This window comes from Sesamum indicum, linkage group LG13, assembly GCF_026168435.1.
Source record: "Sesamum indicum cultivar Baizhima isolate 11 linkage group LG13, ASM2616843v1, whole genome shotgun sequence".
Taxonomy (NCBI): domain Eukaryota; kingdom Viridiplantae; phylum Streptophyta; class Magnoliopsida; order Lamiales; family Pedaliaceae; genus Sesamum; species Sesamum indicum.
Genome location: NC_142669.1, coordinates 17,266,167 through 17,317,138, shown reverse-complemented (window position 1 = coordinate 17,317,138; position 50,972 = coordinate 17,266,167). Strand labels below are relative to the sequence as shown.

Sequence of the window (50,972 nt, the reverse complement as noted above, 5' to 3'; positions counted from 1 at the left end):
TTGCAATCATAGCAAATTTTTAGGGAATTAACTCCATTGTAATTTATAGGAGATTATATGTTGTATGTATACAAGGGGGCATGCCACAAGTGCTAGTAGATAAAAAAAAAATTATTTTTGACAAATTATAATTTGTGACACTGCAATACCAAATATCAATTATACCCTTAAATACTTGTATCAATATAATTACTTATTTATTTTAAATGGCTCATGTTATTTTTTAATACCTATAATATTATCAATTTATCCTCGTTTTTATCGTGCTAATCACTTAATTTTAGTAATTTTAACAAAAATATAAGTACATTTAACAACTTAATTTTAATTTCAATAATCATTTTTTCTTGTCTTTAATATGTTTGTCATGTATTATATTATATTATTTATTGTATTTTACCTAAGAGGGTATTGGCTGAGCTTATAAGTTTAACAAAACTGTTTGATAAATTTTGTTCTAAAAACCTTATAATATCTCAAAATAAAATAATTGTGATTTTGGGAGCTCTTTAAAAAAATAAATTTAATTTATCTTTTTCTATACAATCTTTTAAACTATTTTATCTTAAAAAAACTATTATCTTGTTATTATTATTTATATAATTGATTTTTGATAATTTTTTTTTGATTATTATTAAAATATAAAGAATTTATTATACTAAAAATCCTAACATTTTATAAGTTTTGTTATCTTATTTACTCAAACACTTTAATAATTTATTTTTAAAATGAAATTCAATATTTTTTAAACTTTTAAAAATTTTATGAAGTAACGTTAGCCAAACACTCTTAAGTTATCAACTACCTAAAAAAAAGCTAAGAAAAAAATGCTGAAAAAACAATATTTTATAATAAAATTTATCCGATTACTTAGTTCAAGAAGGTAAAGTGTCGTGTTGATTTACTTAGAGGGAGAAATGAAGTACGTAATAGAATTGGGGGAGTAAAATGCAATTAACCTTTAATTTTATCCCCGTGTTCTCATGATTTTACTTCGAAAAAAACCTGACCTGAGGCGATGCGCATTGGGCACCCGACCCGATCTCTCTCCTCAGTCACACAAATATATCTGTTGCTCCAATCTCCAAAAGCTCTCCCAAGATTTCTTCCAAATATCTCACGTAAATCCCGCGGCTTCCCTCCGTTAGCGACTCAATCGTCTCCTAGGTGCAGCATGGCCGGAGAATCGGAGAGCTTCTCCACCGCCACGGAGGACAACGCCAAGTACGGATTCGAGCGAGCGGAGATGTACGAAAGCAACCTCGCCGGAACCGTTGACCCGTACGAACGCCACGTCTTCCTCTGCTACAAGTCTCATGAGTTGTGGCCTTCGCGCGTGGAGGATTCCGACTCCGATCCTCTCCCTAAGCTGCTCGCCTCCGCTCTCAAAGCTCGTAAAAACGATATCAGTCTCAAGGTCCATAGTTACTAAGAAACGCTAGCTCATTTCGTTTCTTTGTTTGTTATATTTTCCGCGTTGACTAGCACTTGAGGAAAGTATTCAGTAAAATCATGAAGCATTTGGTAATTCGGCGTTTGCATTTTCTGTTGTGGACATGATTAATTTCGTATGTAGATTTTTGTCCTCTCAAACTCGGAAGAATAGATCAATGTCAATATTAGTGAAAACGTGATTTCAATATGTTTTTGTTTATTATGTATCTTGCATATCACTAATCTTAGTTGATCGTATTATTGTGCGTTCTCAGCTTCTATTTTCTAGATACAATTTAGCCGCTCAGCTAGATGAGTTTTTTTCCTTAATCTTCAGACAAATGCTATGGCAATGAAGTCCTTTGTTCTATGTGCTTTAGTTTCACGGTGGTATATGTGCTTTCTATTAAAGAGTTGAAGGAATTGTTCAGTAGCATTAGTATGGATTTATATGATGCTTTTTATATTTCTAGATATTATGTTCTCATATAGCCGATCAGTCTTTTTCATGGTGTTGTTTGCGGTTTCATTAAATTTTGATGGCTTTAACTTGGTGATCTGGCCATTTTTATTTGTAGACTTTGTTTATTATGTAGTGAAGCATGGACTCGTGTTTGCTTTTCTACTGTACATATAAGGTCTGACCTACGTGCAGATCTGGTTAAGTGGTTTCTGAAGCACATTATTAGCTCTAATTTGATGAGTTTGGAATTTGTAGACTCGGTTGACCATATGCGAGAGAAGTGATGATGTGAAGTTGTCCAACGGAGATGTTCTAATTTTTCCAGAAATGATTATGTACAGGTACGAACCAAAGTTGGTGGGTGATTTGAATTGACTGTTAGACAAACTTAGTTATGCCGCTGACCTCAGCTCAGGGTCTAAATGGCCTATAGTCCTTCCTGTGTTCTCTCAGCTTTTACTTTTCACCAGCTGACCACAGCTTGGGATCTATAATTTCCCATGTTATGCTGTGTAAATTAAGTTTCTTAATTAGTTTGACTACTGCTGGGGCAGTGGGGCTCCAATGGATATTTCTCGTATAACTACGAGTTGCTTCCTTCGTGGAGCAACTGCTGCTTTTCAAAATTTAAGATATATTCTTAATAGTGTTTATGTTGCATTAAGGAGTTCAACTTATGGTTGTATTTGTATATTGGGTTTTTGTTTGTCTAATTTTTATTGTTTAATGGCTTCTCTTTTGTATAATTAAGGGGTTTGAAAGACTCAAATGTGGATAGCTTTGTTGAGGATGTGCTTGTTAATGGCAAACCTTGGCTGTCCGGAGTTCAGGAGGAGTTGATCGGTTCATATGTCTTTGTTTGTGCTCATAACAACCGAGACCGGAGATGTGGTGTTTGTGGCCCAGTTCTGATTCAAAAGTTTAAAGAGGAGATTGAATCCAAGGATCTGAAGAACCAGGTCTTTGTGACTGCTTGTTCACATGTAGGAGGACACAAGTATGCAGGCAATGTGATAATCTTTAGTGCGGGTCCTGATGGCAATATTGCTGGTAATTGGTAAGGACAATGCTTCATTGTGCTCTTTCATTTTGATACTACTACAGGACTTGTTCTGATATGGATTAATTGTTAAGATCTTAGTAGTTTTGATTCTATTTAATGTAGATCCACATCCCAAAATAACTTTATCATGATGACTAATCAATGATTCTTTTTACGTTTTCAGGTACGGGTATGTCGCACCTAGTGATGTTCTGGAATTGCTCGATAAACAAATTGGCAAGGGAGAAATCATTCATCGAATTTGGAGGTTTGTATTTCCTTCTTCATGGCTTGAGGATGAAGTGTCGACTGTCATTGTCAAAGGCTAAGCCTAGTCTGAAGCCACTAACTTTGTTTCTTTACCAATAATGAAGATCATTTTATCCAATCCCCCAGACATGTATATGAAAATGAGGTGCAATCTAGTTTGAATTACATCTTTCCAAAACAAAGGTTGCCATAAACATGGCATAATAATATAAATTAATCTATGTCACTCAAAAATCGAACAGCGGTAGAATTGTATTTCATTTTACTTGAAAACATCATTTGATACTACTTTCTTCTTGGAAACTTTTGCTGTATAGGCTATTAACAACTAGTTTATGCTGTGATTCTGATTCACACTATAGTTGAAACTTCCGTTTGCAATTATGAGAAGTAAATTTTGTCCTCTTGAAGTACTGCAATTCACAAGAACTAAAATTTGTGATGGTTAATTTACAGAGGCCAAATGGGTGCAAATGTTAAAGAAGCTGAAAAAGTTGAGGAGATGAAGCTTACTAATGGAACTAATGTTAACAACAATGAAAAGCAACCTCAAGAGAATGGCACCGAAGAAAAGACGGAAAGTGTGTCAAGCTGTTGCCAGGGTGGTGGTGGTGGTGGATTCTCATGCTGCAGAGATGAGACTGTTGAGAAGAAATCAGTTAATAAGGAATGGGGAGGACTCTCGTCCTGGACTGGCCAATGGGAGCAGCGCCATGTCCTCACCACTGTTGCTGTGGTGGGTGCAGTGGCTACTGTTGCTGTGGCTTATGGTCTCTACCGAAGAGCCAGGTGAAGTGCTTTCTATAAAGGGAGTTTCATGCCCGCTATTTTTGTAGAGATGGTCAAGTATAATAAAACTCTTAAATGACCACCTGAAATGAAACAAAGGATTCTGTGAAAGCTCGACAATCAAGTTACTTGAGATTTAGTACACATTGTTGACTGGTTTGTATCAATATTCACTAGTAGTTCACCCCAAGGACAAGGATGATCATCTACAGGTGGTACTTATACATGAACAGTTAATCCTACTCTGCTTCAGCCTGGAACTAAAATGTGAGAATTTATGTGTTGCCGTGGAATAAATGATTATCTATCTTCTTCAAACATATAGCTTGTTCATGATTCTGCTGGGTGTGGCGTTATCATTCATATACCATGCTTATTACACATTTCTCTGAAAAGAGAATGCGAGGTGTTGAACATTGTTCATGCCCAAGGGTTATTATGCTTCTGCTGAACAACAGTAAAGGAGGCATGTGTACAGTAAATGGAGCTGATATACTTTTACCTATATGTAACAGTCCTGTTGGAATCATAATTGCATTGATTCTGAATTCCCCTAAGATCATGCAGCACACTTTAACCTGAGTTTGAGGAGAGACAAAGGTATTTTGTTGCTTGTCCAAATGTAGTTAACGTAGGTTATATCTTTTCTTGGTGAGAGAAAGTTTAGAGTTGCTACATTCGTGTGTGCAATGTTTATAGCCTACGGGTGGGTCCTTGCACGAATTCTAGATGCAAGTTGGATAAGTCCAGTAGTGTGGTCAGTTTCCGTTTCTTACACAGCAAGTGGTAATTAATTACTCATCATAAATCTACTACTTACATTATCCTTTGCGTACCAAGTGAAAGACCTTATATGTCTGATCTGGATCTGAACAAATGATTGCTTGACACAAATACAAGAAACTATAATGTAGTACCATAATTTAAAAACATAAAGTGATACCATTAAATGCTATCAATCGCTAATTCCGCCAAAAAACCACCTCTTTTTTGTACACCACTAAAAAACAAAAAGAAGACATAATGTATATAACTAAAAGAATATGTCATGTTCTAAGTTTGGCTATCATCTCCTCCACCATCAGAGTAGAAGCTCCAGTTCCTTCCCCTCTATCTATCTCTCGCATAACCTTTTCCAATGCCACGTTCTTCGAGCGCTTGGCCCTCGATGATCCACCGTTGTTGCAATCTCTAAGCAACAAAAGCAACGCTTTGGCATTGTCTCTAGCACGCCAAGTCCCATCAACGGTCAGCTGTAGAAGCCCTGGCATTGCCCCTTCCTTCAAAATCATCCCTCTGTATCTCTCCCTGCAGCTTTTGCATATCAGCAACAGAATTCCGGCTGCATGCTCTTGGCATGCGGCCGATCCCTCCTCCACCGCCTCCACCAACATCCGGATCACACCGCCGGCTTCACAGGCCTGTAGTGTAAATATTAAATATTAAATGCCTTTCTTACATGATTAACTGAAAATCAAAAACCGTATAGTTGAAAAACACGTGTAAAGGTCGACTATGTTTGCCTTCATTCTTCGGAATTTTCTGAAAAATGTGAGGAACATTTTAAAAAATGAAACAAGAATATTCCACTTTTTTGAAATATTTTTCACACTTTCTCCTATTTTGCTTCAAAAATTATAAAAGTATCATAATGTATACATATTTATATCAATTAAAAAGATATCTTACGATCTTTATTACGCAACATATTAATTACGTAAAAACACTTTCCAAAAACAATCGAGATTAACTAAAAGAATTCAACCAAACACAGCCGAAAGGTTCCCAGTCTCCCACCAAACGCTTTCGGCAAGAGAGTTACTGGTTCAATACCTGATTTAAAGCAACTTGAGATGAAGAAACGATTGATTCCATCAAAGCCATTGCCTTCTCCACCAACTCCGATGATTTCTCAGACTCGTAAATAAATTGAATCACTATAATCAAGCCCCCTGAAAGCATTATTGATGGGATAATCTGTGGGGAAGTCGAGAGATTGTGCAGTGTGGATATGATGTCAAACTTCGCCTGATGACTGACGCTTTGGCAAATCGGAAACTGCGAGTCCAATAGTTCCAAGAGAGTCTGAATCGCCCCGGAAGACGCGATTTCAGGCTTATTTGCCGAGCAAGAAGACAAGATCAAGAGGGCAGCCAATGCCAGTTCGAGCAAATTTACATTTTCCCATTGTAGGATCTTGAGTATTGCTGGTACAGCCCCTGCTTTCGCTATACGTCGTTTGTTCCTGCAAGTTTCCAGTACAAAGTTATTCTCCCAACACTTAGTGAACTTCTGTTTATGCAAATACTCATACCAACCTTTCACTGCCGAAGGCAAGATTGAGCAGAGCAAATAGGGCAGCTTCAATGGACTCATAATCTTGGCTATGAAGCATGAGAACCAACTGAGAAATGACTCCGTTTTCAGCTAATCGCTGCTTTTGCTTACTGTTCAGCTTGCCGATCTCTCTGGCGGCTAAGATTTGAGCTTCTCTTTCGCCGAACAGAAGGGCTTCCGACATGGCTTCTTTCCTCCCAAGAATTGGCTGCCCGGCCGCTCTATTTCTTTATGTGTGTATAAGAATATTGTCAGTATCCCTATATATATATTTAGTGTAATAATACATAAGTGGAGTGATTGCTTGGGAAGAATGCAAGGTTTTTTGGCTTTTTGGGTTGTGGGGAAGAAGGGAGAAGGGCGCTTTTCTTTGTGTTGTTTGAGTTGGAAGCGATGCGGTATTCGGTCTGATGTATGTAACTACCCTAAGTGGGAATACTTTGGGGTGAATCTTTATCTTTCCTTATATAGAAGAAACCACCTGTCAGCTTTGACATGAGAGAGGAGATGGTGCATGCATGTCCCTAAATCCACATTACCATGATATGTTGTATATGCATGTCAGATGTGTTCATTATGCAGAGATTAAATTTGATTTGATCAGCAGAGTAATAGTCTAGAGGATATGGGATGGGTGTCTCTCGTCACTCGCCACTTTTTGTTTTAATGATTTTTAAATAAATTACTACTCACACACACACACATTGAAATTAGAGTGTCTCAGAGTCTGATTTGCTTCGAAAATTGTAACAAGTGAATAGAGTAATCATTATCCATTCGTAAAATGAGAAAATCTCCACTTTTTTCTCTTGCATTTATACGGCGGCTCATCACAAATGATGCTCCTACCATCAAGGCAGTTCCCTTGGGAGTTGCTCTTTTCTTTTCTTGGAGACGCCTCGATAGTTACTGTCAGTTTTTTGAACGCCCGCCGGAATACCGAAATACCACCATTCGAAACCGTGGGCCGCCGCGGCCATGCTGCATATTGCTGGGAAACCCGAATCTTGGGCCCTCCACAACCAACTTGAAAATGACTATATCTCATTAGCATCATAAAGTGTAGTGTCCATACTGAAAACGTTACGCTCGACTCTCATCGTCCCTTCTAACATAATCATTAATTCATGAATCTGCTTAGAATCTTGATGAAATCTATCGTTAGCTATGAAAGTACGTGCTTCATCTCTTGTCTCGATCACACTCTGTCCCGTTGCCTTCTTCAGTTGCTTCGCTTTAACTAATTCTCTAACACCAGCTACATTAGCCCAATTCTCATCAACAGCGTATATGTTTGATAACAAAATGTAATGACCGGCATGGAAGGGATCGAGTTCAAGCAGCTTTTTTGCTGCAATCTCTGCTATCTCCATGTTTTGATAAATCCGACAAGCACCAAGCAAAGCTCCCCATATATTGGCCTCAACAGGCTCTTGGAGTTGAGTGGTGAATTCCAAGGCCTTGTCCAGCTCCCCCATGCGGCCAAGAAGGTCGACTACTAATGCATAATGTTTTGAGTTGGGAGGTAGTTGATAGTCCTTCACCATCAGATTGAATATTTGAATTCCTTCTTTAACTAGACCAGAATGACTGCACGCAGATAGAATCGAGAGGAACGATATATCATTTGGCCTAACATCTGAATGCTTAATCATCTGCTTAAACAATTCCAGAGCCTCTAGGCCTTTGCCATGAAACCCATATGCTGCAAACATAGAGCTCCAGATAACAACATCTCTATTGCTTATGCGCCTGAAAACTGCAATAGAACCTTCCAAGTTACCACATTTTGCATAAGATTCTATGAGTGAAGCACCAACAAAAGAATTATTGCCCAGGCCAGCTTTAGCAACAAAACCATGAATGCAACTAGTTTGTTGAAGACCACCGAACTCTGAACAGGCCATCAAAATTTTAACCACATCAAAGGCATCAGGTTGAAGATCATTGGCCACCATATCATGGAAAATGCCAATGGATTTGCTTGTCCTTCCATTTTGAACACATCCATGCAAGAGTGCTGAAAAACAAACAGCATCTTTCTCAGGCATCCGTTCGAATACCTCAATCGCTTCGTCAGGGGAACAGCAGTTCATGTACATGTCTATTAGAGCTGTGGAAACCAAGAGATCCAAATCTAATGCCTTCCTTACAGCAAGTTTATGTATCCTTCTACCCATTTCTAAATCACGACTAGCTTCACATGCTTGCAAAGCACTAATCAGAGTTACAATGTTCGGTTCAATTCTTCTAGATATCATCTCATCAAAAAGATCCAGTGCTTCCCTAGCACCCCCATGATGAGCATAACAGGAAATCATAGAACCCCATGAAATCACATCTTTCTCTTCCATTTTCTTAAACACTTTGGCTGCAGCGGTAATAGCACCTGTCTTTCCATATAAATTTAACAGCGCATTCAACAAGGATAAGCCTCTATCAAATCCCACCCTGATCATATACCCGTGGACGCTCCTCCCCGTCCTTAGATTGATCATCTGCGCACATGCAGATACTACACTGACAAGAGTAATAGGGTCGAAAAGAACCCCTTTTGTCATAGCCATTTGAGCAAAAAACTCAAGCGCCTGTATCGGCTCACCATTCTGATCATACCCCGTAATCATAGTAGTCCATAAAACGGTATCTGGCGCAGAATACTCCTCAAACACACGCAAGGCATCATCCATTTTCCCACATTTTGAATACAGTTCAATTAAAGCCGACCCAACAAACAAGTCTCTACCAACCTGATGACTCTTCTTAACAAACCCATGAATTATCTTCCCACAATCAAGCGCTCGTAGCCCAGCACAAGCCTTAAGGACAACGGGGACAGTGTAAAGATCCGGCTTTTCAGACGAAAATAGACGAGAAAAGAGAAACAACGTTTCTTTATATTGTTTCTCTCTACAATAGCATTTGAGGATGCAGTTCCAGATGTGCGCAGTCCTCTGAGGAGTTTCGTCGAACAGTTTGCGAGCTGTTCGAAGAGGGGTTAACTGCGAGTAGCGATCGATCAGTTTCGCGGCAATGAGAGCATCATGCGTGAGACCGGTCCTGATGGAGAGAGAATGCAGTTGGGTCAAGCATCTACCGTTTCTACATGCTTCCAAGAACTTGATAAGTAGCTCACCAGCAATCATGTACTGCTGATGGTACCTCACCACTTCACTTCTTCATGGAAAATTGCTCGGAGAAAACCAAAACTCAATGTTGAATATTTTTTTTCCTCCCCTCCTAAATTAGGTCGTAAATGACGACGAAAATCGACAAAAGAATCGCGACTTTTCACATGACTGCCCGCGAGACTATACACGCGTAATTTAAATATTTATTATATTTATTTTTATGAAATATATAAAAATAAATAATTTTAAATAAATTAAAAATTTGTATAAAAATCTTACGAGGTGAATTTCTTTTTATCACGCTTCTCATTCATAAAAAAAATTAGAAAACTTTAATAAATAAGTAAAATTACTAGGCCCATAAGCAACGAATAAAGGCCCAATAATGAATGAGGCCCATAAGCAACGAATAAAGGCCCAATAATAAACGAGGTCCGTGACTGGGAAAAAAGAGCCCCAAATCAAGATGGACTACAGTATCCCAATTGTTCATATACGCCTGTGGAAAAGACAGCAACGGGAATCCGATGGAGAACTGGCTCTACAAATATCCAGAACTGAGGGATCTGATTCTTCATTAATTGAAAAAGATGGAAGAAAGAGCTGCGTTCTGAATGAGCAAACAAGTAATACGAGTATTTGTGGAACTATTTCGCCTCAACGTATAGCAACTGATGATAATCAGAAAGGAGATTCAGATTCCATGAACCGTGAAGAAGGAAACTTTTGTTATGAGACACCCCTGTACGAAGAAACTGGTTTGGATACCTGTTTCTGTTCCACCAATGACAGATAATAGTATGAAGAATGGACCAGAGGGGTATGCTCAAATGGTGGATATATTCCGGGAGAAAATATGGGTTGGGGTCAATGCTTCGAGGAAGATAAAGAATTGACCATGTGGGATGTGGTGGTGGAGATGTTGCTTGTAGCGCGTGGAAAAGGGACTGCTCTTGCTTCTGGGGATATTGCACAAGTTTCATGGATATCCACCCACCTAATTGAGCAAGCATGGAAGGAGATGGCTCAAACCTTGACAGAGGCCAATTTTAGTAACACCCAGGAAATTCTTGAATCAGAGCCACCTAAATGGTTACCTGACAGCGCAGCTTCTTCCTGTATGCTTTGTAGTGTGAGGTTTCATCCGATCATGTGCACAAGGCATCATTGTCGTTTTTGTGGTGGAATCTTTTGTAGCGATTGCACCAAAGGAAGGAGCTTATTGCCCAAAAATTTTCGCACTGGGGATCCACAACGAGTTTGTGATGTATGCTGTGTCCGCCTTGAGTCTGTGCAGCCATACTTAATGGACCAAGTAAGTCGTGCTGCGCAGCTACCAACACATGACCTGACAGACTTAAGCACCTTAAGATCCTGGGTGAACTTTCCATGGGGACAGTCAATGGAGTATGAGATTTACAAGGCCACAAACACAATTCGAGGCTATGCTACGGTATGAATTTGATTCCAGAGTTTAATCTTATTTCATTTTCTATTTGAATCATTAAGATACAAGCCTGAGGAATATGTATTTAGAGGCCCAATCATTAAGAACATTCTTCTATTTGAATGGGGATGGAGTTGTAGGCAAGAGTTGAAACTATGGTTCTTTAATGTCATTTTCCCTTCCGGAGTATAAAACTAAGGGTTAAGAATCATTGTCTGGTTCATAATATATATATGTATGGGAAGTAAGTAATGTCTACATAAGAGATCATCGTTAGCGAATTTGGAAAGAAGAGTTAGCAGCTCTTCATGGATGGTGGAACTATGAATTAGCTACTTAGGCTCTTTAACAACAATCCCGACTGTGAAAAATTGATCTTATGTGAATAGTAACTTTGAGAATGTGGAAACAGGCCGCTTATCTAAGCATGTTATTGCTCTGGCAATGTTGTTGTCCTAATAGACTATATAGCTTAAATTTCTTCTGCATTTGTAAATTTTTAGGTTGGTTCCTTGAGACCAAAGAAGAGAATTCCAGAAGCCATTTTGCATGATGCAAAAGGTCTGGCTATACTTACAGTTGCGAAAGTTGGAATGGTGGCCACCTATAATATTGGAACTGGCCTGGTGGTTGCTCTTAGGGAGGATGGGTCATGGTCTCCACCGTCTGCCATTTCTACCTTTGGCGTAGGCTGGGGAGTTCAGGTGTAGTAAATTTGCAAGGATTTTTTCCGAAGCTAATGACGACGTCATGTTGATGTGCTTCTACTTGATATTTCTTTAATGTCATTTACTGCTAAATTGATGTTCTAGTGGTTTATGGTTGAAGATGTAATGATGTTTGGATGTCCTCGAAAGATTGTCATTTCTTCATAATTTCAATTCAAATCTGAGTTTACATGGTTGTATGTGTGTTTTCTCTGTTACTTTTTTGGAAGTCATGCATACTGTTTGATGACAATGGTGGAGCTTTGGGAAGTTCGCAATTTTGCTGTTTTTATATCCCTGGCTTCATTTATTGTTGAGCTTTTTATATGATGTCGTGTTAATTTAGCTTTTATATTCTTTTGCAGGCTGGGGGAGAGTTGACTGACTTCATTATTGTACTGAGAACAAATGAAGCAGTGCAAACCTTCTGCAGTGATGCACATATCTCGATAGGAGCTGGTTTGAGTGCTGCAGTAGGAATCATAGGACGTACTGCGGAAGCTGATATTAGGGCTGGTCCCAGTGGATTTGCTGCTTGTTAATACATATAGCTGCAGTAAAGGTTATTCTCTGTCTGGTCTATTTTCCTTTATTCTTTTCCCCTTTTAATTAGATGGTTTGAAGTAATTCTCATAAATTGGTTTCTTGATAAGGTAAGTGGTCTCTTTCTTGTTAACTTGTTCTTTAAAGGAGGGAGGATGAACAGAAATGTGAATGTACACGTATTTTATGCCTGTTACTTCAGAATACTGGAAGGGCTGAAACTCTCGTACACCATAGATATATTTCATGAAATGTTGAGGTTGATTAATTAAATGAGGATTGTAGGAAATATTTCTGAGCCTACTGGCATTTGGAGGTTCCATAATTTGAATCGGAAAATGAGTTGGATAGTGTATCTCCAACAAATCAGAGTATTACTTGATCGTTGCTACTTTTGTAATTCACAAATGCTAATAGCAAAGTCGTTCGTTTTCTGAATGCAGGTGCTTTTGTTGGTGCTCTCTAGAAGGGAGTGTGGTCACAACTCGAGTAAGAGAGAATTCCAGATTTTACGGTAGCCAGTCAATAAATGCAACAGAGATTCTTCATGGTTCATTGCCTCGACCACCTGCTGCAGCTACTCTGTATCTTGCATTAGGAGACTTGTATATGCAGCTTGGGAGGTGAATGTGCTGGTGAGATAGATTGTTTATATGTAACTTGGAGTTGGGAATGATGGCAAAGGTAATTTGTAAATCTGCCCTATTCTCACCATGATTCTTTAGTTGTACATAATCAATTGCTGTACAGCATGATTTTAAGATGATGATTGATAGGGGAGGCGGTGGGATAGTGTACATAGGGCAAGTGTTAATGTCAGGGAAGTGCATTCACCTATTATTTGTTTGTTTCTTAACTTATCCCTATATGAATTCCGTTATCAGTACGTGGTCATATGCTTGGAGATGCGCAGGTCTTAAATGTTGTATAAATTGGCTCAAGAGTAATAGCAACCAGACGTTAATGCTGCGTCCTTGAATGAATGGTGTCGGCCGCTCGACTAAAATGCGTTTCTGCTTTTGCTTTTCTTTTCTTTATACTAGCGCACAGCACACATCAGAGTGTGCAAAAATATTTTAAAAGATATAAATAATTAATATTTTTATTAATAAATCGGTTATCAATTATGAATAGTGGTTCTAAAAGCATAAAACTGCCAAAATTAAATTGAGAAAGTTTGAGGAGTATCTTAATAAATTCATTAAAAAATGTTGAAATTACTATTATTATTAAAATTTATTAAAGAAAAAAATGAATTAAATAATAAGTTTGATTATTCGAAAGTTGGTAGGACAATGTAGTTCTTTAAATGAATCAAGAGTGCAAGTGTCTAATCTAAATTGCGGATTAAAAGCGCTTCGTCATTTGATTATTACCATTGCAACTCCGGTCCAGTGTCGAAGGCAAACAGCCTTCGGCATAGGAAATGGAAAATAGAACAAGTAAGAAAGCCAATACGCACAATCATGTCCTAGAAACTCTGCAAGTACACATCTCCGCTCAAACCTCTCAAGGTTGTCTTTCATTTTCCATGGCCATTAATTGATTAATCCTTGCTGCTTAGCTACGACTAATATCTCCATTTGGCGGATGGTAAATAGAAATGCAGCCGTTTTTGGAACTTTTTTGTTTATGGAGAACTGATGCAAGAAATGTTGAACCAACTACTCAAGGCTAGAAATAGTTCCAACGAACAGTTGGTTGAACCAGGCTAATGCATGTTTTGAGAGCGTAGTGCGGAAGACCTTGCAGTATGCGACGTCACTCAGATCGTACCAATCAATCTTGGCATAAAAATTGTCCAAGTGTTCTTGTGGGCCTCCTATCCTATCGTATTCCTATAAGTTCGACACTTTGAGACCTGCTGGGAGCGCTTCGGCCAGAATACTCGGGGGAAACAGGCTGCGTCTTTGAGGTGCCACAGCTAACGGCAAGTAGGAATCCTCGGCTCCCCTAGGTGGTGGGGGGCGGAAGATTCTCGATTATGGAGATTCTGATCTTGAGTCTGTGCGACTTCAAGTTTGGAGATCCTGTTGTTCACTTCCTCTCGCCTCTGCTCCTCATCCTCATGAGCCGAGGATAATTCTCGACTTCTACGAGGGGAAGGAGGGGGCGGGTTCACAGGTTGTTGCGCTATAAATTGGGCCACGACTTGCGCCGCAGCTTGAGTAGACACGTCGCGTATCAGGGCTAACAAGGCTTCTGGCGTCAGTTGAATCATCAATTTCTGGGGTGGAGCTTCCGAGGGGAGTACTGTCGTGGGAGGAGCAGGCGGAGATTGTCGATACGGTGGGCGGCTTTCCCCATCGAGGGGTGCTTGATAATATGTCAGGGGATTTTCTTCTAAATTTAAAAGTTATTCATAAAAAAAATATAGTTGCAATAATAGTTTGAAATACATTAATTCGAAATGTGTAATTAAAATATTAAGAATAAAATTTATCCAATAAAAATTATGAATATTTGTTAAAATTGTTATCTAATAAATACTTTTTACAACAGCTATCCATAAATGAGTACTTTTGTTAGACGTTCATTGGTTTTAAATATATTTATAATTTTAAATATAAAATATATTTATAATTATAAAAATAACTTTCTAGAAATTCGTTGTAGTTTAACTTAATAATAATTATAACAATAGATGACATTAAAGAAATAAATAAAATTTATTCGTTCTATTTCATCGGCGGCATCAGTTCTCAACATTTCAGACAGTTACCTTTCTCCGTCGGCAGCCACCAGTCTCCAACCTCAGTTTCTTCTTCCTTTAAGTGGGTACTTCTTGAAAGTGATCAACTCAAAGCAAGTGAGGTTTTTTTTTTCTTTTTTAATTTTCTTGATTTAGGGTTCTGCATTATGAAATTAAAATGCATTAATTCAAAATGTGTAATTAAAATATTAAGAATAAAATGTATCCAATAAGTAAATTATAAGCCAAATAATGCTTAAAAATAAATAAATTGGATAAAGACACATATATATAGCATAAATTATTATTAATTATATGAAATTATAAATACCAACTTAATCATATTTATATGATTATGATCACTTCACTCAATAAAATTATTCATAAATGAATCCAACTTTTATTTGAGTCAATAACATTTGAATAGATAAATATAATTTTTATAATTTAAAGAATTTATAAATTCATTAATTTAAGAATAATATTCTTTTTATAATTGATATTAAACAAGTTTTTGTCGCATGACCTCTCAAATAAAATCAATAATTAATATGTACGTACATAAAATTTTTTTTGATATAAACATAAATATAATGAAATAAAAAAATATTATAGCGTTAATTGATGGACAAAATATAGAAAAACAAAATTTGTTCATTCTATTTGAACGGTGGCATCAGTCGTCAAAATTTTAGGCAGCCGCCTTCCTCCGCTGACTGAATTATTTATTTAAATGAATTAAACTTTTAATTGAGTCAATAACGTTTGAACAGATAAATATAATTTTTATAATTTAAAGAATTTGTAAATTCATTAATTTAAAAATAATAATTTTGTTATAATTGATACTAAACACTGTAGTTTTTGTTGCATGACCTCTTAAACAAAATCAATAATAAGTATGTACGTACATAAAAAAAGAAAAATATGATGAAATAATGATAAGTATAATAAAATAAAAAAAATTATATGGTATCTATTAATTGATGGACAAAACGAGTTTTAAAAACTGAGAAAGGTTTTATATTAAGTTACTTAAATTATAAAACCTAATTGATGTAAATTTTGAAAGATTTATAATAAAAAAATAATTCGAAATTTAACATAAATGGATGGATTAAAAAAAATAAAAACTAATGATGACAAATAATAATTAATAAAAATTAATGTAATTAACTATTTATATTTATAGAACTAAATGTATGTGGCAAATAAGATCAAAAAACTTATCCATTAAAGCCCAACAAAGAGTGACCGGCCCAGCCCAGTGCAAATTTTATTATCCGTTGTAAAATGCCAAACACACACTAAAACCATATAAAAAAAAAAAAGCCAAGAAAAACGTCCCATTTCAACGGCAGCCAATTCTCACATTTCAGGCAGCCGCGCCTTCCTCCGCTGAGAGCCACCAGTCGCCTTCCTCCGCTGACAGCCACCAACCATTCTCCAACCTCAGTTTCTTCTTTTTTTCAGTAGGTACTTCTTGATCAAAGCAAGTGAGTTTTTTTTTTCTTTTTTAAGTTTCTTGATTTAGGGTTCTTGCTTTGTGAAATTAAATGTATCTTGTTTAAATGAATTTGTCTGCCCAATGGAAAACTTGGTATGATGACTACTTAAAGATCACGAATTCTTGAAGTACACGGTCTTACTCTGTTTTTTTTTTTCTTTATGGTGTTGGTGAATTATTTCAAGGTTCTTGAAATTCAACTACTACATGGGTTCTCTAGTACGCCGTGGATTACTATTGCGGGGGACAAAGGTGCGGGACTTAAATTCAAGGATGCCGGTGAAGATAGTTTTGTTGGTTCAGAACTTGCGAGGAGAATAGCCAAGACGGCTCCCATCATTGGAGGTTCTGAGGCCTCTTCCCTTTTGGTATGGTTGTTTTTCTGTTTGATTAGTGTATTGATTTTGTTGTGATTTTTATTGCTACACTGGATAAAATGGTGAGAAAATGGTGGTGTTAGTTCCTAACATTCTATGTTGAAGTTGTACACGGGTTGGTAATTCTGGCATCAGCAACTGCCAAATAATAAAATTTTCAAGACATGACCGAGGAAATTGCTGGAACTACTTTTAAGGAACTTCCCTGAAAATTATTTCCAAGTCTCTTGACTGTGTTTAACTGCTTCTCCTTTCAAGAAAAAAGTAAGTCAAGTTGGTGAATTTATCTTCATTTTCAAGAAAATGTGTTCTTGGGATAGTGTTCTTTTGGTGGAACTGTCCCTTGTATCCTTTCTTTGCTTTAAAATCATGTGCAAGGATGAGCTGCAGTCTTTCTTTCATGTCACTTTCAGAATGCGGGAATAAGCAATTGTAATTACAGGTAAGTTGCATGTTTTGTTCTTGTATATGGTGCATCATGTATTTACTCTTGTTTGTTAAAAGATGTGTAGTGAAGAGCTGTTAAGTTTATTCTCATTGTTTTCTTTGGTTCTTCGACAATTGCAAGCCATATTTGTTGCTGCATAAAGCTGCTGTTCTTTAGCAATCTCTCGTGAGACGTATTCCCTAAACATGCTATTCTAGCCTTAATAAGGACACGATTTATTGGTTCTTCTTTCTCAGGCGTGTGTGCGTGCACGGGTGCATATATATAGATCTATATGTCTATATATGTTTTGTCAGTTTTTCTAATATACAGATTGTTTCTTTGTTTCAGTCTGGTCGAAAAGGAACAGTTTTGGATTTGGCGAAGTTTGTCGACAAGGGTCTCCAAATCAAGTTAACTGGTGGAAGACAAGGTCAGTTATGTGTAAATTTGATTGGTTTGGAAATTCAGGCCATGTCTTTGTTCAGTTGTGAATGGATTGGTTCTAATATTTCTGTTCAGAAACTGTTGTGCTTATGATTGTCTTTTCTTGGTTTTATCTGGTCATTTTCCACTCTTAGTGACATTAATTTACCATTGAAATCCCTGATCCTCAGAATGCAATCAACAGCAGTGGCCTATTGGAATCTCAAACAATTTTGTTCCCCGGATTACTGCAATTAAATCCTCCTTAAGATTTCACTATTTACAGTTTAATTGTTGCTTTGTTTTGACTTATCATTTTCCAAAACGTCTGCAATGTGTTCTGCATGCATATATTTTCCCGTACCTTTTCTTAAGTTTTGACTGATCAGTACGCTTGTGTTAATTGCAAGACTTTATCAAATTGCGATGAGTGTTCATGACATAGTCACTTTGTTTCTCCAAATCTTCCATGAGGATCTACAGGCTTTTGTTTGGATTGTCATCTTGGTGTGTTGTGTGATCTTCCTACCATTGAGATAGGAAAGAATGTGACTGCAGCAATAATATAAATGTATGCATTTTCTGTTTCAGAAAGTTCTTTACTTGAAGTTATATAATCTAAATGAATGCAAAAATGTAATGGAAGTGATTTTCTTGTTTTGGGAAAAGGTTATTTGCATTGATGTAAAAGAATCGTACGTACACTTACAAGCTTTTCACAAAAGATTTTTTTGGAAATGATTTCTACCTGTGTGCGAGGTTAGTGATATTTTAAGTTTTCTGAAAATTGCTGCCAAATGATCCTTGGTTCACGTAGGACTTTGGTGCTGAAACCTTTTGGCTCCACTTATTAACACATGGAGCTATATGAGCAAGATGCTGATGTTGTCAATTGCACAATCTAGAGTAAGACTACTGCTTGAAGGTAATGGAAAGCCATGTATATCTTCACTTTGATTAGTGAATCTGTGTCTACTTAAGGAGCAGTAAGTAACATTATGTTTACTGATCAATTTGCCTACTTCACCTCTTATTGCATATATGTGATCCACTGATGGCTAAGTGTCATCCGTCCATTCTCTCTTACTCTTATTTGAACTTGACTTTAACTATCTTAATATTCTCTTGGGACTGTGATGAAACTTACCTAAGTATTTTACTCTTATATGTACTCCGCTGAAAGCTAAGTGCCATCATCCACTCTCCCTTGCTCTTATCTTAACTTGACTTCAAGTATTATAATATTCCCTTAGGACAGTGATATTTTAACTTCCTAGACCAATTAATGGACAGACAGAATATTTTCTCTCAAGTGCCATATAGAAAAGTATCTTGTTTATGCGGTATCTATTTTATGCCTTTAAATTTTAAATTAGAGCATGTCGCAATTATGTATTTGTGTTGTTTTCTTTTGTGCCTTCATGATTCTATCTTAATGCAAAGAATGGATGTCATACTATTTATAATCTCTTCAAGAAGTACTGTTGTTACTGGTAATCTAGCACGAATTCTTTTATATGCGAGTTTTATTGTTACTGGTCGTAAATCATTTTTCAGTAATATGCATAATATGCATTTATTTGATTCTACAAGTGAAGCATGTCAGTTGGTATGTGTGATTCATACTTATCTTTTACAAGAGCTAGGGCCAGAGTTTGAATTTGATTTGCCATGTGCGAAGTAGATAACCTCATATCGATAAATATTGTGCGGGAATCAAAAGGTTAAGTAGGATTTAAATGCTCAGTTGAAAACATATGTTGGCTGCTAAAGTATGCTATTTGACGACATTTTAGAACCTAATGGTAGCCTACCTATCTTCATATTCCTCTTTTCTGGTTTCTAACTCAAAAGTAATCAGTGCCCCTATTAATTCTTCTTTGTCAGTTTTTCTTCCATATTTTGAAATCAAGGTGGTTGAACCATTGATTTTACTTGTATAATTCAAACCCAATTGTATTGCTCTAATTTCTTTGAAAAGTCACAAAATCACCATTCTCGTTTGGAAAGAAAATAATTATGGGTTTTGAGGCTGCTCAAAATGTGAAGGGTGCGAGGTTAGAGTTGAGACCTAAATTGGAGAGTAAACCCTCCTCTTTTTTCGTAAATTTATTCTTGGTTCATTTATTGTGTTGGGTTCTCTTTTCATGCGCTTGCCTTAAAATTTTTTGTTCGTAATGCATTTGAAATTCTTGTATGAATTTACAAAATTCATGTTGGTTCATGTTATTAACCTCTTGTTTTTGCAGGCGTATCATAGAAAAATGCGTTGAAAAATCTATATCATTCGATCATGAATTATTTTATTTGTGAACTTTGAAAATTAAATGCTATACTAAAATGTCTAACTGTTGTCTAGATGCCAATTTAAAATCTGTTTTTCAAGAGGACTTGGTAAATATTTTGTGAGTACTATATAATTTCATGAGTCGGTAAATGGTTTTTGAGGTACACAGAGTTTTGCTAACTTAAATTGTGTTTGAATAACCTTTAAATATTACTGGAAATTGGTTTCCTTGTCAACTATTCTTCTGTTATCAATTAATGTTCTCAAAAGCAGCTTTTATATTTTACTCAAAGATTTGTTTTTCTTGTCAAGTGTTTTATAATAAACTCATTTTTTCAAAATCAGCTTGAACTTACAATAATGAAGAAAAATTAACAAAATATTTTGATTAGCAATAGATGAAATCATGTAATTGTTTTTGGATAAATGCATGACAAGTCATATGTTTTGGACTTTAAGTGAAGTTTTTTTTGTTGAATTTTAATTTTATAAAAGTAATCGACTTTGAAACAGTTTTTGAAGTTTTTTTGGAACATTTTAAAAAAGCATTCAGTTTACTATTTTTGGTCAAATTGCATTCATTGCCATATTTGTTCAGATTTTCAAGAAATACATTATTAACTTTTCTTTTGACAAATGATTATCGTGCTGAAACTTGTTAAGATGTGTTGAAAATTCTTTTAAGATATTTGACCAATAATTTAAAAAACGATAATGAGATTGGCATCTAGAACAGTTATGCAATTTATTATATGTATGTTATTTTTTAAAGTTCACAAATGAACTAATTTGTGATTGTATGATATAGAATTTCCAACAATACTTTGATACGCCTGCAAAGTTGAGATGTCGATGATATGAACAAATATGGTGTTTTTGTAAAATTTGTACAAGAATCTTAAATGTACGACAAACAAAAAGTTTTGATAAAGCAACATGGAAACAAAACCTAATATAATGAACAAACCGAGAATAAACCAAGAAAAATAATGGAGGGTTACTTCTTGTTTACGTCTCAACTCCAACTCTCTTGCGCCTGTCATATTTAAAGCGGTCTCAGAATCCGTAATTGCATCGATTCCAAATTAGAATATTGAGTACGTGAGTGTTTCATAGAAATTAGACACTTTTGGGTTTGAATTATACAAAGTAAATTGCAATGGTTTCAACCTTACTTGATTTCTGAATATGGGTAAAATTGATAAAGAAACAATTGATAAGGTCAAATGTTGCTTTTTTGGCTAGAAAATGGTAGAGAGGAATATATGGATATATAGGTTATTATGTGGTTCTAGATGTTGTCGAAGATGCACTCTTCTTTTAGCAGCCAATATGTGACAATTGGGTGTTTAAATTAGTTCTTAGAGAGAAGATGTTATTGCATGTCATTAGTTTTTCTCTTTAATTGTTGATTCTGTACACATTTTCTTGTTTATTTATTTCATTCTAACAACTTAATGCTGGTGAAGACAGCTTTCACGACGATCGGGTTCAAGTAATTTGGAGTACGAGTCTTTTGCACCAGAGTATCAACCCTCCTGGGTTCTCCAAGAATCGGCAGCCATCTATGTAAAGAGTCTATTGTAAATAAGAATTAAGTGTGTATGGTAGTACTTCGGCCTTCTTTGTATTGTGGCTCCAATAAGACCGCCTTGTTTCTTAGCCAAAGAAGTAAAAGTTTTGATCCGAAACCAATTTCTTGTTGTATATTTATTACTTGATCAAAATCAACTCAACCATATACACAAGTTGGTACATCATTGAAGCTCAAATCAACTATCTTTTTAGGATTCTTTTCTTTTTTTTTTTTTTTTTTTCCCAATACTGCTTACAGTTGGAACACCTTCAAACTCTATTCTCCATACGGAAAAAACACTGCCAATCAAAAATAAATAAAAGAAAATAGAACTTTTGTAGTATACAATCATCAACAACAAACTAAAAAGAAAATAATAATATTAACAAACTCAATAGTAAAATAAAAATAATTAGTCAAAATTTTTTATTTTGGATTGTTTTAGTAATAAATTTCATTTAATAAAAGATTAACAATATAACTCAAAAAGAGCACAATATGAAAGTGTATCCCGTTAAAGGTACGAATGTTTTCTTACAATAGAAATAAACACTCAAAACATTCTCACTATTTTATATTTAATCATAAGTTACAATTATTAGAATTCTCGAAATGATACATCCATTATATTATGGAAAAATTTATAATCTAAAAATATTAATCTAATATTAATATTGAAATAAAAGTAATTAGTCGTAAATCACTTGATTTAAATTTTTCAACAATACGTTTAATTTAATAAAATTGAGGATACTTATTCAATGTTATATTTTTATTTTTTTGAAGTTTGGATTAGTATTTACATGTTACTCATATGCTATTCATTTAAATTTTAATGTGCCCTAGTAATTGTTTTTTTTTTATATAAATATTTATGATCTTTCCTAGAAAATTAAGCATGTTGAAATATTATGCTATTTAGTTAGATATATCATTCATCTTTTAAGTACTTTAGAGGAATTAGAAGTATCATATATTTTTCTTCTTTATTAGAATTAAATATTATAGTTGATTCATTATGTTTTCATTTAGAATCGTTTTAGTTTCTCAAGTTCATTTCTTGATGTTAACATCCCTAAACTTGAATTTTGTCTTAAATTGATCCTTCTGACAATATTATAATTGGGAATAAAATGACCAGTTTAGAATTTTTTTTTCTCACTTTAGTCCCTAAATTTGTAAGTTGTCAACTAGTAGTTAGTGTCACTACAAATATAGGAAATCAGATTCATAGATTGGTGATTTGTTCACATTTTATAGCTCAAATTTGTATATATGTACAGTAAAAAAAACTTTATTTAAATCAGGTTCGATCAAAATACAATAAATATGATATATTTAACGTGTAATGGATCACTTCCCTTAAATTGCACATCAATTCCATGACAAATGTATTATATTTACTGTGTAATTGATTTATGTTTGATCTAACTCGATTTAAATTAAAAAATTTATATGCACAAGAACAGTCCTCGTGATACATTGTGATGGGGATAATTCCTTGTAATGTATCTTCCAAGGGCAAAATAGTTACTTCGCATTATACTTTTTACTTAATTGACTGATTTTGTTATGTTTTAATTTTTGGGTTATTTGTTTACTTAATGAGAAGCTGAAAACTAATATATTTTAATAATAAGGAGTAAAATTTTATAATAATTGTAAATATATATCACGTGAATTAAACATTAGTATCCCACAATATTAATTCAGTTATGTAATCATTAATATATATATATATATATATATATTGATGTGGTCGAGATTTTTATAAATGGATAAAATTAAAAATGTTACCTACGCCACAATTATGCACCAGGTGAAACATAATTTTTGAGGAAGGTCTTTTAGTAAGAAAAATGGTCACTTGCAATAAATAGTGGCTGCCTTAAAAAATTAATATTTTTGGTATTTATAGTACCGTTGGAAGTTATACGGTGCGGTGGGTTGAATTTGTTTGATATGTGCCCCATGTTTGTCTTCCACTTACTCACTTATATTTTTCTCCTTTCATTTGCATTTCAAACTCCCAACCCCATTTTCTCCACAATGGCTAGCAAAGGTAGCTCTCTTCCTTAGTTAAATTTTGTTTCTTCTTTATTTGGTGTTCTTGCTTTGTATTTTGCTTCTTTGATTGAAATGTGGAGTGGGGAGGGTGAATGTGAAAATGGCCGTGAGTTAGATTGCAGACAGACGACGGCACACCCAACGGAAGGTGGGGCACGACGAAGGCAGGGGGAGGCGCGAGGCGCGACTTCGAGGTGGGGGGGGGGGGCGCCCGTCGGTTTGAGGCGGCGCCTCAGGTAGGGGGGTGCAGTCCCCCTCCCTACTCGCGGTCGCGCCTCAGGTGGTTCGGTACCGGGGCTCAAGAGGAGGCGGTCTCGAGTTTCCAAGAATTAGAGTAGTTCGATACGATCTTAAGTGACAAGGCAACTCTTATTTATGATGATGCAATTCGAAGGTATCGCCGTGTCCTTCGTTGGACCCTTCGCAAGAATGGCCGGATTGTTGAAGAAGACAATGGGCTCCTCGATCCTGAGGTGTCGGAGGGTGAAGAGGAGGTGGTGGAAGTTGCCGAAGGTTGAGCCCCCCAAGTTTAAAAGTTTCGTAGTTTTTCGTTTGTTACTTAGGATTTAATCTCGGAATGTAATCGGATTATTTTGTTTAGTATGAATTTGACTCTCCATGTAATCAACGCATATTATTTAGGATGACCGCTTCGCCTCATATTGGGCGATTTTGTAAGTAGGCGGTTCTAACTCATGATTTTGCAGTATTTTACTTAATCGGCTTTTATGTCACTCGCGTTGTATCTTTCTAGGATGAGTTTGCTTTTTTTACGCAATGTATTTTGATTGGATGTTGCCTCAAGGGATGATTTCGCTCGCGTCCCGGAGTTGGATCTTTGCCAACTTCATTTAGGGAGGCAAAATTCTCCGAGGATGACGTCGCTGGGGGGTTGATCTTAGTGAATTTTCTGTTAGAGGTCCCGGGGCAATTGGTACCTCAAGGGGGCCTCTCGAAAATTCATAGATCCCCCTTATCAAAGAAATTTTGAACTACAGTGGGAAAATTAACTTCATTACTTGAGCGCAAATTACAAGAGTTTCACAAGAGGTCGACGGGGAGGGATAAAACGCTACACTTCTACTTTGCTCCCTATTACAAAACATTCAAAAAGTGAACTTTACATACCCATAGAACTTAACACTAATACTTCTTGAGATTTGCGATGTTCCACGTGCGAGGGATGTCCCACTTTGCATCCAACTTCCCAATGGGGCCCGAAGCTTAGGCTTTTTGCATCACCAGATCTCCCACTTGAAAACTTCTCGGCTTGACTCTCGCATTGGTTCTATACATAGTGGCCCGGATTGTGGCGTTTTCTCTGCCCTCTTCGAAAAAGTTTACGTTCATCCTCAACCCTTGCTCGTTGTAGTCAGGGTTGTAATTTTTCACTCGCCAACAAAGTTCTCCTATTTCTGCCAGCTCTACAACATTTGTTTCATAAGATAGGTTAAACGGGAATTCTCCCATAGGAGTTCTTGGTGTCGTTCGATATGCCCATAAAACTCTAGGGAGCTCACTCACCCATGTTCTCTTTTCGGTTCCCAATCGAGTATCCAAATGTTAAAGGATTATCCGATTGGTGACCTCCATCTGTCCGTTTGCTTGGTGATTACTAACTGATGTGAAGAATTATTTGATCGCCAGCTCCTTGTACAAGTCCTTAAGTTTATTCCCCCGAAAACGTAGTCCCATTGTCGTATATTATGGCACCGGGGATCTAAAACATCATATGATGTTCTTCCTTAGGAACTTGATCTTTCTCCGATATCTTGGCTAACGGCTTGGCCTCTACCCACTTTGTAAAATAGTCCACCGCAACCAAGAACTTTTTTAGTCCTGCGGCTTGCGGAAAAGAGACAACTAGGTCCAAACCCCTCAGATCAAAAGGGCAGGGACTTTCAAGGGGTTGCATTAGCGCTGTCAGCTGGTGATTAATGTTTGCGTGTTCTTGGCATGACCGGCATCGCCTTACCAACTCATATGCGTCGGAGAGCATCGTTGGCCAAAAGAATCCATGCCTGAGGGCTTTTCCCGGTAAGGCCTTTCGTCCAAGTTGGTTTTCGCAAATTCCCTCATGTATCTCTCTTAGGACATAATTTTCCTCTTCAGGAGTCAGGCACTTTAGGAGGGGCAGCGAGAAACCACGTTTGTATATGTCTCCATCTATCATAATGAAGCGGGATGCTTTTCCTTTGAAGGCATTTGCCTCTTTTTGGTCCTCCAGTATAGTTCCATCAGTTAGGAATCTGACGATCTCTTCTTTCCAACTCGGAGGTGTTGGGTCCACGCATATAATCTCCTCTTGCTCCTGTATAACGGCTCTTTGCGACGAGAGAAAAGTGATTCTTCTGCTTCGGATGGCTGCCATCGAGCATGTTAACTTGGCTAGTTGGTCGGCTACGACATTATCTGTTCTCAACACCTGAACAACAAAGGCTTCTTCGAACTTCTCAAATAGATTTTTCGCTTTCAGGGAATACTTGGCCATTTTTTCATCTCGTGTCTCAAAGGATCCCTGGATCTAGTTAACCACCAGTTGTGAATCACTATAGATGATAATCTTTTTCGCCCCAGCGTCCAAAGCTAACTTACGTCCTTCTAAAAATGCCTTATATTCTGCTTCATTGTTCGACGAGGGGTATTCTAATTTTATAGCATACTCAAATTCGTCTCCTTTAGGGCTCTCTAGAACTATTCCATCCCTACTTCCCGCCGATGTGGATGATCTATTGATGTGCATACTCCAGGAAAGCGTAGAAATACTTGCCGCGTTGTACGCCAACTCGACGGTGAAATCGGCTAGCACTTGTGCTTTAATGACTGGCCTGGGGTGAAACTCGACGCTAAACTCACTTAACTCTACTGCCCACTTGACCATTGTCCCAGAGAGCTCCGAACTCGACAACACTTGCTTCAAAGGATGATTTGTCGACACAACCACTAGGTGCACCTGAAAATACGGCCTCAACTTTCTAGCTGCAGTGATTAAAGAGAAGGCTAGTTTTGAATTTAGGAGTACCTGGACTCAGCCCCCTGCAACATCCTGCTAACTTAGTACACCAGGTGGTGCCCTTTGTTTTCCTTTCGTACCAAAACTGAGCTAACAACATTTTCTAAAATCGCCAAGTAAAGGTAGAGGGTTTATCCTATTTTAGGTTTCGTCAATAAAGGCGGGGAAGATAAATACTTCTTCAGCTCGTCAAATGCTTCTTGGATGGATTAGCATCACCCAAACTTTTCCGCGCCGCGAAGGATCTTGAAGAAATATAGGCCTTTATTCGTAGATTGTGAAATGAATCTATTCAAGGATGCCAATTTTCCACGAGTTTTTGTACCTCTACGACCGACTTTGGTGGGGGCATGTTCATGACAGCGCTAATTTTATCGGGGTTTGCTTCTATTCCGCACTTGGAGATCATGTACCCTAGAAATTCCCCACCCCCACTCCAAAGGTACACTTAGCGGGATTTAACTTCATTGCCAAAAGCTTTCAATATTTGGAAGCACTCTTCTAGATCCTTGATGTGATCGTGTTCTTTCACACTCTTAACCAACATGTCATCTATGTAGACCTTCATGTTTCAACCAATTTGGTTTTTGAACATGTAGTTGACAAATGGTTGATATGTTGGCTCTGCATTTTTCAGGCCGAATGACATGATATTGTAACAGAAGATCCCTTGGTCCGTGACAAAACTTGTTTTCTCTTGACCTTCAGAGGCCAAAGGAATTTGATTGTAGCCTTGATACGCGTCTAGGAAGCTCAACATTTCACATCTGGAGGTGGAGTCAACCAAGTGGTCAATACGTGGGAGGGGGAAGGGATCCTTTAGACATGCCTTGCTCAGATCTGTGAAGTCAATACAGAGGCGCTATTTTTCGTTTGGCTTCGGAACCAAGACAACATTAGCCAGCCACTCGGGGTATTGCACCGGGCATATGTGTTCGGCCTTAAGCAGCTTATCCATTTTTGCTCTTATCGCTTGACTTCTCTCCAACTCGAATATCCTTTTTTTTTTTTTTGCTTTATAGGTTTTGCTTCGGGATTTACATTGAGCTGATGAGTGATAACGTTAGGTGGGATCCCATAAAAATCCGTCATGCTCCATGCAAACACTTCCTCATTTTTTATCAAAAATTGAGTTAAATTCTCTTTGTGACACATCGCCGTGTCTATCTTCATCGTCTTCTCGCCGTGGATCACCTTTCAACTCTTCCAAGGCTTCAACTCTTTTCTCCCCATAGGTTGTTCCTACGTGCTCTTCCGCGGTGTCTCTCATCTCATGTCTTCCATCAGTCATCTTTCTCTTTGTTTCTCATCGGCCGCTTCATTCAGTTTCTCACGCGATCTTTTAAGGGTACTCACGTAGCATTCCTTGGCCATTCTCTCGTCCCCCATGGTTTCTCCCATGCCGTTAGGGATGGCGAATTTAAGTTTCAGGTGGAAAGTATATGCTATTGCTCTAAAGTGGTTTAAGCTCGGTCTCCCCAAGATAACATTGTAGGCAGATAGAGCCTTCACCATGAGGAACTTCACCAATTTGGTGGACCTCTTTGGATAAGAGCCGGGAGACATTGTTTGCATTACATCCCCTAATGGTTTGATTATTTTCCCGCTAAAATCTGTGAGTGGGGCGTTCACCTTTAGAAGTTGAGCGTTGTCAATCCCTAATTGGACATATGCGTCGTGGAATATAATGTCCGCCGAACTCCCACTATCCACTAAAATTTTTTTGACCCAAAAGTTAGAGATCGTGGCAGAGATGACCAGGGCGTCGTTGTTTTAATTCCTCACTGGGTCCAAGTCCTGTTGGCTAAATGAAATCTCATCCCTTGTTTCAAACTAATATTGTAAACTTGAATAGGGGCTTGCGCGTGGTTTCCCCTAGCTGCTCGAGCGAGAGCCTTTCTTGCATTAGCCGAGTCATCACCCGCCGGGCCAATTAAAATTACGGCGATAACCCCTGCGGTGGGGAGGTTGTCGTCGTTCTTGGTCTGTGTGGACATTGGATCCCGAGGTTGGGGGTTCAATCCTTGGTTGACGTATTCTTTCAAGTATCTTCACTGAATCAGGTTTCCTATCTCATTTTTCATGTGGTGGCACTCCTTCGTCGTGTGCCCTCTATCTTAGTGGAAGCCACAATATTTGTTGGACTTGAGTCTCGTAAGCTTGTCTTTCATTTTCCATGGCCATTAATTGATTAACCATTGCTGCTCAGCTACGACTAATATCTCCCCTCTGGAAGCGTTCAAGGGGGTGTAGTGAGCGAACCCCGCCCGAGGTACATGCTTGCGTTCTTCTTTCTTCGGTTCCTTTTCCTCTCCCGACCCTTCCTTTTGCTATTGAGGGAAGGATCCGATGCGTTCGACTCCTCAATGTGGATGGATTTATGGGAGCGCATGAGTAAATCCTCCATAGTTCTAGGGGGATTGCCGGCTATGGATTCCTTGAATCTTCCTGGTAGCAGGTTTTGTTGGACAATACTGGCCAATAACTCATGATTAACATGGGGAAACTCACGCACTACGTCCACGAACCTTTGCATGTGGTCTCTCAGAGTCTCACCCTCAATTTGGCGGATGGTAAATAGAAATGCAGCCGTTTTTGAAACTTTTTTATTCATAGAGAAGTGATGCAAGAACGCTGAACCAACTGCTCGAGGCTAGAAACAGTTCCAGCGAGTACTCTTGGGGTAGAGCTTTCGGGGGGAGTACTCTCATGGGAGGAGCAGACGGAGATTGCCGATGCAATGGGGGGATTTTCCCATCAAGGGGCGCTTGCTCATGTGTCAGGGGATTTTCTTATAAATTTAAAAGTTATTCATTGAAAAAATATAGTTGCAATAATAGTTTCAAATACATTAATTCGAAATGTGTAATTAAAATATTAAGAATAAAATTTATCCAATAAAAATTATGAATATTTGTTAAAATTGTTATCTAATAAATACTTTTTACAACAGCTTTCCATAAATAAGTACTTTTGTTAGACGTTCATTGGTTTTAAATATATTTATAATTTTAAATATAAGATATATTTATAATTATAAAAAAAACTTTCTAGAAATTCGTTGTAGTTTAACTTAATAATAATTATAACAATAGATGACATTAAAGAAATAAATAAAATTTAGTCGTTCTATTTCATCGGCGGCATCAGTTCTCAACATTTCAGGCAGTTACCTTTCTCCGTCGGCAGCCACCAGTCTCCAACCTTAGTTTCTTCTTCCTTTAAGTGGGTACTGGTACTTCTTGAAAGTGATCAACTCAAAGCAAGTGAGGTTTTTTTTTTCTTTTTTAAGTTTCTTGATTTAGGGTTCTGCATTATGAAGTTAAAATGCATTAATTCGAAATGTGTAATTAAAATATTAAGAATAAAATGTATCCAATAAGTAAATTATAAGCCAAATAATGCTTAAAAATAAATAAATTGGATAAAGACACATATATATAGCATAAATTATTATTAATTATATGAAATTATAAATACCAACTTAATCATATTTATATGCTTATGATCACTTCACTCAATAAAATTATTCATAAATGAATCCAACTTTTATTTGAGTCAATAACATTTGAATAGATAAATATAATTTTTATAATTTAAAGAATTTATAAATTCATAAATTTAAGAATAATATTTTTTTTATAATTGATATTAAACAAGTTTTTGTCGCATGACCTCTCAAATAAAATCAATAATTAATATGTACGTACATAAAAAAAAATTCTGATATAAACATAAATATAATGAAATAAAAAAATATTATAGCGTTAATTGATGGACAAAATCGAATTTTAAAAATTGTGAAAGGTTTTTATATAAAATTACTTAAATTACAAAAACTAATTAATGTGAATTTTGAAAGAGATTGTTTATCCATTAAGGCTACCGGCTCAAACCAATTGGAAGTGAGTTGTAAAACTAAGAATTTGTTACCGTTGTGAAATGCACAACACACACTAAAACATACACTATAAATTATAGAAATATCAGTTGAAAGTGAAAAAGAAGAAGTAGCAAAAAATATAGAAAAACAAAATTTGTTCATTCTATTTGAACGGTAGCATCAGTCGTCAAGATTTTAGGCAGTCGCCTTCCTCCGCTGACTGAATTATTTATTTAAATGAATTAAACTTTTAATTGAGTCAATAACGTTTGAACAGATAAATATAATTTTTATAATTTAAAGAATTTGTAAATTTATTAATTTAAAAATAATAATTTTTTTATAATTGATACTAAACACTGTAGTTTTTGTTGCATGACCTCTTAAACAAAATCAATAATAAGTATGTACGTACATAAAAAAAAGAAAAATATGATGAAATAATGATAAGTATAATAAAATAAAAAAAATTATATGGTATCTATTAATTGATGGACAAAACGAGTTTTAAAAACTGAGAAATGTTTTTATATTAAGTTACTTAAATTATAAAACCTAATTGATGTAAATTTTGAAAGATTTATAATACAAAAATAATTCGAAATTTAACATAAATGGATGGATTAAAAAAAATAAAAAATAATGATGACAAATAATAATTAATAAAAATTAATGTAATTAACTATTTATATTTATAGAACTGAATGTATGTGGCAAATAAGATCAAAAAACTTATCCATTAAAGCCCAACAAAGAGTGACCGGCCCAGCCCAGTGCAAATTTTATTATCCGTTGTAAAATACCAAACACACACTAAAACCATATGAAAAAAAAAAGCCAAGAAAAACGTCCCATTTCGACGGCAGCCAATTCTCACATTTCAGGCAGCCGCGCCTTCCTCCGCTGACAGCCACCAACCATTCTCCAACCTCAGTTTCTTCTTTTTTTCAGTAGGTACTTCTTGATCAAAGCAAGTGAGTTTTTTTTTTCTTTTTTAAGTTTCTTGATTTAGGGTTCTTGCTTTGTGAAATTAAATGTATCTTGTTTAAATGAATTTGTCTGCCCAATGGAAAACTTGGTATGATGACTACTTAAAGATCACGAATTCTTGAAGTACACGGTCTTACTCTGTTTTTTTTTTCTTTATGGTGTTGGTGAATTATTTCAAGGTTCTTGAAATTCAACTACTACATGGGTTCTCTAGTACGCCGTGGATTACTATTGCGGGGGACAAAGGTGCGGGACTTAAATTCAAGGATGCCGGTGAAGATAGTTTTGTTGGTTCAGAACTTGCGAGGAGAATAGCCAAGACGGCTCCCATCATTGGAGGTTCTGAGGCCTCTTCCCTTTTGGTATGGTTGTTTTTCTGTTTGATTAGTGTATTGATTTTGTTGTGATTTTTATTGCTACACTGGATAAAATGGTGAGAAAATGGTGGTGTTAGTTCCTAACATTCTATGTTGAAGTTGTACACGGGTTGGTAATTCTGGCATCAGCAACTGCCAAATAATAAAATTTTCAAGACATGACCGAGGAAATTGCTGGAACTACTTTTAAGGAACTTCCCTGAAAATTATTTCCAAGTCTCTTGACTGTGTTTAACTGCTTCTCCTTTCAAGAAAAAAGTAAGTCAAGTTGGTGAATTTATCTTCATTTTCAAGAAAATGTGTTCTTGGGATAGTGTTCTTTTGGTGGAACTGTCCCTTGTATCCTTTCTTTGCTTTAAAATCATGTGCAAGGATGAGCTGCAGTCTTTCTTTCATGTCAGTTTCAGAATGCGGGAATAAGCAATTGTAATTACAGGTAAGTTGCATGTTTTGTTCTTGTATATGGTGCATCATGTATTTACTCTTGTTTGTTAAAAGATGTGTAGTGAAGAGCTGTTAAGTTTATTCTCATTGTTTTCTTTGGTTCTTCGACAATTGCAAGCCATATTTGTTGCTGCATAAAGCTGCTGTTCTTTAGCAATCTCTCGTGAGACGTATTCCCTAAACATGCTATTCTAGCCTTAATAAGGACACGATTTATTGGTTCTTCTTTCTCAGGCGTGTGTGCGTGCACGGGTGCATATATATAGATCTATATGTCTATATATGTTTTGTCAGTTTTTCTAATATACAAATTGTTTCTTTGTTTCAGTCTGGTCGAAAAGGAACAGTTTTGGATTTGGCGAAGTTTGTCGACAAGGGTCTCCAAATCAAGTTAACTGGTGGAAGACAAGGTCAGTTATGTGTAAATTTGATTGGTTTGGAAATTCAGGCCATGTCTTTGTTCAGTTGTGAATGGATTGGTTCTAATATTTCTGTTCAGAAACTGTTGTGCTTATGATTGTCTTTTCTTGGTTTTATCTGGTCATTTTCCACTCTTAGTGACATTAATTTACCATTGAAATCCCTGATCCTGAGAATGCAATCAACAGCAGTGGCCTATTGGAATCTCAAACAATTTTGTTCCCCGGATTACTGCAATTAAATCCTCCTTAAGATTTCACTATTTACAGTTTAATTGTTGCTTTGTTTTGACTTATCATTTTCCAAAACGTCTGCAATGTGTTCTGCATGCATATATTTTCCCGTCCCTTTTCTTAAGTTTTGATTGATCAGTACGCTTGTGTTAATTGCAAGACTTTATCAAATTGCGATGAGTGTTCATGACATAGTCACTTTGTTTCTCCAAATCTTCCATGAGGATCTACAGGCTTTTGTTTGGATTGTCATCTTGGTGTGTTGTGTGATCTTCCTACCATTGAGATAGGAAAGAATGTGACTGCAGCAATAATATAAATGTATGCATTTTCTGTTTCAGAAAGTTCTTTACTTGAAGTTATATAATCTAAATGAATGCAAAAATGTAATGGAAGTGATTTTCTTGTTTTGGGAAAAGGTTATTTGCATTGATGTAAAAGAATCGTACGTACACTTACAAGCTTTTCACAAAAGATTTTTTTGGAAATGATTTCTACCTGTATGCGAGGTTAGTGATATTTTAAGTTTTCTGAAAATTGCTGCCAAATGATCCTTGGTTCACGTAGGACTTTGGTGCTGAAACCTTTTGGCTCCACTTATTAACACATGGAGCTATACGAGCAAGATGCTGATGTTGTCAATTGCACAATCTAGAGTAAGACTACTGCTTGAAGGTAATGGAAAGCCATGTATATCTTCACTTTGATTAGTGAATCTGTGTCTACTTAAGGAGCAGTAAGTATGTTTACTGATCAATTTGCCTACTTCACCTCTTATTGCATATATGTGATCCACTGATGGCTAAGTGTCATCCGTCCATTCTCTCTTACTCTTATTTGAACTTGACTTTAACTATCTTAATATTCTCTTGGGACTGTGATGAAACTTCCTAAGTATTTTACTCTTATATGTAATCTGCTGAAAGCTAAGTGCCATCATCCACTCTCCCTTGCTCTTATCTTAACTTGACTTCAAGTATTATAATATTCCCTTAGGACAGTGATATTTTAACTTCCTAGACCAATTAATGGACAGACAGAATATTTTCTCTCAAGTGCCATATAGAAAAGTATCTTGTTTATGCGGTATCTATTTTATGCCTTTAAATTTTAAATTAGAGCATGTCGCAATTATGTATTTGTGTTGTTTTCTTTTGTGCCTTCATGATTCTATCTTAATGCAAAGAATAGATGTCATACTATTTATAATCTCTTCAAGAAGTACTGTTGTTACTGGTAATCTAGCACGAATTCTTTTATATGCGAGTTTTATTGTTACTGGTCATAAATCATTTTTCAGTAATATGTATAATATGCATTTATTTGATTCTACAAGTGAAGCATGTCAGTTGGTATGTGTGATTCATACTTGTCTTTTACAAGAGCTAGGGCCAGAGTTTGAATTTGATTTGCCATGTGCGAAGTAGATAACCTCATATCGATAAATATTGTGCGGGAATCAAAAGGCTAAGTAGGATTTAAATGCTCAGTTGAAACATATGTTGGCTGCTAAAGTATGCTATTTGACGACATTTTAGAACCTAATGGTAGCCTACCTATCTTCATATTCCTCTATTCTGGTTTCTAACTCAAAAGTAATCAGTGCCCCTATTAATTCTTCTTTGTCAATTTTTCTTCCATATTTTGAAATCAAGGTGGTTGAACCATTGATTTTACTTGTATAATTCAAACCCAATTGTATTGCTCTAATTTCTTTGAAAAGTCACAAAATCACCATTCTCGTTTGGAAAGAAAATAATTATGGGTTTTGAGGCTGCTCAAAATGTGAAGGGTGCGAGGTTAGAGTTGAGACCTAAATTGGAGAGTAAACCCTCCTCTTTTTTCGTAAATTTATTCTTGGTTCATTTATTGTGTTGGGTTCTCTTTTCATGCGCTTGCCTTAAAAATTTTTGTTCGTAATGCTTTTGAAATTCTTGTATGAATTTACAAAATTCATGTTGGTTCATGTTATTAACCTCTTGTTTTTGCAGGCGTATCATAGAAAAATGCGTTGAAAAATCTATATCATTCGATCATGAATTATTTTATTTGTGAACTTTGAAAATTAAATGCTATACTAAAATGTCTAACTGTTGTCTAGATGCCAATTTAAAATCTGTTTTTCAAGAGGACTTGGTAAATATTTTGTGAGTACTATATAATTTCATGAGTCGATAAATGGTTTTTGAGGTACACAGAGTTTTGCTAACTTAAATTGTGTTTGAAGAACCTTTAAATATTACTGGAAATTGGTTTCCTTGTCAACTATTCTTCTGTTATCAATTAATGTTCTCAAAAGCAGCTTTTATATTTTACTCAAAGATTTGTTTTTCTTGTCAAGTGTTTTATAATAAACTCATTTTTCCAAAATCAGCTTGAACTTACAATAATGAAGAAAAATTAACAAAATATTTTGATTAGCAATAGATGAAATCATGTAATTGTTTTTGGATAAATGCATGACAAGCCATATGTTTTGGACTTTAAGTGAAGTTTTTTTTGTTGAATTTTAATTTTATAAAAGTAATCGACTTTGAAACAGTTTTTGAAGTTTTTTTGTAACATTTTAAAAAGCATTCAGTTTACTATTTTTGGTCAAATTGCATTCATTGCCATATTTGTTCAGATTTTCAAGAAATACAATATTTACTTTTCTTTCGACAAATGATTATCGTGCTGAAACTTGTTAAGATGTGTTGAAAATTCTTTTAAGATATTTGACCAATAATTTAAAAAACGATAATGAGATTGGCATCTAGAACAGTTATGCAATTTATTATATGTATGATATTTTTTAAAGTTTACAAATGAACTAATTTGTGATTGTATGATATAGAATTTCCAACAATACTTTGATACGCCTGCAAAGTTGAGATGTCGATGATATGAACAAATATGGTGTTTTTGTAAAATTTGTACAAGAATCTTAAATGTACGACAAACAAAAAGTTTTGATAAAGCAACATGGAAACAAAACCTAATATAATGAACAAACCGAGAATAAACCAAGAAAAATAATGGAGGGTTACTTCTTGTTTACGTCTCAACTCCAACTCTCTTGCGCCCGTCATATTTAAAGCGGTCTCAGAATCCGTAATTGCATCGATTCCAAATTAGAATGTTGAGTACGTGAGTGTTTCATAGAAATTAGACACTTTTGGGTTTGAATTATACAAAATAAATTGCAATGGTTTCAACCTTACTTGATTTCTGAATATGGGAAAAATTGATAGAGAAACAATTGATAAGGTCAAAGGTTGCTTTTTTGGCTAGAAAATGGTAGAGAGGAATATATGGATATATAGGTTATTATGTGGTTCTAGATGTTGTCGAAGATGCACTCTTCTTTTAGCAGCCAATATGTGACTATTGGGTGTTTAAATTAGTTCTTAGAGAGAAGATGTTATTGCATGTCATTAGTTTTTCTCTTTAATTGTTGATTCTGTACACATTTTCTTGTTTATTTATTTCATTCTAACAACTTAATGCTGGTGAAGACAGCTTTCACGACGATCGGGTTCAAGTAATTTGGAGTATGAGTCTTTTGCACCAGAGTATCAACCCTCCTGGGTTCTCCAAGAATCGGCAGCCATCTATGTAAAGAGTCTATTGTAAATAAGAATTAAGTGTGTTTGGTAGTACTTCGGCCTTCTTTGTATTGTGGCTCCAATAAGAACGCCTTGTTTCTTAGCCAAAGAAGTAAAAATTTTGATCCGAAACCAATTTCTTGTTGTATATTTATTACTTGATCAAAATCAACTCAACCATATACACAAGTTGGTATATCATTGAAGCTCAAATCAACTATTTTTTTAGAATTCTTTTCTTTTTTTTTTTCCCAATACTGCTTACAGTTGGAACACCTTCGAACTCTATTCTCCATACGGAAAAAACACTGCTAATAAAAAATAAATAAAAGAAAATAGAACTTTTGTAGTATACAATCATCAACAACAAACTAAAAAGAAAATAATAATATTAACAAACTCAATAGTAAAATAAAAATAATTAGTCAAAATTTTTTATTTTGGATTGTTTTAGTAATAAGTTTCATTTAATAAAAGATTAACAATATAACTAAAAAAGAGCACAATATGAAGTGTACCACGTTAAAGGTACGAATGTTTTCTTACAATAGAAATAAACACTCAAAACATTCTCACTATTTTATATTTAATCATAAGTTACAATTATTAGAATTCTCGAAATGATACATCCATTATATTATGGAAAAATTTATAATCTAAAAATATTAATCTAATATTAATATTAAAATAAAATTAATTAGTAGTAAATCACTTGATTTAAATTTTACAACAATACGTTTAATTTAATAAAATTGAGGATACTTATTCAATGTTATATTTTTATTTTTTTGAAGTTTGGATTAGTATTTACATGTTACTCATATGCTATTCATTTAAATTTTAAAGTGCCCTAGTAATTGTTTTTTTTTTATATAAATATTTATGATCTTTCCTAGAAAATTAAGCATGTTGAAATATTATGCTATTTATTAGATATATCATTCATCTTTTAAGTACTCTAGAGGAATTAGAAGTATCATATATTTTTCTTCTTTATTAGAATTAAATATTATAGTTGATTCATTATGTTTTCATTTAGAATCGTTTTAGTTTCTCAAGTTCATTTCTTGATTTAACATCCCTAAACTTGAATTTTGTCTTAAATTGATCCTTCTGACAATATTATAATTGGGAATAAAAAGACCAGTTTAGAATTTTTTTTTTCTCACTTGATTCCCTAAATTTGTAAGTTGTCAACTAGTAGTTAGTGCCACTACAAATATAAGAAATCAGATTCATAGATTGGTGATTGTTCACATTTTATAGCTCAAATTTGTATATATGTACAGTAAAAAAAACTTTATTTAAATCAGGTTCGATCAAAATACAATAAATATAATATATTTAACGTGTAATGGATGACTTCCCTTAAATTGCACATCAATTCCATGATAAGTGTATTATATTTACTGTGTAATTGATTTATGTTTGATCTAACTCGATTTAAATTAAAAAATTTATATGCACAACAACACTCCTCGTGATACATTGTGATGGGGATAATTCTTTGTAATGTATCTTCCAAGGGCAAAATAGTTACTTTGCATTATACTTTTTACTTAATTGACTGATTTTGTTATGTTTTAATTTTTGGGTTATTTGTTTCCTTAATGAGAAGCTGAAAACTAATATATTTTAATAATAAGGAGTATAATAATTGTAACTATATATCATGTGAATTAAACATTAGTATCCCACAATATTAATTCAGTTATGTAATCATTAATATATATATATATGTATATATATTGATGTGGTCGAGATTTTTACGAATGGATAAAATTAAAAATGTTACCTACGACACAAATATGCATCAGGTGAAACATGATTTTTGAGGAAGGTCTTTTAGTAAGAAAAATGGTCACTTGCAATAAATAGTGGTTGCCTTAAAAAATTAATATTTTTGGTATTTATAGTACCGTTGGAAGTTATACGGTGCGGTGGGTTGAATTTATTTGATATGTGCCCCATGTTTGTCTTCCACTTACTCACTTATATTTTTCTCCTTTCATTTGCATTTCAAACTCCCAACCCCATTTTCTCCACAATGGCTAGAAAAGGTAGCTCTCTTCCTTAGTTAAATTTTGTTTCTTCTTTATTTGGTGTTCTTGCTTTGTATTTTGCTTCTTTGATTGAAATGTGGAGTGGGGAGGGTGAATGTGAAAATGGCCGTGAGTTAGATTGCAGACAGACGACGGCACACCCAACGGAAGGTGGGGCACGACGAAGGTGGGGGGGGGCACCCGTCGGTTTGAGGCGGCGCCTCAGGTAGGGGGGTGCAGTCCCCCTCCCAACTTGCGATCGCGCCTCAGGTGGTTCGGTACCAGGGCTCAAGAGAGGGCGTCTCGTGGTTCCAAGAATCAGAGAAGTTAGATACGATCTTAACTGACAAGGCAAATCTTATTTATGATGATGCAATTCAAAGGTGTCGCCGTGTCCTTCGTTGGACCCTTCGCAAGAATGGCCGGATTGTTGAAGAAGACAATGGGCTCCTCGATCCTGAGGTGTCGGAGGGTGAAGAGGAGGTGGTGGAAGTTGCCGACGGTTGAGCCCCCCAAGTTTAAAAGTTTCGTAGTTTTTCGTTTGTTACTTAGGATTTAATCTCGGAATGTAATCGGATTATTTTGTTTAGTATGAATTTGACTCTCCATGTAATCAACGCATATTATTTAGGATGACCGCTTCGCCTCATATTGGGCGATTTTGTAAGTAGGCGGTTCTAACTCATGATTTTGTAGTATTTTACTTAATCGGCTTTTATGTCACTCGCGTTGTATCTTTCTAGGATGAGTTTGCTTTTTTTACGCAATGTATTTTGATTGGATGTTGCCTCAAGGGATGATTTCGCTCGCGTCCCGGAGTTGGATCTTTGCCAACTTCATTTAGGGAGGCAAAATTCTCCGAGGATAACGTCGCTGGGGGGTTGATCTTAGTGAATTTTCTGTTAGAGGTCCCGGGGCAATTGGTACCTCAAGGGGGCCTCTCGAAAATTCATAGATCCCCCTTATCAAAGAAATTTTGAACTACAGTGGGAAAATTAACTTCATTACTTGAGCGCAAATTACAAGAGTTTCACAAGAGGTCGACGGGGAGGGATAAAACGCTACACTTCTACTTTGCTCCCTATTACAAAACATTCAAAAAGTGAACTTTACATACCCATAGAACTTAACACTAATACTTCTTGAGATTTGCGATGTTCCACGTGCGAGGGATGTCCCACTTTGCATCCAACTTCCCAATGGGGCCCGAAGCTTAGGCTTTTTGCATCACCAGATCTCCCACTTGAAAACTTCTCGGCTTGACTCTCGCATTGGTTCTATACATAGTGGCCCGGATTGTGGCGTTTTCTCTGCCCTCTTCGAAAAAGTTTACGTTCATCCTCAACCCTTGCTCGTTGTAGTCAGGGTTGTAATTTTTCACTCGCCAACAAAGTTCTCCTATTTCTGCCAGCTCTACAACATTTGTTTCATAAGATAGGTTAAACGGGAATTCTCCCATAGGAGTTCTTGGTGTCGTTCGATATGCCCATAAAACTCTAGGGAGCTCACTCACCCATGTTCTCTTTTCGGTTCCCAATCGAGTATCCAAATGTTAAAGGATTATCCGATTGGTGACCTCCATCTGTCCGTTTGCTTGGTGATTACTAACTGATGTGAAGAATTATTTGATCGCCAGCTCCTTGTACAAGTCCTTAAGTTTATTCCCCCGAAAACGTAGTCCCATTGTCGTATATTATGGCACCGGGGATCTAAAACATCATATGATGTTCTTCCTTAGGAACTTGATCTTTCTCCGATATCTTGGCTAACGGCTTGGCCTCTACCCACTTTGTAAAATAGTCCACCGCAACCAAGAACTTTTTTAGTCCTGCGGCTTGCGGAAAAGAGACAACTAGGTCCAAACCCCTCAGATCAAAAGGGCAGGGACTTTCAAGGGGTTGCATTAGCGCTGTCAGCTGGTGATTAATGTTTGCGTGTTCTTGGCATGACCGGCATCGCCTTACCAACTCATATGCGTCGGAGAGCATCGTTGGCCAAAAGAATCCATGCCTGAGGGCTTTTCCCGGTAAGGCCTTTCGTCCAAGTTGGTTTTCGCAAATTCCCTCATGTATCTCTCTTAGGACATAATTTTCCTCTTCAGGAGTCAGGCACTTTAGGAGGGGCAGCGAGAAACCACGTTTGTATATGTCTCCATCTATCATAATGAAGCGGGATGCTTTTCCTTTCAAGGCATTTGCCTCTTTTTGGTCTTCCAATATAGTTCCATCAGTTAGGAATCTGACGATCTCTTCTTTCCAACTCGGAGGTGTTGGGTCCACGCACATAATCTCCTCTTGCTCCTGTATCACGGCTCTTTGCGACGAGAGAAAAGTGATTCTTTTGCTTCGGATGGCTGCCATCGAGCTTGTTAACTTGGCTAGTTGGTCGGCTACGGCATTATCTGTTCTCAACACCTGAACAACAAAGGCTTCTTCGAACTTCTCAAATAGATTTTTCGCTTTCAGGGAATACTTGGCCATTTTTTCATCTCGTGTCTCAAAGGATCCCTGGATCTAGTTAACCACCAGTTGTGAATCACTATAAATGATAATCTTTTTCGCCCCAGCGTCCAAAGCTAACTTACGTCCTTCTAAAAATGCCTTATATTCGACGAGGGGTATTCTAATTTTATAGCATACTCAAATTCGTCTCCTTTAGGGCTCTCTAGAACTATTCCATCCCTACTTCCCGCCGATGTGGATGATCTATTGATGTGCATACTCCAGGAAAGCGTAGAAATACTTGCCGCGTTGTACGCCAACTCGACGGTGAAATCGGCTAGCACTTGTGCTTTAATGACTGGCCTGGGGTGAAACTCGACGCTAAACTCACTTAACTCTACTGCCCACTTGACCATTGTCCCAGAGAGCTCCGAACTCGACAATACTTGCTTCAAAGGATGATTTGTCGACACAACCACTAGGTGCACCTGAAAATACGGCCTCAACTTTCTAGCTGCAGTAATTAAAGAGAAGGCTAGTTTTGAATTTAGGAGTACCTGGACTCAGCCCCCTGCAACATCCTGCTAACTTAGTACACCAGGTGGTGCCCTTTGTTTTCCTTTCGTACCAAAACTGAGCTAACAACATTTTCTAAAATCGCCAAGTAAAGGTAGAGGGTTTATCCTATTTTAGGTTTCGTCAATAAAGGCGGGGAAGATAAATACTTCTTCAGCTCGTCAAATGCTTCTTGGATGGATTAGCATCACCCAAACTTTTCCGCGCCGCGAAGGATCTTGAAGAAATATAGGCCTTTATTCGTAGATTGTGAAATGAATCTATTCAAGGATGCCAATTTTCCACGAGTTTTTGTACCTCTACGACCGACTTTGGTGGGGGCATGTTCATGACAGCGCTAATTTTATCGGGGTTTGCTTCTATTCCGCACTTGGAGATCATGTACCCTAGAAATTCCCCACCCCCACTCCAAAGGTACACTTAGCGGGATTTAACTTCATTGCCAAAAGCTTTCAATATTTGGAAGCACTCTTCTAGATCCTTGATGTGATCGTGTTCTTTCACACTCTTAACCAACATGTCATCTATGTAGACCTTCATGTTTCAACCAATTTGGTTTTTGAACATGTAGTTGACAAATGGTTGATATGTTGTCTCTGCATTTTTCAGGCCGAATGACATGACATTGTAACAGAAGATCCCTTGGTCCGTGACAAAACTTGTTTTCTCTTGACCTTCAGAGGCCAAAGGAATTTGATTGTAGCCTTGATACGCGTCTAGGAAGCTCAACATTTCACATCTGGAGGTGGAGTCAACCAAGAGGTCAATACGTGGGAGGGGGATGGGATCTTTTAGACATGCCTTGCTCAGATCTGTGAAGTCAATACAGAGGCGCTATTTTTCGTTTGGCTTCGGAACCAAGACAACATTAGCCAACCACTCGGGGTATTGCACCGGACATATGTGTTCGGCCTTAAGCAGCTTATCCATTTTTGCTCTTATCGCTTGACTTCTCTCCAGCTTGAATATCCTTTTTCTTTTTTTGCTTTATAGGTTTTGCTTCGGGATTTACATTGAGCTGGTGAGTGATAACGTTAGGTGAGATCCCATAAAAATCCGTCATGCTCCATGCAAACACTTCTTCATTTTTTATCAAAAATTGAGTTAAATTCTCTTTGTGACACATCGCCGTGTCTATCTTCATCGTCTTCTCGCCGTGGATCACCTTCAACTCTTCCAGGGCTTCAACTCTTTTCTCCCCATAGGTTGTTCCTACGTGCTCTTCCGCGGTGTCTCTCATCTCATGTCTTCCATCAGTCATCTTTCTCTTTGTTTTCTCATCGGCTGCCTCATTCAGTTTCTCACGCGATCTTTTAAGGGTACTCACGTAGCATTCCTTGGCCATTCTCTCGTCCCCCATGGTTTCTCCCATGCCGTTAGGGATGGCGAATTTAAGTTTCAGGTGGAAAGTATATGCTATCGCTCTGAAGAGGTTTAAGCTCGGTCTCCCCAAGATAACATTGTAGGCAGATAGAGCCTTCACCATGAGGAACTTCACCAATTTGGTGGACCTCTTTGGATAAGAGCCGGGAGACATTGTTAACATTACATACCCTACTGGTTTGATTATTTTCCCGCTAAAATCTGTGAGTGGGGCGTTCACCTTCAGAAGTTGAGCGTTGTCAATCCCTAATTGGACATATGCGTCGTGGAATATAATGTCCGCCGTACTCCCACTATCCACTAAAATTTTTTTGACCCAAAAGTTAGAGATCGTGGCAGAGATGACCAGGGCGTCGTTGTTTTAATTCCTCACTGGGTCCAAGTCCTGTTGGCTAAATGAAATCTCATCCCTTGTTTCAAACTAATATTGTAAACTTGAATAGGGGCTTGCGCGTGGTTTCCCCTAGCTGCTCGAGCGAGAGCCTTTCTTGCATTAGCCGAGTCATCACCCGCCGGGCCACCCCTACGGTGGGGAGGTTGTTGTCGTTCTTGGTCTGTGTGGACATTGGATCCCGAGGTTGGGGATTCAATCCTTAGTTGACGTATTCTTTCAAGTATTCTCACTGAATCAGGTTTCCTATCTCATTTTTCATGTGGTGGCACTCCTTCGTCGTGTGCCCTCTATCTTAGTGGAAGCCACAATATTTGTTGGACTTGAGTCTCTTAAGGTTGTCTTTCATTTTCCATGGCCATTAATTGATTAACCATTGCTGCTCAGCTACGACTAATATCTCCCCTCTGGAAGCGTTCAAGGGGGTGTAGTGAGCGAACCCCGCCCGAGGTACATGCTTGCGTTCTTCTTTCTTCGGTTCCTTTTCCTCTCCCGACCCTTCCTTTTGCTATTGAGGGAAGGATCCGATGCGTTCGACTCCTCAATGTGGATGGATTTATGGGAGCGCATGAGTAAATCCTCCGTAGTTCTAGGGGGATTGCCGGCTATGGATTCCTTGAATCTTCCTGGTAGCAGTTATGTAATCATTAATATATATATATATATGTATATATATTGATGTGGTCGAGATTTTTACGAATGGATAAAATTAAAAATGTTACCTACGGCACAAATATGCATCAGGTGAAACATGATTTTTGAGGAAGGTCTTTTAGTAAGAAAAATGGTCACTTGCAATAAATAGTGGTTGCCTTAAAAAATTAATATTTTTTGTATTTATAGTACCGTTGGAAGTTATACGGTGCGTTGGGTTGAATTTGTTTGATATGTGCCCCATGTTTGTCTTCCACTTACTCACTTATATTTTTCTCCTTTCATTTGCATTTCAAACTCCCAACCCCATTTTCTCCACAATGGCTAGCAAAGGTAGCTCTCTTCCTTAGTTAAATTTTGTTTCTTCTTTATTTGGTGTTCTTGCTTTGTATTTTGCTTCTTTGATTGAAATGTGGAGTGGGGAGGGTGAATGTGAAAATGGCCGTGAGTTAGATTGCAGACAGACGACGGCACACCCAACGGAAGGTGGGGCACGACGAAGGTGGGGGGGGGCACCCGTCGGTTTGAGGCGGCGCCTCAGGTAGGGGGGTGCAGTCCCCCTCCCAACTTGCGATCGCGCCTCAGGTGGTTCGGTACCAGGGCTCAAGAGAGGCGGTCTCGAGGTTCCAAGAATCAGAGAAGTTAGATACGATCTTAACTGACAAGGCAAATCTTATTTATGATGATGCAATTCAAAGGTGTCGCTGTGTCCTTCGTTGGACCCTTCGCAAGAATGGCCGGATTGTTGAAGAAGACAATGGGCTCCTCGATCCTGAGGTGTCGGAGGGTGAAGAGGAGGTGGTGGAAGTTGCCGACGGTTGAGCCCCCCAAGTTTAAAAGTTTCGTAGTTTTTCGTTTGTTACTTAGGATTTAATCTCGGAATGTAATCGGATTATTTTGTTTAGTATGAATTTGACTCTCCATGTAATCAACGCATATTATTTAGGATGACCGCTTCGCCTCATATGGGGCGATTTTGTAAGTAGACGGTTCTAACTCATGATTTTGTAGTATTTTACTTAATCGGCTTTTATGTCACTCGCGTTGTATCTTTCTAGGATGAGTTTGCTTTTTTTACGCAATGTATTTTGATTGGATGTTGCCTCAAGGGATGATTTCGCTCGAGTCCCGGAGTTGGATCTTTGCCAACTTCATTTAGGGAGGCAAAATTCTCCAAGGATAACGTCGCTGGGGGGTTGATCTTAGTGAATTTTCTGTTAGAGGTCCCGGGGCAATTGGTACCTCAAGGGGGCCTCTCGAAAATTCATAGATCCCCCTTATCAAAGAAATTTTGAACTACAGTGGGAAAATTAACTTCATTACTTGAGCGCAAATTACAAGAGTTTCACAAGAGGTCGACGGGGAGGGATAAAACGCTACACTTCTACATTACTCCCTATTACAAAACATTCAAAAAGTGAACTTTACATACCCAGAGAACTTAACACTAATACTTCTTGAGATTTGCGATGTTCCACGTGCGAGGGATGTCCCACTTTGCATCCAACTTCCCAATGGGGCCCGAAGCTTAGGCTTTTTGCATCACCAGATCTCCCACTTGAAAACTTCTCGGCTTGACTCTCGCATTGGTTCTATACATAATGGCCCGGATTGTGGCGTTTTGTCTGCCCTCTTCGAAAAAGTTTACTTTCATCCTCAACCCTTGCTCGTTGTAGTCAGGGTTGTAATTTTTCACTCGCCAACAAAGTTCTCCTATTTCTGCCAGCTCTACAACATTTGTCCCATAAGATAGGTTAAATGGGAATTCTCCCATAGGAGTTCTTGGTGTCGTTCGATATGCCCATAAAACTCTAGGGAGCTCACTCACCCATGTTCCCTTTTAGGTTCCCAATCGAGTATCCAATTGTTAAAGGATTATCCGATTGGTGACCTCCATCTGTCCGTTTGCTTGGTGATTACTAACTGATGTGAAGAATTATTTGATCGCCAGCTCCTTGTACCAGTCCTTAAGTTTATTCCCCGAAAACGTAGTCCCATTGTCGTATATTATGGCACCGGGGATCTAAAACGTCATATGATGTTCTTCCTTAGGAACTTGATCTTTCTCCGATATCTTGGCTAACGGCTTGGCCTCTACCCACTTTGTAAAATAGTCCACCGCAACCAAGAACTTTTTTAGTCCTGCGGCTTGCGGAAAAGAGACAACTAGGTCCAAACCCCTCTGATCAAAAGGGCAGGGACTTTCAAGGGGTTGCATTAGCGCTGTCGGCTGGTGATTAATGTTTGCGTGTTTTTGGCATGACCGGCATCGCCTACCAACTCATGTGCGTCGGAGAGCATCGTTGGCCAAAAGAATCCATGCCTGAGGGCTTTTCCCGCTAAGGCCTTTCGTCCAAGTTGGTTTTCGCAAATTCCCTCATGTATCTCTCTTAGGACATAATTTTCCTCTTCAGGAGTCAGGCACTTTAGGAGGGGCAGCGAGAAATCACGTTTGTATATGTCTCCATCTATCATAATGAAGCGAGATGCTTTTCCTTTCAAGGCATTTGCCTCTTTTTGGTCCTCCAGTATAGTTCCATCAGTTAGGAATCTGACGATCTCTTCTTTCCAACTCGGAGGTGTTGGGTCCACGCACATAATCTCCTCTTGCTCCTGTATCACGGCTCTTTGCGACGAGAGAAAAGTGATTCTTCTGCTTCGGATGGCTGTCATCGAGCTTGTTAACTTGGCTAGTTGGTCGGCTACGGCATTATCTGTTCTCAACACCTGAACAACAAAGGCTTCTTCGAACTTCTCAAATAGATTTTTCGCTTTCAGGGAATACTTGGCTATTTTTTCATCTCGTGTCTCAAAGGATCCCTGGATGTAGTTAACCACCAGTTGTGAATCACTATAAATGATAATCTTTTTCGCCCCAGCGTCCAAAGCTAACTTACGTCCTTCTAAAAATGCCTTATATTCGACGAGGGGTATTCTAATTTTATAGCATACTCAAATTCGTCTCCTTTAGGGCTCTCTAGAACTATTCCATCCCTACTTCCCGCCGATGTGGATGATCTATTGATGTGCATACTCCAGGAAAGCGTAGAAATACTTGTCGCATTGTACGCCAACTCGACGGTGAAATCGGCTAGCACTTGTGCTTTAATGACTGGCCTGGGGTGAAACTCGACGCTAAACTCACTTAACTCTACTGCCCACTTGACCATTGTCCCAGAGAGCTCCGAACTCGACAACACTTGCTTCAAAGGATGATTTGTCGACACAACCACTAGGTGCACCTGAAAATACGGCCTCAACTTTCTAGCTGCAGTGATTAAAGAGAAGGCTAGTTTTGAATTTAGGAGTACCTGGACTCAGCCCCCTGCAACATCCTGCTAACTTAGTACACCAGGTGGTGCCCTTTGTTTTCCTTTCGTACCAAAACTGAGCTAACAACATTTTCTAAAATCGCCAAGTAAAGGTAGAGGGTTTATCCTATTTTAGGTTTCGTCAATAAAGGCGGGGAAGATAAATACTTCTTCAGCTCGTCAAATGCTTCTTGGATGGATTAGCATCACCCAAACTTTTCCGCGCCGCGAAGGATCTTGAAGAAATGTAGGCCTTTATTCGTAGATTGTGAAATGAATCTATTCAAGGATGCCAATTTTCCACGGGTTTTTGTACCTCTTCGACCGACTTTGGTGGGGGCATGTTCATGACAGCGCTAATTTTATCGGGGTTTGCTTCTATTCCGCTCTTGGAGATCATGTACCCTAGAAATTCCCCACCCCCACTCCAAAGGTACCCTTAGCGGGATTTAACTTCATTGCCAAAAGCTTTCAATATTTGGAAGCACTCTTCTAGATCCTTGATTTGATCTTGTTCTTTCACACTCTTAACCAACATGTCATCTATGTAGATCTCCATGTTTCAACCAATTTGGTTTTTGAACATGTAGTTGACAAATGGTTGATATGTTGTCTCTGCATTTTTCAGGCCGAATGACATGACATTGTAATAGAAGATCCCTTGGTTCGTGACAAAACTTGTTTTCTCTTGACCTTCAGAGGCCAAAGGAATTTGATTGTAGCCTTGATACGCGTCTAGGAAGCTCAACATTTCACATCTGGAGGTGGAGTCAACCAAGAGGTCAATACGTGGGAGGGGGAAGGGATCCTTTAGACATGCTTTGCTCAGATCTGTGAAGTCAATACAGAGGCGCTATTTTTTGTTTGGCTTCGGAACCAAGACAACATTAGCCAGCCACTCGGGGTATTGCACCGGGCATATGTGTTCGGCCTTAAGCAGCTTATCCATTTTTGCTCTTATCGCTTGACTTCTCTCCAGCTCGAATATCCTTTTTCTTTTTTTGCTTTTAAGGTTTTGCTTCGGGATTTACATTGAGCTGGTGAGTGATAACGTTAGGTGAGATCCCATAAAAATCCGTCATGCTCCATGCAAACACTTCCTCATTTTTTATCAAAAATTGAGTTAAATTCTCTTTGTGACATATCGCCGTGTCTATCTTCATCGTCTTCTCGCCGTGGATCACCTTCAACTCTTCCAGGGCATCAACTCTTTTCTCCCTATAGGTTGTTCCTACGTGCTCTTCCGCGGTGTCTCTCATCTCATGTCTTCCATCAGTCATCTTTCTCTTTGTTTTCTCATCGGCTGCTTCATTCAGTTTCTCACGCGATCTTTTAAGGGTACTCACGTAGCATTCCTTGGCCATTCTCTCGTCCCCCATGGTTTCTCCCATGCCGTTAGGGATGGCGAATTTAAGTTTCAGGTGGAAAGTATATGCTATCGCAATAAAGAGGTTTAAGCTCGGTCTCCCCAAAATAACATTGTAGGCAGATAGAGCCTTCACCATGAGGAACTTCACCAATTTGGTGGACCTCTTTGGATAAGAGTCGGGAGACATTGTTAGCATTACATCCCCTACTGGTTTGATTATTTTCCCGCTAAAATCTGTGAGTGGGGCGTTCACCTTTAGAAGTTGAGCGTTGTCAATCCCTAATTGGACATATGCGTCGTGGAATATAATGTCCGCCGAACTCCCACTATCCACTAAAATTTTTTTGACCCAAAAGTTAGAGATCGTGGCAGAGATGACCAGGGCGTCGTTGTTTTAATTCCTCACTGGGTCCAAGTCCTGTTGGCTAAATGAAATCTCATCCCTTGTTTCAAACTAATATTGTAAACTTGAATAGGGGCTTGCGCGTGGTTTCCCCTAGCTGCTCGAGCGAGAGCCTTTCTTGCATTAGCCGAGTCATCACCCGCCGGGCCAATTAAAATTACGGCGATAACCCCTGCGGTGGGGAGGTTGTCGTCGTTCTTGGTCTGTGTGGACATTGGATCCCGAGATTGGGGATTCAATCCTTGGTTGACGTATTCTTTCAAGTATCCTCACTGAATCAGGTTTCCTATCTCATTTTTCATGTGGTGGCACTCCTTCGTCGTGTGCCCTCTATCTTAGTGGAAGCCACAATATTTGTTGGACTTGAGTCTCTTAAGGTTGTCTTTCATTTTCCATGGCCATTAATTGATTAACCATTGCTGCTCAGCTACGACTAATATCTCCCCTCTGGAAGCGTTCAAGGGGGTGTAGTGAGCGAACCCCGCCCGAGGTACATGCTTGCGTTCTTCTTTCTTCGGTTCCTTTTCCTCTCCCGACCCTTCCTTTTGCTATTGAGGGAAGGATCCGATGCGTTCGACTCCTCAATGTGGATGGATTTATGGGAGCGCATGAGTAAATCCTCCATAGTTCTAGGGGGATTGCCGGCTATGGATTCCTTGAATCTTCCTGGTAGCAGGTTTTGTTGGACAATACTGGCCAATAACTCAAGATTAACATGGGAAAACTCACGCACTGCGTCCACGAACCTTTGCATGTAGTCTCTCAGAGTCTCACCCTCAATTTGGCGGATGGTAAATAGAAATGCAGCCGTTTTTGAAACTTTTTTATTCATAGAGAAGTGATGCAAGAACGCTGAACCAACTGTTCGAGGCTAGAAACAGTTCCAGCGAGTACTCTTGGGGTAGAGCTTTCGGGGGGAGTACTCTCATGGGAGGAGCAGACGGAGATTGTCGATGCAATGGGGGGATTTTCCCATCAAGGGGCGCTTGCTCATGTGTCAGGGGATTTTCTTATTAATTTAAAAGTTATTCATTGAAAAAATATAGTTGCAATAATAATTTCAAATACATTAATTCGAAATGTGTAATTAAAATATTAAGAATAAAATTTATCCAATAAAAATTATGAATATTTGTTAAAATTGTTATCTAATAAATACTTTTTACAACAGCTATCCATAAATAAGTACTTTTGTTAGACGTTCATTGGTTTTAAATATATTTATAATTTTAAATATAAGATATATTTATAATTATAACAAAAACTTTCTAGAAATTCGTTGTAGTTTAACTTAATAATAATTATAACAATAGATGACATTAAAGAAATAAATAAAATTTAGTCGTTCTATTTCATCGGCGGCATCAGTTCTCAACATTTTAGGCAATTACCTTTCTCCGTCGGCAGCCACCAGTCTCCAACCTCAGTTTCTTCTTCATTTAAGTGGGTACTGGTACTTCTTGAAAGTGATCAACTCAAAGCAAGTGAGGTTTTTTTTTCTTTTTTAAGTTTCTTGATTTAGGGTTCTGCATTATGAAATTAAAATGCATTAATTCGAAATGTGTAATTAAAATATTAAGAATAAAATGTATCCAATAAGTAAATTATAAGCCAAATAATGCTTAAAAATAAATAAATTGGATAAAGACACATATATATAGCATAAATTATTATTAATTATATGAAATTATAAATACCAACTTAATCATATTTATATGCTTATGATCACTTCACTCAATAAAATTATTCATAAATGAATCCAACTTTTATTTGAGTCAATAACATTTGAATAGATAAATATAATTTTTATAATTTAAAGAATTTATAAATTCATAAATTTAAGAATAATATTTTTTTTATAATTGATATTAAACAAGTTTTTGTCGCATGACCTCTCAAATAAAATCAATAATTAATATGTACGTACATAAAA

At 37.3% G+C, this 50,972-nt stretch overlaps 4 protein-coding genes, 2 long non-coding RNA genes and 1 pseudogene across 14 annotated transcripts; 4 read left to right on the top strand and 3 right to left on the bottom strand.

The window, feature by feature from the left end:
• The first annotated feature begins 1,003 nt into the window (after nt 1-1,003).
• Nucleotides 1,004-4,318, top strand: LOC105176338 (altered inheritance of mitochondria protein 32). Its single transcript, XM_088877026.1, has 5 exons — nt 1,004-1,417; nt 2,153-2,238; nt 2,649-2,954; nt 3,124-3,207; nt 3,666-4,318. Exons 1-5 carry the CDS (start codon nt 1,019-1,021, stop codon nt 4,000-4,002), a joined length of 1,212 nt encoding a protein of 403 aa, XP_088733152.1. The 5' UTR covers nt 1,004-1,018; the 3' UTR covers nt 4,003-4,318.
• A 602-nt stretch (nt 4,319-4,920) lies between these two features.
• On the bottom strand, nt 4,921-6,930 carry LOC105176337 (U-box domain-containing protein 45). Its single transcript, XM_011099103.3, has 3 exons — nt 6,317-6,930; nt 5,832-6,243; nt 4,921-5,419 (listed from the first exon to the last, which is right to left on the bottom strand). Exons 1-3 carry the CDS (start codon nt 6,517-6,519, stop codon nt 5,045-5,047), a joined length of 990 nt encoding a protein of 329 aa, XP_011097405.1. The 5' UTR covers nt 6,520-6,930; the 3' UTR covers nt 4,921-5,044.
• A 149-nt stretch (nt 6,931-7,079) lies between these two features.
• LOC105176417 (Tetratricopeptide repeat (TPR)-like superfamily protein) lies at nt 7,080-9,654 on the bottom strand. Its single transcript, XM_011099212.3, has one exon. The coding sequence runs from the start codon at nt 9,479-9,481 to the stop codon at nt 7,373-7,375; it is 2,109 nt and encodes a 702-aa protein (XP_011097514.1). The 5' UTR covers nt 9,482-9,654; the 3' UTR covers nt 7,080-7,372.
• A 263-nt stretch (nt 9,655-9,917) lies between these two features.
• On the top strand, nt 9,918-13,057 carry LOC105176416 (uncharacterized; annotated as a pseudogene). Its single transcript, XR_016063626.1, has 4 exons — nt 9,918-10,919; nt 11,417-11,617; nt 11,986-12,192; nt 12,607-13,057. The product of XR_016063626.1 is annotated as an uncharacterized LOC105176416 (transcript).
• A 3,092-nt stretch (nt 13,058-16,149) lies between these two features.
• Nucleotides 16,150-21,574, top strand: LOC148784576 (uncharacterized). Of its 5 annotated transcripts, none has more exons than XR_016063733.1 (6): nt 16,150-16,351; nt 16,548-16,730; nt 17,518-17,599; nt 18,076-18,163; nt 18,410-18,517; nt 21,353-21,574. It is a non-coding gene; the product is annotated as an uncharacterized LOC148784576 (long non-coding RNA). The 5 variants fall into 5 exon arrangements; XR_016063735.1 differs by having other exon boundaries at nt 21,349-21,574; XR_016063734.1 differs by lacking the exon at nt 18,076-18,163 and having other exon boundaries at nt 16,152-16,331.
• A 3,668-nt stretch (nt 21,575-25,242) lies between these two features.
• LOC148784575 (uncharacterized) lies at nt 25,243-26,013 on the bottom strand. Its single transcript, XM_088876894.1, has one exon. The coding sequence runs from the start codon at nt 26,011-26,013 to the stop codon at nt 25,243-25,245; it is 771 nt and encodes a 256-aa protein (XP_088733020.1).
• A 5,210-nt stretch (nt 26,014-31,223) lies between these two features.
• On the top strand, nt 31,224-36,605 carry LOC148784574 (uncharacterized). Of its 4 annotated transcripts, none has more exons than XR_016063761.1 (5): nt 31,224-31,368; nt 31,588-31,770; nt 32,558-32,639; nt 33,450-33,557; nt 36,384-36,605. It is a non-coding gene; the product is annotated as an uncharacterized LOC148784574 (long non-coding RNA). The 4 variants fall into 4 exon arrangements; XR_016063760.1 differs by having other exon boundaries at nt 31,226-31,372; XR_016063758.1 differs by having other exon boundaries at nt 31,229-31,392.
• The last annotated feature ends 14,367 nt before the right edge of the window (nt 36,606-50,972 follow it).

Coding starts and splice junctions, on each gene's coding strand:
- LOC105176417 (XM_011099212.3), bottom strand. CDS start 9,481: ATGATTGCTGGTGAGCTACTTATCAAGTTCTTGGAAGCATGTAGAAAC.
- LOC148784575 (XM_088876894.1), bottom strand. CDS start 26,013: ATGGCCAAGTATTCCCTGAAAGCGAAAAATCTATTTGAGAAGTTCGAA.
- LOC105176337 (XM_011099103.3), bottom strand. CDS start 6,519: ATGTCGGAAGCCCTTCTGTTCGGCGAAAGAGAAGCTCAAATCTTAGCC. Junction 6,244..6,316: donor CTTGCCTTCGGCAGTGAAAG/GTTGGTATGAGT, acceptor GGAAACTTGCAG/GAACAAACGACGTATAGCGA. Junction 5,420..5,831: donor CTCAAGTTGCTTTAAATCAG/GTATTGAACCAG, acceptor TTTACACTACAG/GCCTGTGAAGCCGGCGGTGT.
- LOC105176338 (XM_088877026.1), top strand. CDS start 1,019: ATGCGCATTGGGCACCCGACCCGATCTCTCTCCTCAGTCACACAAATA. Junction 1,418..2,152: donor AAAACGATATCAGTCTCAAG/GTCCATAGTTAC, acceptor TGGAATTTGTAG/ACTCGGTTGACCATATGCGA. Junction 3,208..3,665: donor ATCATTCATCGAATTTGGAG/GTTTGTATTTCC, acceptor GTTAATTTACAG/AGGCCAAATGGGTGCAAATG.